This window comes from Mixophyes fleayi, chromosome 4 (assembly GCF_038048845.1).
Source record: "Mixophyes fleayi isolate aMixFle1 chromosome 4, aMixFle1.hap1, whole genome shotgun sequence".
NCBI classification, from domain to species: Eukaryota; Metazoa; Chordata; class Amphibia; order Anura; family Limnodynastidae; genus Mixophyes; species Mixophyes fleayi.
Window position 1 is genome coordinate 32,946,050 of NC_134405.1, and position 72,089 is coordinate 33,018,138.

Sequence of the window (72,089 nt, forward strand, 5' to 3'; positions counted from 1 at the left end):
TTGAAAGACTCAAGCTTTCAAGTGTAGTGTTTATAAAATATAAACAACAATACAGTAGTTTTAGAGCACGTCAATACCTCTTGTTTTAAATTATGACACGGCATTTTACTTTTGGTTTAATTTCTTGAATTTTTTTACATTTGGTTTTACTTTTTGAACATGGCAAACGACTGTTGCTTGGTCATATAATGCAAAAAAAAAAGTTCCAAGATGGAATTGTCCTTGGGCCCTCACACCCACCCTTATGTTGTTGAAATAGGACATGCACACTTTAACAAACCAATCATTTCAGCGACAGGGCCTACCAAACAACTTTGGCTGAAATGATTGGTTTGTTTGGGCCCCCACACCAAAAAAGCTATTCATCTCTCCCTGTACAGACTAAACAGGCTCTACTGAGGCAAGATGTCGTCCTCATCCTCAACCTCTGATTCCTCTCCCCCTACAGTGTGTACTTCCTCCTCATCACACATTATCAATTCGTCCCCGCTGGACTCCACAACCACAGGTCCCTCTGTAGTATCTGGAGGGCAGTGCTGTACTTCATTGAGGAATTGATTATTCATTTTTATAAACATCATTTTTTCAACGTTGTGAGGAAGCAACCTCCTTCGCCGCTCACTGACCAGGTTCCCCGCTGCACTAAAAACTCTTTCCGAGTACACACTGGAGGGGGGACAACTCAGGTAAAATAGAGCCAGTTTGTACAGGGGCTTCCAAACTGCCTTTTTTTCCTGCCAGTAACAATATGGACTGTCTGACATGTCTACTTGGATGGTGTCAGCAAAGTAATCATCCACAATTTTTTCTATTGTGACAGCATCCAATGCAGCGAGAGTAGACATGTCTGCAATGGTTGGCAGGTCCTTCAGTCCGGACCAGATGTTATCAGCATCCCCGCCAGTGCCTCTTTTGGGAAAACTGAGCTTTTTCCTCGCAGCCATAGATGTGGAAGAAAATGAGGGTGGAGCTGTTGGCATGTCACGGTCCTCTTCAGAGGACAATCTCCTGACCAGCAGGTCTTTGCACCGCTGTAGACTTGTGTCCGCCGGAAACAGAGACACAACATACGCTTTAAACCGAGGATCGAGCACGGTGGCCAGAATGTATTCCTCTGACTTTAAAAGAGTGACCACCCTCGGATCCTGGCAAAGCGTACGAAGGGCTACATCCACAAGAGCTACATGCTTGGTGTAATCGCAATGGCTTACCAGCTCCTCCCTCACTTTCTCCAGCTGCTTCTGCAACAGCCTGATCAGGGGAATGACCTGACTCAAGCTGGCAGTGTCGGAACTGACTTCTCGTGTGGCAAGTTCAAATGGCTGCAGAACCTTGCACAACACGGAAATCAGTCTCCACTGCGCTTGACTGAGGCGCATCCCCACTCCTTTGCCTATGTCGTAGGTGGCTGTGTAGGCCTGAATGGCCTTTTGCTGCTCCTCCATCCTCTGCAGCATATAGAGGGTGGAGTTCCAGCGCGTCACAACCTCTTGTTTGAGGTGATGGCAGGACAGGTTCATGCTTTTTTGATGTGCCTCTAGTCTGCGGTAGGCACTGGCTGAATGCCGAAAGTGTCCAGCAATTTTGCGCGCCACCGCAAGCATCTCCTGCACACCCCTGTCACTCTTGAGGTAATGCTGCACCACCAAATTAATGGTGTGGGCAAAACATGGGACGTGCTGGAAATTGCCCATATTTAATGCCCGCACAATGTTACTGGCATTGTCTGACACCACAAATCCCCATGAGAGTCTAAATGGGGTAAGCCACTGGGAGATAATTTCCCTCATTTTCTCTAATATGTTGTCAGCGTTGTGCCTCTTATTAAAGCCTGTAATGCACAATGTTGCCTGCCTTTGCATGAGCAGCCATTTTGTAGATGCTGCTACTGATGCAGCTGTTGCTGTTGCTGCGGAAGGGGATGCATCTACCCAGTGGGCTGTCACAGTCATATAGTCCTTCGTTTGCCCAGAACCACTTGTCCACATGTCCGTGGTTAAGTGGACAGTGGGTACAACCGCATTTTTAAGAGCACTGAGGACACTTGATCGTACTTCTCTGTACATTTTTGGTATCGCCTGCCTAGTGAAGTGGAATCTCGAGGGGATTTGGTACCGGGGACACAATACCTCCATCAACCCTCTAAATCCCACTCCACTGATGGCGGACACCGGGCGCACGTCTAACACCAACATTGCAGTTACAGCCGCAGTTATACGCTTTGCAATAGGGTGACTACTATCGTATTTGGTGGTCATGGCAAACGACTGTTGGACGGTCAATTGTTTTGTGAAAGACTTAGCGGTCTTACGACTTCCCCTCTGGGAAGATGACCGACTAACAGCAGCAACAGCAGCAGTGGCAGTAGTAGGCGTACCGCTGCAGGATTCCTCGGATGAATCCCGTATTGAGGAGGACTCAGTCTGGCTGCTGACTTGGGCTGCAGGACTGAATCTGATGGAGATTGTGGAGGAAGTTGACGAGGAGGGTGTTGCTGGTGTGTATCCAACTGGACCACGGGATTTAGGTGTCCCTGTACCGATGAGGGTCCTAGCCCCAGTTCCTGAACTAACCACTGAACTATGAAGGTTATTCAGGTGACGTATAAGGGAGGATGTTCCTAGGTGGGCAAGATCCTTACCCCTGCTTATTTGAGCTTTACATAAGCTACATATTGCCATACATTGGTTGTCTGGATTTGGATAAAAATAACTCCAGACCGAAGAGGTGCATTTTTTGGTCTTCTGACCAGGCATGACGATGGGCTTTTTCATCCCATGGACATCAGCTGTTTCCCCCCCTGGTGCCTCATTTACAATAACCACATCACCATCCTCATCATCAAGTTCCTCCACAGCACCAGCTACATCATCAATAGCCTCCTCCCGAGCCACCTCTTCCCGTACAGTGATGGGAAGGTCAGGCTTGACAACCACCAACACCCTTGGACTCCCCTTGGGGATTTGTGATAATTTCTCTTTAGAAGGCAGAGTTGTTTGCTGTTTTGTTGCTGACAGCATAACTCTCTTCAATTTTTTGTAGGGGGGGGGAGGAGGAGGGCTAAGATCCGTGGGTGAAGCTGAACCACTAGTCATGAACACGGGCCAGGGCCTAAGCCGTTCCTTGCCACTCCGTGTCGTAAATGGCATATTGGCAACTTTACGTTTCTCCTCAGATGATTTTAAGTTTCTCTTTTTGCTACTTTTTCTTAACTTGGGCTTTTTGGATTTTACATGCCCGGTACTACGAGATTGGCCATCGGGCTTGGAAGACGACGTTGATGGCATTTCATTGTCTATGTCATGACTAGTGGCAGCAGCTTCAGCATTAGGAGGAAGTGGGTCTTGATCTTTCCCTACTTTATCCTCCAAATTTTTGGTCTCCATTATATGTAGCACAAGATACTGCAGAATGTGTGAACTTGGTAATATTGCAGTACCAATGGACTTATACTGCTGGATTGGTTTTGCAAATTTGGTTATAATTATTATATATTTTTTTTTTTTTAAATTTTTTATTTTTTTTTACTTTTTTTTTATTTTTAAAAAACTTGGGAATAGTGGGGAAATAACTATGCCCTTAGAAGCACAGAGCACAGGACACAGCACCACTGGACTGAACAGGACACGGCACAGGACCCAGCAGCACTACGGAACTCAGCAGGACAGAGCACAGGACACAGCACCACTGGACTGATACTGCAGAATGTGTGAACTTGGTAATATTGCAGTACCAATGGACTTATAATGCTGGATTGGTTTTGCAAATTTGGTTATAATTATTATATATATTTTTTTTTTTTAAATTTTTTATTTTTTTTTACTTTTTTTTTATTTTTTAAAAACTTGGGAATAATGGGGAAATAACTATGCCCTTAGAAGCACAGAGCACAGGACACAGCACCACTGGACTGAACAGGACACGGCACAGGACCCAGCAGCACTACGGAACTCAGCAGGACAGAGCACAGGACACAGCACCACTGGACTGATACTGCAGAATGTGTAAACTTTGTAATATTGCAGTACCACTGGACTTTTACTGCTGAATGTGTGAACTTGGTAATATTGCAGTACCAATGGGCTTATACTGCAGGATTGGTTGTGCAAATTTTGTGGTAATTAAAAAATATTAAAGTAGTTTTTGGTATTTTTTAAAAAAACTTTTTTTAATTTTTTTAAACACAGGGGAATATTGGGGAAATAACTATGCCCTTAGAAGCACAGAGCACAGGACACAGCACCACTGGACTGAACAGGACACAGCACAGGACCCAGCAGCACCACTGACCTCAGAAGGACAGAGCACAGCACACAGCACCACTGGACTGATACTGCAGAACACAGCACAGCACAGCACAGCACAGAACTAAACAGCACAGCACAGCACAGCACAGCACAGCACAGCACAGCACAGCACAGCACAGCACAGAACTAAACAGCACAGAACTAAACAGCACAGAACTAAACAGCACAGAACTAAACAGCACAGAACTAAACAGCACAGAGGACCACCTAACACACCCTCCCTCTACCCTGATCAATGCCCGAGTGAAGATGGCGGCGACTAGCGGGGAATTTATAGGATCCGAGTATCGCGAGATCCGACAACGGGATTATGAGTCAGAGCCTCAGTTTCACTTTTGAATTTGGCGCCAATACCCGGATCTGTCTCGGATCCGACTCGGATCCGCAACGTTCGGGTGGGCTCGGATTTCAGAAATCCGAGCGCGCTCATCCCTAGATGAAACTAACCTTAATTCCCTCATATGAAAGTCACGCTGCTGTCTCACTAAGTCTTATTCCTGGTAAGTTGTTATACTTCATTCATGTGTCAGATACACATAAACTAACAATTAATGTTTGTCTGTTCCATACATCTCTGTGTGATATTTCCTATATCCATTTACATATGATCAATCCTTCACCTGGGCACTGCAGTTTTACCCTATTACTTCATTTTTAGTTCTTTTAAATATAATGTAAAAGAAGTATCATAAAACCTAGTGATATATCCAAAGCACCCATGGAGGATTCTCATTCCACGTATGACCACCATTGTGGGCATTTTCATTTCTTAAGTGAACACAAACAGATATTATTACATCAGTCATGGCCAATCACAGCATTTATACATGTGTCAGACATTTCAGTTCCTTTACATCAACCATATCCTTGAGAAAATACTGAGGAACATCCAGTAATAATTATACTTAGGATGATCTGTTGTCTTGTCATCCATTGTTATGTCAGCTTCCTGTACCTAACCCATGGTGATGGTCTCTATATCATCAGGAAGATACAGCACTTATAGCTGTACATACAAACATGTGTGTCTGGTTCTTACCTAACAGAGATGATCATGATTCGTGTGCATTTAATATTTAGATCTTGATAAAACTTTACCATCTGCAACAGAAAAGAGAGACCTGTTACATGACCTGTGAATGTGATATCCTATCTAGTTATAATTACATCTTATACACGTAACTGTGAAAATGAGCACAAAGAGCTATTCCAAATCCAGTCTTACACCTCATCTGCAGGGATAGACATATGTTACAGCAGTCATTTTATTTCACATTAAGGGGCCTATTTATGAAGCCCTAGACCATGTGGAAACTGCTTTTTAAGTAAAATGTTAATTTAGTAAATGACTAATGCAGGAGATATGGGAGAAATTAGGCAAATTACCGCATTAAACCGCAGTCCCCATAAAACTCAATAGAGGCTGTGGTGTCTGCAATTTATCAGGCTCTGAATATGGCGTTAGCCATTCACTCCTCTGGGGAGAGCATCACAGAAGAGGGGTCATTGGATCCCTCCCTGGCAGCATTGCTGCTCTCCCTTGCATTGTTTTACACAAATGGCATCTGTACATGCGGGACCCTAGGCTGTGCATACACAGTAAAGACTCCGGTCATTAGAGAAATGTAATCACCCGGACAGCCTGCTATCGGAGGCGCTGTCCTGACATGACTTCAGTAAGGAATTGACCCTAAAAGTCATCTGTCATTGTTGAAATGACAGATGATGCTTTACGGGCAAGAAGCCGGTAATTATTAAATAGGCCCCTAAGACCCTATTTATCAATTTATGGTGATAGAAAATCTCTTATTGCTGCAATTTACTATTAATAGCAGCAGCTGCAGGATACATAACAACACTGGCTGGCAGCGGTAAGATAACACTAACCACTACACCAGTCAGTCTTAGGCTGAGGTCCCATTGCCGACACTTCTGAGGGTTAGAAAAGTTGGTTCACAGAGGTAACAGGGCTCTGCTCTGGCCCACCAATCAGGGATCACCCTCTAAATGTGCAGTGTCCACTAATTGAAGCTTATGTAAATATCTCAACCCACAAAACAACATTTATTATTTGGATTTGGGTGAAACACAAGCTTTATGTCTGCACCAAGAATGCACCCATTAACGAATATACCCAGATATTCCTATTAAAAGGAGCAATATTTTTACCCTGTGGTCTGATCTTTCCCATATAACTGGGTGTAACCACATAATATTTACACAAGATTTAACAAATGTTTGTGCTGTGTGCTCACATTGTTAAAACTTCGGAAAATTAGAGTTATTAACAATATTTTAATTATTTAAAATAAAAAGCAATTGCTGTAAAATACCCAATAATAGTCTATCACCACCACCCAATGGTGTATCAGAGATTGGTCATACTGGGCCTGATTCATCTTCGGACACAACCTGCACTCATTTTGCATTTAAAAAATGAGCATGGAAGTTGAGCGTAGTTTTGACCTTGTACAAATTCAAGGGGATCTCAAGATACGTTTCCATTGTAATCTGGGTATAAGTACACTCTGGATAAACTGTATTCATCGTATGCATATGTGCTATGTAACGGCACATTGGAACACATGCACAAAAAAAATATTTTAGAAAATAAATTTACAATTCTTAATACTATAATCATTAATAAAAAATAAATGTTAAAAAATGTCTCATTTTTTTTTTCTTTTGATATTAATTACATATATTAGGATGTTATTAATGTGTACTGTGCATACAATGCATTTCTATAGTCTATCTTGCTTGCACACACATGTTCTGTGCTAGCTAGTGGCACACATACATGTAGATTTTAATACAAAGATAATGCTGTGCCAGTCATCACTATCAGTTGGCACTTGACATGAATCAGCCACATCTGCAGTGACATGCCCTCCGCACGCCCCTACTGTACATGTCTATGTTCATCCACCCCTTCCCTTCCCCCGCTCTGCCCGTCAGGTCGTAGGCAGCCGAGAGTGTTGTTTGTGATCAGACATGAATTGCATCTAACTATGTACATTGGTGTAAGGTCCATGTCTGAGCATGTGCAGAGCTATTTCCCACAAGATACGGCAACAAATGGGCTTACATCCGAAAATGAATCATGTCCACTATCTTTATTTCTTAAGACATTGCAAACATACCTGTGTCTCAAATCTCAGTTCAAATTCTTTATACTCCAGTGAGATTTTATTATAAAGAGCTTCAGTGAAGTTTTCTGTGATGGTAACGCTGACTCTCACTATGACGATGATCTTATCTGTAATGAGACAATAACAGTAAGAGATGCTGGCAACATGTACAACACATACACTGTGACTGCTACATACAATGCTGATCTGTATATTGTCAGGGATAAGCCCCTCTAGCTACTCCCTGATTAGATATCTTATCATATATTCCAACCGTCATACAATATATCACCTCTATTCTGTCAGGAAACTGCTCCTGAATCCCTTTACCAGTCACAAACTGCGCTCTGCGCACTTGTGACTTTGAAGCTTACTGTAAGGGAACACACAGGATTCCAGCCCAAATCTCACATTCACCTCTCTCTAAGGCTACAGATTTCGCTGGTCCCGTCCCAACACAAACGCAGGCTTCACACGTCTCAGCAACTGCCACCAGCTACGATTAAGGCCCGTAGCAAACCTATGACTTAATCACCCAATTGTGCACCCTCTGTGCACTGGTAGCTTAATAGTTAACTCTTCTCACTCTGACATCTAAAAAATTAATCCAGCCAAGCAATCTGTCTCTTCTAAACAGGCAATGGATTCGTTTAGAGCAAAAAGGACAGAACTATTAAATTTTAGATTTAATATACAAAAAGTACAATGCTTACAGATAATAAAAACAATTAGATAAAGATTTGACATACAAATAAAAAATTGCAAACAGTTATAAAATCAAAAGGGATAATAGTACAGAGCCTAACTTACTTATTATTATTATTATTATTATTATCATTATCATTTATTTGTTAGGCGCCACAAGGTTTCCGCAGCGCCGCACATAGTACAAACAGTAGACTATACAGGGTATAACAGTACAGAACAATAAACAAAAAGTACCAATACTTCAGAAACTCCAGGCAGGCAGATGCAATAGACACGGAGCAGAAGAACGGGTAAGGTGACAGGAGGGAAGAGGGCCCTGCTCATTCGAGCTTACATCCTAAGGGAGGGTTGACAGACCAGGCACAAGAGGAGCCAGTTGAGGCAATGGGAGAGAGGGGAGAATGAGCGGAGGAGATAGGGGTTAAGTGGACGGGTGGTAGGCTTTGAGAAAGAGGTGAGTTTTGAGTGCACGTTTGAAGGAGCACAGAGTGGGAGAGAGGCGGATGGAGCGAGGAAGGTCATTCCATTGAAGGGGGGCTGCACGGGAAAAGTCCTGGATTCTGGAATGGGAAGAGGTGATCAGAGTGGAGGAGAGGCGACGGTCATTGGCCGAGCGCAGGGAGCGGGCGGGAGTGTGAATGAAGAGGAGGTTGGAGATATTAGGGGCAGTGGAGTGGGAGAGAGCCTTGTAAGTGGTGGTGAGGAGTTTGAAAAGAATTCTGTAGGGGAAGGGGAGCCAGTGAAGGGCAAGGCAGAGAGGGGAGGCAGAGGAGGAGCGGCGTGAGAGGTAGATGAGTCTTGCGGCCGCGTTGAGTATAGAGCGGAGGGGGGAGAGACGCGAGTGGGGGAGGCCGGTGAGGAGGAGGTTGCAGTAATCCAGGCGGGAGATGATGAGTGCGTGTATGATAGTTTTGGTGGCCTCCTGAGAGAGAAAGGGACGGATGTGGGCGATGTTGCGTAGTTGGAAGCGACAGGCTTGGGCAAGGGAATGAATGTGGGGGGCAAAAGAGAGAGAGGAGTCAAGGGTGACACCCAAGCAGCGGAGTTGGGTGACAGAGGAGATGGTAGTGTTGTTAACGACAATGGAGAGGTCATGGTGGGATGGGTGGTTGGGAGGAGGAATTTATACTTATAATCTGTATGCCTGGGGCAGGCAGAGAAGATGGACAGTCCTTCAATTAGATTGATCCCCAAGAAGCTGACAGTTTCTTCTTTCAGAACACAGGTTTTTAAGCAACATGAAATGGGATGGTCTTCACAGGGGCAGCGTTTAATGCTAATCGGGGGTTGTGTCCTGGGACACCTTTTCAACCTACATTTACATGCATATGTGCTATGTAACGGAACTGTTTCCTGTCAGTGGGGGCGGGGTTGTGATATAGCCGGCAGCTGTATTCTTCTGTGATGTCCGGCTTGTGGGACTGCCTGTGCTGACAGCTGCTGTTCCTGTCTCTGCTGCCGTGAGTAGAAGGTGAGCACACAGGGGGTTCCTACACTATGCACATATGTAAATGTAACAAAAATAATATGTATTGAGGGTATTATGTGTGGCGTGATATCAACTAGGGGTACTATGTGTGGCTTAGTATGATCTGTGGGTACTATGTGTATAATAATATGATCTGGGGGTACTATGTGTATAATAATATGATCTGGGGGTACTATGTGTGGCTTAATATGATCTGGGGGTACTATGTGTGACTTAATATGATCTGGGGGTACTATGTGTGGCTTAATATGATCTGGGGGTACTATGTGTATGATAATATGATCTGGGGGTACTATGTGTATGATAATATGATCTGGGGGTACTATGTGTATGATAATATGATCTGGGGGTACTATGTGGGGCATGATATGATCTGGGGGTACTATGTGTATGATATGATCTGGGGGTACCATGTGTGGCATGACATGATCTGGGGGTACTATGTGTGGCTTATTATGATCTGGGGTTACTATGTGTGGCTTAATATGATCTGGGGGTACTATGTGTGGCTTAATATGATCTGGGGGTACTATGTGTGGCATGATATGATCTGGGGGTACTATGTGGGGCATGATATGATCTGGGGGTACTATGTGTGGCTTATTATGATCTGGGGTTACTATGTGTATAATAATATGATCTGGGGGTACTATGTGTATGATAATATGATCTAGGGGTACTATGTGTATGATAATATGATTAGGGGTGTGCACCGGGCACTTTTAGTGTTTTGGGTTCTGATTAGCTTGAGTTTTTGGGTTCTGATTTGTTTTGCCAAAACACCTGATGAAAGGTTTTGGTTCTGATTTAGGGTTTTGGGTTCTTGGGGTATTTATTTTTAAAAAAGCATAAAAAGCGCTAAAATCCATTTTTTTGTTTTTGTTACACTCCTACGCTATTATTAACCTCAATAACATTCAATAACAATCATTTACACTAATTTCCAGTCTATTCTGAACACCTCACAATATTGTTTTTAGTCCAAAACGTTGCACCGAGGTGGCTTTCTGGACTGCGTAGTGGAGTTGTTTTCGACGATGACAGGTCATTTTCATAAAATTTTGATTTGGCAGCAACAGTCAACGTATTTTAATATATGATACGCATCTATCTGGACTGCGTAGTGGAGTGGCCCCGGTACCCAATTTGGTACCGGGGCCACAATACCTCCTCCAACTGGTCTAAATTCCACTGCACATATGGCTGCTCCTACATCCTCTGCAGCATATAGAGGGTGTAGTTCGAGCGTGTCACTACCTCTTGTTTTCGACGACCATGGTACAGAGCATTCATCATTGAGATCCCATCAAGTATGTCAAAGACAGACAGCGTCGAAGTGTTATTTGTTGACTTTGGGAACAAAAATACTGTCCCTGTTGCAAATCTTCGTGCAATGAAGAGTGACTTTTTCATTTAAAGGCTCAAGCTTTCAAGTGTAGTGTTTATAACATCATTACACCAACAGGTAAAAATCCTTTTAATTGGGATAATGGAGCCACAAAGGAAATTGCCCATATGTAATGCCCGCACAATGTTACTGGCGTTGTCTGACACCACAAATCCCCAGGAGAGTCTAAGTGGGGTAAGCCATCAACCGTCTAAATCCCACTCCACTGATGGCGGACACCGGACGCACGTCTAACACCAACATAGCTGTTAAGGCCGCAGTTATCCGCTTTGCCATAGGATGACTACTGTCGTCAGGCCCGGCGCTCCCATTAGGCAACCTTAGGCAGTTGCCTAGGGCGCCGGGACCTGCAGGGCGCTGCTGCCTCTGACTAGATTTGAAATCTAGTCAGCGGTGAGAAGTGGGAGAGGTGGTGCAGTGGCGGCCGGATGCCGCTGCTAATTCTTCAATGTCCGCCCAGGCTTCCCGGCGCATTGCTCCCACTGTCTGTCACGCACCTGATCACTGTCATCAGTGATCAGGTGACACTGGATCACTCTTCCGCGGCGCCTGTGTAGTATATCACACTGTCTGTCAGTGACAGACAGTGTGAATAAAGTTTGCTACCCAGCGCCCCCCTCCTTTCCCAGCATGCACCGGCTGCTCCACCCTCTCCTTTGGTGTAAAGAAGCTGAGGAGCGGTGGGCAGCCATTACAGAAGAGCCTCTCTGCATCTGAACAGCCTCCAGCATCCAAAACAGTAAGTATCTTTATCTTTTATTTTTTTTTGTATTATTAATTTCATTTTATAAAAAATGGGGTACCCAAAGGGGAAGTGTGGAGGCCCAAAAAATGTTGTGGGTGGGATTTTTTATTATTATGTCACACATTATGGTCTATATTTAATTTAAAGACTATGGTGGATAAAATAATTATTTTATTGGCACCTCATGCTCTATTATTGACTTGCTGCAAGTCAAATATAGAGCATGACGTGCCAATAAAATCATGGTGCTGCAGGGGACGACGACAGAGGACATAGTGCTGCAGGGGGGGGGCAGAGGACATGGTGCTGCAGGGGGGGGGGACAGAGGACATGGTGCTGCAGGGGGGGGGACAGAGGACATGGTGCTGCAGGGGGGGGGACAGAGGACATGGTGCTGCAGGGGGGGGGACAGAGGACATGGTGCTGCAGGGGGGGGGACAGAGGACATGGTGCTGCAGGGGGGGGGACAGAGGACATGGTGCTGCAGGGGGGGGGGCAGAGGACATAGCGCTGCAGGGGACGACGACAGAGGACATGGTGCTGCAGGGGGGGACGACAGAGGACATGGTGCTGCAGGGGGGGACGGACAGAGGACATGGTGCTGCAGGGGGGACGGACAGAGGACATTGTGCTGCAGGGGGGGACGGACAGAGGACATGGTGCTGCAGGGGGGGGACAGAGGACATGGTGCTGCAGGGGGGGGACAGAGGACATGGTGCTGCAGGGGGAGGGACAGAGGACATGGTGCTGCAAGGGGGGGGGGGACAGAGGACATGGTGCTGCGGGGGGGGAAGGAGAGAGCACATGGTCAAGCAGTGGGTTGGGGCAGTATGCTGCAGGGGGAGCAGAGTGTGATGGGTCATTCTCACAAGTTTTTGTTCCCATATCTAATACTTGGATAGTTCCCCTCTAGAAATCCTGTGATTGCCCCTGGACAGCAGTGGAGTCTGGACAATGTTCTCTATGAAACATCACGGCAGCCAGAGGTAAGGCTTATTTTTTTATTTTTTTTTACCGAAAGTGAAGTGTGTGAGGGTCTGGGAAGTGGGTATTTGGCGTGTCTTGGGGTGGGTGGGGGGGGGCGGTATTTTGAAATTGTGCCTAGGGCGCTGAGAACCCTAGCACCGGCCCTGACTGTCGTACTTTGTGCTCATGGCAAACGACTGTTGGACGGTCACATAATGCCAAAAAAAGATTTGCAAGATGGAATTGTCCTTGGGGCCTCCCACCCACCCTTATGTTGTTGAAATAGGACATGCACACTTTAACAAACCAATCATTTCAGCGAAAGGGCCTACCAAACAACTGTGGCTGAAATTATTGTTTTGTTTGGGCCCCCACACCAAAAAAGCAATTCATCTCTCCCTGTACAAACTAAACAGGCTCTACTGAGGCAAGATGTCGTCCTCATCCTTATCCTCTGATTCCTCTCCCCCTTCAGTGTGTACTTCCTCATCCTCACACATTATCAATTCGTCCCCGCTGGACTCCACAACCACAGGTCCCTCTGCAGGATCTGGAGGCCAGTGCTGTATTTGATTGAGGAATTGATAATTCATTTTTATGAACATCATTTTTTCAACGTTCTGCGGAAGGAACCTCCTTCGCCGCTCACTGACCAGGTTCCCCGCTGCACTAAAAACTCTTTCCGAGTACACACTGGAGGGGGGACAACTCAGGTAAAATAGAGCCAGTTTGTACAGGGACTTCCAAACTGCCTTTTTTTCCTGCCAGTAACAATATGGACTGTCTGACATGTCTATTTGGATGGTGTCAGAAAAATAATCCTCCACCATTTTTTCTATTGTGACAGCATCCAATTAGGCGACAGTAGACATGTCTGCAATGGTTGGCAGGTCCTTCAGTCCGGACCAGATGTTGTCTGCATCCCCGCTAGTGGGTCTTTTAGGAAAACTGAGCTTTTTCCTCGCAGCCTAAGGTGTGGTAAAAAATGAAGGTGGAGCTGTTGGCATGTCACGGTCCTCTTCAGAGGACAATCTCCTGACCAGCAGGTCTTTGCACCTCTGTAGACTTGTGTCCGCCGGAAACAGAGACACAACATACGCTTTAAACCGAGGATCGAGCACGGTGGCCAGAATGTATTCCTCTGACTTTAAAAGAGTGACCACCCTCGGATCCTGGCAAAGCGTACGAAGGGCTTCATCCACAAGAGCTACATGCTTGGTGGAATCACAATGGTTTACCAGCTCCTCCCTCACTTTCTCATGTAATATAGATTGCAGTACCTATTCTCTTGCACTGCTTAAAAATTGAACGTATTAAATGTAATATAGATTGCAGTACCTATTCTCTGGAACTGCTTAAAGAATGAACGTAGTAAATGTAATATAGATTGCAGTACCTATTCTCTGGAACTGCTTAAAAAATCAACGTAGTAAATGTAATATAGATTGCAGTACCTATTCTCTGGAACTGCTTAAAGAATGAACGTAGTAAATGTAATATAGATTGCAGTACCTATTCTCTTGCACTGCTTAAAAATTGAACGTATTAAATGTAATATAGAATGCAGTAACTATTCTCTGGAACTGCTTAAACAATGAACGTAGTAAATGTAATATAGATTGCAGTACCTATTCTTTAGAACTGCTTAAATATTTTTTTTTATTATTAATTTTGTATAATTTTTAAAATACATTTTTTTTAGTAATTTTTAAGAGATTTTAATAATTATTAAATTTGTATGGACTAAGCACAACAAAGCACAGGACTAAATCACCACTGGACTCAGCAGGATAGACACTGGCCAAAGCACCACTGGACTCAGCAGGACAGAGCATAGGACAAAAGCACCACTGGTCTCAGCAAGGACAGAGCACTGGACACAGACATAAAGAACCACTGGACTCAGCAAGGACAGAGCACTGATCACGCAGGAGCACCACTACCCTACACACCCTCCCTCTTCCCTGATGTCAGGCGAAATGAAGATGACGGCCGCAAGGTGAGTATTTATGACATCGGAGTATCGCGAGATCCGACGCGAGACTTGGATGTCATAGCTTCGTTTCGAATTCCTTTAGCGGCCGGAAATACCCGAACAGTGCTCGGATCCCATCGGATCCGCACTGTTCGGTTGGGCTCGGATTAGCGGAATCCGAGCCCGCTCATCCTTAAATATGATCTGGGGGTACTATGTGTAGCATAATATGATCTAGGGGTACTATGTGTATGATAATATGATCTGGGGGTACTATGTGTATGATAATATGATCTGGGGGTACTATGTGTAGCATAATATGATCTGGGGGTACTATGTGTAGCATAATATGATCTGGGGGTACTATGTGTATGATAATATGATCTGGGGGTACTATGTGTATGATAATATGATCTGGGGGTACTATGTGTATGATAATATGATCTGGGGGTACTATGTGTATGATAATATGATCTGGGGGTACTATGTGTAGCATAATATGATCTGAGGTTACTATGTGTGGTTTAATATGGAGTCAATGTAATATACACCGCACTATACATTGGGAAGGGGGGGGCCCAAACTCTTTCGTTTGTACTGGGCCCCACAATTTCTGATGGCAGCCCTGCGTGTGTGTGAGGGGCCACTGTGTGTGTGAAGGGGGGGCCCAAACCGATATCTTGCCTAAGGCCCCATGAGGTGTAAATCCGGATCTGTGCTGAGCGGTACCTAAAAGTATATTCAAGTGTCACAAATAGTCTAGATCTCACCCCGGGAGTCCTTTGAAGCTGACCCCCAGGTGACTCTTCTACCTTTTCTCACTGGGATGTGCAAAGCCATCCAATAAATTTACATCAGACTCTCTGGCTGCAAATTTTACACCTTAACTTATCAATGGATTCATTTGATATCACCTATTTACACTGCAGTTATGAATTATCTCTTATAATTAACTCCAATCTCTCTATGTTCACGACATACATTAATAACAATCATCTAGTGTTCTGTGTATTCCTTTGATCTGCTTTACTTTAATAGCAGTTGTTACCCCAAAGCAATACATGCAGCATATTAATCTATATGAATAATATTCTTTTTACTATATTGTTGATATGGCACAAATATGGGATCAGCAGTTCTGTAAAAACACCTTATGTTCTGTATGTCAGAGAATCAGAGATGTTGTAATGTCTCCTTAGTGACTCTAGTATGAAATATCCAATAACTTTTCAACAAGGTGTCTTAAAAACATGTAAATAACCTGTTTTCCTTCTCAAGAGCTCTGCACTATACATCATATTTGGATACACCTCTCCTTCTATCCTCATATGGACAGAAAATACCATTTATGGAAATAAAGTGCTGAAGTAATATAGAATCCTCTTTTCTTCTTCATTGATCCATCATATTTAAAATAGGCGAAACAAAAAAACAAAAAAAAAAATCATGAAAACTACCCACAATAGACTCATCCACTCACAATAAATGACCATCAATAAATCACTCTGACAGGAAGTAACCAGGTCCTTAACCACCAACCAATCACAAGCGTTTTCAAAATGATGATTTGATTTTCTATTTAATAACCTAGTGAAAAGGGGTTTTGTGTCTTTTGTTCAATTAAAGTTTATTTAAAAATCTTGTGTGTGTTATATTTATTATTTGTACTCTTTCAGCTTAATAAGCATGGGTCTTTATTGACCTATATCTACTATAGTGGGAACACCTGGATGGCAAAGCTGCCGCTCCACAGGGTCCACTCTTGTTAATTACCGGTTCCCCTACAACTTGTCTGACCAAATTAGCACAGTATGGACTCAGTTAGAGTTGGACATACATCTGTTTTCGTGCATAAAATACACATTTTCATACTGGGCAAGTGCACAAAAAAGTATGGAAATATCCATGTCAAGATTTTTACTTATATTTAATTTATGCCTTCTTATGCTTGGAGAGGAAGATTAAGGGAGGGGGCTGCAAGCAAGCAACGGTGGAATGACTGAAATAGAGGTTTAGAGCTTCCCATAATCCTTATAACCCAGCCTGGATATATTCAGGACGCAACATTATACTCATGTAATTATCCATTTTTAGTTTTAAAACTAACTTTTAACAATAAATATTTATCACTTTTATTCAAATCCATTATCGTGTGCCTACAATACATTCATTTCCATCCCTCCTTTTATTTATGATCAGTGCTTTCATCTTTTTTACACTCACTATTAGTTTTGTCTTTTTATTCTTTCTATTTTAATTTTCATTTTTAATCTTATTTTTAGTTTTATTTCTAATATTATCATCTTTAGTCACTCATCATCTAGACCAGTGATGGCTAACCTGTGACTCTCCAGGTGTTGTGAAACTACAAGCCCCAGCATGCTTTGCCAGTAGATAACTAGCTGATAGCTGGCAGAGGATGCTGGGACTTGTAGTTTCACAAAATCTGGAGTGTCATAGGTTAGCCATCACTGATCTAGACCATATTCAATCTTTATTTCAAATCGCATCTATACCCACCTCTACCTACCATAGCCTTGTTAATGAACGTAACTGACTGTAACGAGTTTATGATTGGTACAAATGAATGGAAGAGATGTCAGAGAAAATGTGTATTAAAACTAGAGATGGGCGGGTCCGGTTCTCCGAGAACCGAACCCACCCGAACTTTGGGTATCCGAGTACCGAGCTGAGCAGCTCGGTACTCTCCCGCCCATTCCGAATCCAAATCGAGGCCGAACGTCATTGTGACGTCGTCGGATCTCGGGACTCGGTTCTCGCGATACTTCAACTTTATAAATACACGCCTCCACAGCAATCCATCGCCATTTGACAGAGGGAGAGAGCAGGGTGTAGTCATAGGCTAATTAGAGCAGGGACAGAGAATACCATATTGTTCTTGCAATTGCTCTAACCAAAATCGCTAGTGCAGAGAGGAGGATAGAGGTTTATTATTTTTTCTTCATATTTGGCACTCCCCAGCGCTTTTGGGGTGTCCTCCCTAATTGTGCATTAATATTTCTGGCTGTCAAAAGTCATATCTGTCAGCAGTATCTACTCAATAATTTTTAGCACTCCTCAGTGTTTTTGGGGTGTCCTCCCTAATTGTGCATTAATATTTCTGGCTGTCAAAAGTCATATCTGTCAGCAGTATCTACTCAATAATTTTTAGCACTCCTCAGTGTTTTTGGGGTGTCCTCCCTAATTGTGCATTAATATTTCTGGCTGTCAAAAGTCATATCTGTCAGCAGTATCTACTCAATAATTTTTAGCACTCCTCAGTGTTTTTGGGGTGTCCTCCCTAATTGTGCATTAATATTTCTGGCTGTCAAAAGTCATATCTGTCAGCAGTATCTACTCAATAATTTTTAGCACTCCTCAGTGTTTTTGGGGTGTCCTCCCTAATTGTGCATTAATATTTCTGGCTGTCAAAAGTCATATCTGTCAGCAGTATCTACTCAATAATTTTTAGCACTCCTCAGTGTTTTTGGGGTGTCCTCCCTAATTGTGCATTAATATTTCTGGCTGTCAAAAGTCATATCTGTCAGCAGTATCTACTCAATAATTTTTAGCACTCCTCAGTGTTTTTGGGGTGTCCTCCCTAATTGTGCATTAATATTTCTGGCTGTCAAAAGTCATATCTGTCAGCAGTATCTACTCAATAATTTTTAGCACTCCTCAGTGTTTTTGGGGTGTCCTCCCTAATTGTGCATTAATATTTCTGGCTGTCAAAAGTCATATCTGTCAGCAGTATCTACTCAATAATTTTTAGCACTCCTCAGTGTTTTTGGGGTGTCCTCCCTAATTGTGCATTAATATTTCTGGCTGTCAAAAGTCATATCTGTCAGCAGTATCTACTCAATAATTTTTAGCACTCCTCAGTGTTTTTGGGGTGTCCTCCCTAATTGTGCATTAATATTTCTGGCTGTCAAAAGTCATATCTGTCAGCAGTATCTACTCAATAATTTTTAGCACTCCTCAGTGTTTTTGGGGTGTCCTCCCTAATTGTGCATTAATATTTCTGGCTGTCAAAAGTCATATCTGTCAGCAGTATCTACTCAATAATTTTTAGCACTCCTCAGTGTTTTTGGGGTGTCCTCCCTAATTGTGCATTAATATTTCTGGCTGTCAAAAGTCATATCTGTCAGCAGTATCTACTCAATAATTTTTAGCACTCCTCAGTGTTTTTGGGGTGTCCTCCCTAATTGTGCATTAATATTTCTGGCTGTCAAAAGTCATATCTGTCAGCAGTATCTACTCAATAATTTTTAGCACTCCTCAGTGTTTTTGGGGTGTCCTCCCTAATTGTGCATTAATATTTCTGGCTGTCAAAAGTCATATCTGTCAGCAGTATCTACTCAATAATTTTTAGCACTCCTCAGTGTTTTTGGGGTGTCCTCCCTAATTGTGCATTAATATTTCTGGCTGTCAAAAGTCATATCTGTCAGCAGTATCTACTCAATAATTTTTAGCACTCCTCAGTGGTTTGCGCTCAGAATGGATTCAAAGCAGTCCACATATGATCTAAATGAGCAACCAGGTTCTGTCACCAGTCCTGATGTTAGTGTTCCCAGTACGTCATCTGGCCAAGGCGATGTCAAACAACAGAGTGTTTTCAAATTAGTGCAAAAAACAAAAACCAAAAAAAAATTTACTGTATTGAAGCGAAAAAGAAGTGTAACTGAGCAAAAGTTAAGTGACGATAAAAAAAAAATTGCAAGCATGCCATTCTACACACGCAGTGGCAAAGAGAGAATGAGGCCTTCATCTTTGGCTATTAGTGGCAGATCCCAAAAAGTTACCCAGGCTACAATTGGTGCACAACTACTGTTACGCGTCAAAGCTGAGCTGCAAGATACCAGTGAGGCATTACAGGAGAATATTTGCTCTGATTCACAAATGACAACAATCCCTGTGGAGAGTCCATCCAACAGTGGGATGTCTAATCGTGAGCATTCTGCTGATGTGTGCCTTAATAGCCCGAGTGTAGCCGGTGATACCCAAATTGAGGATGCCACTTTGGAATTAGAAGAGGATGAGGGGGAGATTTGTGTAGGCGACGAGGGCGCTAATGAGGATGTTGATGAGGATGAGGTTGTTTGTGTAAGTCCTGCACCAGTGGCAGCAGTTCTGGCACGTGACAAGAAAAAGGCCATTGTCATGCCTGGGCATAAAACAAAAAAATCCACTTCTTATGTGTGGAATTATTTCTACCCAAATCCAGACAACAATTGTATAGCCATTTGTAGTGTATGTGAAGCCACAGTCAGTCGAGGGAGGGACCTTAACCATCTTGGAACCTCGTCTATGTTACGCCATTTAACGAGAGTTCATGGCAAAGTGTTGGGAAAAGCTGAAAGTTCTTCCCAAAAGAATACAAGCACTCCCTCATCAGCTAAGACCCTCCGCTCACCGACATACCGACGGCTACAAAATACACCCACCACACCATCCTCATCAATATCCTCAGTAGCGCTCGGAGTTAGCCCGGCATCCCACTTAAGGCTGGATGACTCCGGCACTATTATTGATTCCTCTGAAGAAAGCGTTAGTCCTGCTGCTGCTGTTGCTGCTGCTGGGGGTGAATCGTCATCCCAGAGGCAGGTGAATAAAATGAGCAGTCCTACATTTCAGCAATTAACTGTGAAACAATCATTTGCGAGGGGAAGCAAATATGACAGCAGTCACCCAGTCGCCAAGCGAATCACAGACGCCATGGCTGCAATGTTAGTGTTAGATCTGCGTCCAATCTCCACAATAAACGCAGCTGGTTTTTCACAGTTAATTGAGGTTTTGTGTCCGCTTTACAGAATTCCATCGCGACACCATTTCTCCCGTAAAGCTATTCCACAACTATACCAAAAAGTGTGTAAAAATGTAGAGATTGCGCTGAAAAATGCCATTCTGCCCACTGTTCACTTAACCACAGATATGTGGACAAGTGGAAGTGGCCAAACCAAAGACTATATGACTGTGACAGCCCACTGGGTTGGTCATTCACCTTCACCAGCAGGAACAGCAGCAGCATGTACACCACTACGTAACATTTGTCACAGGCAGGCCACTCTTTGTATCACCGGCTTCACTAACAGGCATACGGCTGACAATTTGTTACGCAAACTGAGAGATGTGATTGATGCATGGCTTATACCACTCGGACTCTCCCCAGGGTATGTCATTTCAGATAACGCCAACAATATAGTGCGAGCATTACAGCTGGGTGATTTCCAACATATTCCCTGTTTTGCTCACACCATCAACTTGGTGGTGCAGAGCTTCCTACGAAATAACCGTGAGGTGCAGGAGATGCTTTCGGTGGCCCGTAAAATTTCAGGCCATTTCAGGCATTCAGCCACAGCATGTAGGAGATTACAGCAGCTCCAAGAGCAGTTTAACTTGCCCTGCCACCAACTTAAGCAAGAGGTGGTAACTCGGTGGAATTCCACCCTGTACATGCTTCAGAGGATGGAGGAACAGCGCAAAGCCATCCAAGCATATTGCACAAGTCATGACATTGGGAAAGGAGGGGGGATGTATTTCACTCTTGCACAGTGGGGAATCCTTTCAGTGCTGTGCAAGGTGCTGAAACCATTTGAAGTTGTGACATGTGAGGTCAGTGCAGACTCTGCTAGTTTGAGCCAAGTCATTCCTTTAATTAGACTATTGGAAAAGCAGCTTGAGAAAATGAAGGAGGAGCTGAAAGCAAGCAATTCAGCAAAGTATGTTGGCCTTGTCGATCAAGTACTTAATTCGCTTCACAATGATCCTCGAGTTATTAAGATCTTGAACTCGGATCAGTACGTTTTGGCCACTGTGCTTGATCCAAGGTTTAAAACCTACATTGAGTCTTTACTTGTAAATGAGCGAGATGTGAACTTTTGCAAGGAGCTATTGCTCAGCAAGTTGGCCGCTGAACTGGGCCTCGGCTTGACGACGTGTCCTCCTTCACTTTCTCAAGCTGTTGCTCGTAAAAAATTAAATTTCCAAAAAAGAAGCAGGGAAGACACAGGGGGCAGACGAGAACAATTTAACATCTGGGCTGGTTTGAAGGATTTTTCAAAAAAATGTGTCACTTTGCCCATAAGTCCATCCAATATGAGTATAAACATGCAAAGGATGGTGGAGGATTACTTTCAAGAGGTAGTTGATATGGAAATGTCAGACAGTCCCTTTCCTTACTGGGAAGAAAAGCAGGCCATTTGGAAACCCATGTACAAACTTGCTTTGCAATACCTAAGCTGCCCACCCTCCAGTGTGTACTCTGAACGAGTGTTCAGCACAGCAGGGAACTTAGTCAGTGATCGCCGTAGAAGGTTACTTCCCAAAAATGTGGAGAAAATGATGTTTATAAAAATGAACTACATCTTCCACGAGGAAGGCCTTCACCATCCAAGACATCCAAGCACTGACTGTTCTCTAATGGCGGATTCAAGCGGCGATGAATTGATAGTCTGTGATGATGACGTACACACTGATGAGGGTGAGGATGAAGCTGAAGATGATGCCGATAACATCTTTTTAAAACTTTCTATGTAAGTGTAGGGTGCAATCTACCCCCAAAGAGGAAAGGGACTTGTGGCATTTCCATATCACATACCATCTTGAAAGGCTGCTGTTAGGGCAATTTATCCTTAAGGGTAGGGTGTCATAGACAGAGTGACCCTAAACTGGCTTTGTCCATTTTTCATAATATTGTACAGTCTATAATGGCTGAATTTTTTAGTATTTTATACAAGTGGAGGGGGGCCTAGAGAGACAGAAACCAAACTGGCTTTCTCCATGTCAATTAATATTGTACAGTCTATAATGGCTGAATTTTTTGGTATTTTATACAAGTGGAGGGGGGCCTAGAGAGACAGAGTGACCCCAAACTGTCTTTCTCCATGTCAATTAATATTGTACAGTCTATAATGGCTGAATTTTTTAGTATTTTATACAAGTGGAGGGGGGCCTAGAGAGACAGAAACCAAACTGGCTTTCTCCATGTCAATTAATATTGTACAGTCTATAATGGCTGAATTTTTTGGTATTTTATACAAGTGGAGGGGGGCCTAGAGAGACAGAAACCAAACTGGCTTTCTCCATGTCAATTAATATTGTACAGTCTATAATGGCTGAATTTTTTGCTATTTTATACAAGTGGAGGGGGGCCTTGAGAGACAGAAACCAAACTGGCTTTTTCCATTTCTTTACATATTTAACTATAAGTGTAGGGTGTAATATACATTCAAAGACGATGGCTGCATTGCCAATATGCATAGATGGAGAGGAAGACAATCTGTTTTGTGTGTAGAATAGGCCTACCAACGAAGAATTAAACTGTTTTTTTGGATGATTTATTACCTCAACAATTAGATTACTTGTCTCTAAAACAGTTGGAGCACTAAATTGGGTTAATTTAGGCCCAAAAACATGGATTTTCCCAAAAAATAGCAAAACAAAACCAAACAAAACCAAAACCAAAACCAAAACACGCAATGGCGGTTTTGCAAAACCAAAACACGACGGTAATCCAGATCCAAAACCGAATCCAAAACCAAAACACGGGGGTCAGTGACCATCTCTAATTAAAACTGCAATGTAAATTTAGAATTGATTGAAAATACAGTTGTGTCTGATCATTTCCTCTCTAAGGATGCAAAATACACTTATACAAGTATCTACAGTTGGTTTCTTCTCATTTTCACATCTAGACTGTGGGCCTGACATTTATAGTTATTATCCTAGAATTAAATAGTGAAAGAGAATAAAGAGTAATATAATGCAGGACTTACCTGACACAGCAGTGGGGGTAGAAGTGACAGTTGTTGCAGATTCAGTCTTTGTAGTAGACTCTGTGGTTATTACTGTGGTGGATGCAGTGTCTGTAGATGGAGTCACAGTTGTTGATTCAGTAGAGATGATGGTAAGATTGACAATTGTTGGAAATTCAATAATTATTGTAGACTCTACTGTTTTTGCAGTGGTGGATTCGGTACAAGTGCTTTTATAACACTGGCAAATATTATATTAAACACACAGGTATTTTAAATAGAATTGATTGGTTCATAAATGATCTAAGCCTTTCAACTATGTATCCCAATTCTGTTTTATAACAAAATGATTGAAATAATATCTGCATCTTAAACATAAGATGTCCAAATACTAAAAGTGCACATTTCAAGATGAGTTGTGCATTGTTAAAGATACAACAATGTAACAAATTCTTAACAAACTTTTATATAAGATATACAACATATATTGTACTTTGTACTACAATATGAGTTCATATTGTCATATTCATATATTGTCATCTGTCAATTGTTTTGCTTTTTTGTGCACACATATGTCCTTATATACATGTTTTGTACATGTTTTGTACACACATAAGGGCTTCCTTTTTGGTATAAACTAGAACAAATAGATTTTTATTTTTCCTTTCTCCTAACCAGTGTTAGGAACTCCCAAGTCAGTACAGTGAAACTCGGGAACTACTCTGAAGGCCAGGTGTTCGCTGGAGCCCCTAGTGGTGGGGACAGACTGGGCTGCGGGCCGACCGAGGGTCGAGTAGCGTATACTGACTTAAAGGAGTTTCCCAGAAGTGGAGTGATTGGTGGACTGTAGTATAAGAGAAATCCAAGGTCAAAAGGTCACAGGCACAGATGCAATATCCAAGGGCAAGCGAAGGGTCAAACTCACAGGCAGAGAAGCAAAATCCGAATTCCAGGCAAAAGGTCAAGGTCAGAAGAGAAGGGTCACAGGTCCAATAACAAGCAGGGGTCAAACACGGGTGGTCAAATCTAAGGTAGCAGGAACCTAAACGGATAGTACAAGCAGGCAGCAGGACTGAGGACAGAACGCTATAACCGGCAGTGAGGCTGCAGACCTCACTGCCTTAAATGTACAGATGAGCCAATCAGAGTCTAGCTCTGAAAATACTTTCAGGAGCTGACTAATGAAAAAATCACAGTCTAATAGCCAGCAGGCTATTAGATCTTCCTGCGCACGCGCCCAGCTGTCCCCTGTTGCCGGGACGCGGCGCTACAGTGCTGGGCGTCCGGCCAAAGCCTCAGCAACGGTCGGGAGTTAGGAGGCAGTGACGTCCCGGTCGTCATGGTGACGGCCGGGACGCTGGGGCAGGCAGGAATTGAGCCGCGGCGGCTGTGAGTACCGCCGCGGCTCGTGACAACCAGGGTGTGATCAACCAATAGGATGATCAGACTACATCTTGGGGTGCTGAGTCCGGGGGATCATGTTGCTGCCAGCATTTAATAGTTTTTTACATTCATTTTTAAATTTGCGCACTCCCGGGGCTGTCTGGCATCACAGTCACTATGCAGACAGAAACTCCGTAGCTACTGTCGGTGCAGCCGCGGTTATCTTAGTCTGGTCTCGTGAGAGTACTGTCCACACCTGCACTGACAGACAGCTAACAGCATCGGATTTGCTGCCAGACTGCCTATCATGTAGACGACTGCAGTGATTGAGGGGGGGTTGCATGGGGGGTGGTAATGGAAATGGCTGCAGGGGAAAGTAATGGTAATGGATGCTGGGAGGTAGGAGATAATGATAATGGCGCTGCAGAGGAGATGTAAAGATAATGGCTGCAGGGGGGGAGGGGGGTAAAGAAATTGCCAGAGTGTGTAATGAAATGATTGAGGCGGTTATAAAAAAATAATGGAGCTTTGGGGATGAGGGGCATGATTTTGTATTACGTTGTCTCTGCGTTCTTTAGAAAGCGAATTTCTAGTCAGATGGGGCTGGTAGATATTTGGCAGATTGTAGATGTAGGTGTTAAGGAGAGATGTTAGAGATTGGACTAGAAGACACATGAGCACACCTAATTATGGCCTTGTTGACCTACTTGTTTGAACCTTGATTATGTTGCAATGTTTAGAAGATTTTGCAGCATGGTGGCTAAGTGGTTAGCACTTCTGCCTCACAGCGCTGGGGTCATGAGTTCAATTTCCGACCATGGTCTTATCTGTGTGGAGTTTATATGTTCTCCCCATGTTTGCGTTTGTTTCCTCCGGGTCCTCCAGTTTCCTCCCACACTCCAAAAACATACTAGTAGGTTAATTGGCTATTATCAAATTTGACCCTATTCTCTCTCTCTGTGTCGTGTGTGTGTATGTTAGGGAATTTAGACTGTAAGCCCCAATGGGCAGGGACTGATGTGAATGAGCTCTCTGTACAGAGCTGCAAAATCAGTGGTGCTATATAAATAAATGGTTAGGATGATGATGATATTTGTGAGACTGAATTAAGGAAACATATGAGCCAATGAAAAAGAAGACTTAGAACGCCTTGGAGAAAGGCTATGAGGGAAGGAAGAAGGATGTCAGGAACATGCTGCAGGTAGGTGAACATGTGGGATTGCGGAGGAGTGCCCAAAGGTCCAGCGGCCCCTGAAGAGGGTGAAGACAGAAGGCAGAGGAAGATAGTCACCAGCCCGGCGTTCCAGCGGTGAGTTTCCCTTTTCTTCCTTTGCAGGTCCCGGTGGCAGCAGGCAAGCGAGCCTTGATCCTGGCTCACCTCCGGCCATTTGAACTACTGACGGCTGATGACAACGGCGCACCCTCGGCTTTATGAGCCGACGGGCGTCGCCATGTTGCCGTCTGGCGACGGAGAGGAAGAGAGAGGCACCAGGGGCAGAAGCAGCAGGGACAGGCGCGGGCTAGGAGAGGGAAGCCCGTGAGGGCACACAGGTGGCCGCATCACATGAAACTGGATGCGGCCGCGTCATTGATGACGCAGCCGCATCCCCTGTCATGTGATGCGGCCGCCTGTGCGCTGACGCAGTGAAAATAGCCTATATTGCATCCGGGGGGCGGGCGGCCGGCCGGTTAACCCGACGGCCCTATCAGCAGTCTGACTGAGCGGCACCCCTGCCCCCCGGGCCAGCCCGCCACTGAGCAGGGAGCCCTAGTAAGGTCTGTGAGCTACCCTGCTGCCCGAAGAAGGAGAAGAAGCCGCCGGCGCAGAGAACATCGGCGGGGAGCCCTTGCAAAAGCTTTGATCGCCCCCACAAGAACACCCCAGGAGCGCCGAACTGGAGAAGAGGCACCGGCGGCTGGAGGGTGTGGAAGACCCGAAGATGGCGCGGCAAACGGAGTTTCCTCCGCGAAGAGGGTAAGTTTATTTTCCTTATTTAGTTCGGGCACAAGGCCCAGGGGCACCTATCAGGTAATAGGCCTGTGGCACAGGTAGGGATGGCCATTGTAGGTATTCAGAGGGCACAAAGCCCGCATAGCTTTGCTGGAAAAGCCACAAGGCCCCATAGTTAGGCAGAAGGGGTACCAGAACCAATAGGTAGCCAAGAGGGCGCAAGTCCCTGAGAGAGCCAGGAGGGCGCAAGGCCCCGAGAGAGCTAGGAGGGGCGCAAGGCCCCAAGAGAGCCAGGAGGACGGAAGGCCCAGAGAGAGCCAGGAAGGTGCAAGGCCGTTAGAAAGCCAGGAGGGCACCAGGCAGTGAGAGAGCCAGGAGGGCGCTAGGCAATTTAGCGCAGAGAGGCACAGGTCTCTGTTTGAGGGGGGCGATAGGCTTCCCCTAGTGTAGCAGGGTGGCTGCCCTGTAGAGTAGTAGGACTTCGGGTCCTTGCTGTAAGAGGTGCATAAGGTCCCTGATGGTGAGCGGGCAGTAGGCTCTTATAGTTGGTAGTGGGCATTTGGCCCAGATCTAGCAGGACACTAGGTCCTGAGTTAGTGAAGGGGACACTCGCTCCCTTGGTAGTTAATAAGCAGAGTCTGGAGCGGTTTACAGAACCCCTCCATCCTTCCGGAAGAGCACCTAATTCCTGAGCCTATGGCCAAGGCGGGCTTAACAGCCAGGGTTCGGGCTGCGGGCGAAGGTCTGTGGGGTATAGCGTCTCAAGACGTGGGAGTGGTCCTTGTGAGGAGAAGTAAGGTGCGGTGCTTTCCATAGTGATCCCTCAGGATTGAGAAAGTATCTGGGGTGTTGGGAAGGGATTGTCTGATTGCTGTCTCTCTTGTTCTACAGATGCTGGTCATAAGACAATTTGCGCGGAAGGAATAGAGGCAGTCACCATCGTAGATTCGCATATGTGACTATATCCACGGCGAGGGCTGTTCTCTTGGTGCACTCACCTTGTGGAGCTTTCCCTCCCATTCTTTCTCCTGTTTCCCTTACAGCAAAACGACTGCCCTGCACACGAAGTCACGGGCCTTCCTCCAATGCGGCGTTTGGGCGCTCGGACATCTACTTCCCCCTCCCAGTGGAACCCTCACAGGATGTTGAAAAGATATAAAGTGATGGGCACTAAAAGGAGATAATACTGTGACAATGGCGTCTGAGTCTGTATGATGCAGGATGCTGTAAAGAGTTGATAACGTGGGCACTTACTAGCATTGGGGGTCCCTTCTTTTTGACAGAACATTGTCCATTGTTACAATCTATGTTATAATTGTTCTCTGAATTGCAATTTGTCACACATTTGACACCGACAGTTGTGTTAACAGCATTGTAATATTGACAAACATCTTGAAGCAAGTCATAGGAATCTGAACACAAATCTAGTAAATAAAGAATTAAGATAGGAAAAAATATCCACGGTGAATATTCTACAGATCCATTTAAAGGTAAGTCTATAGTATATTTGGTCAAAAGACACAATTGATAGAGGGACACCTGAAGAAGGTGGCAATAGGGCTTTCCACCCATTGATAAATCATTGTCAAATATCTTACATGTGCGTAAGTGGAGTTCCCAGTATTCAGTTATCCTTCAATGAAGGAGTTTTCTATTTTCCCATTGTTACTATTAAGAGATTAAGAGATTCCCTAACCCATATATACATACTGTATATTGCTTTATATTTTTGTTTATTTTCTTAAATGAGCTCTTAAGAAAAGAGTAGACAGAACTGTTGAATAATATTATAGGTAAGTTAAAATCTAATTAGCACTAAAAATTATACATATTCCTTCTATGCTCAGTGCTTTGTACTTTAGATGTATGATTTAACCATAAAACGTTTTTAGACTTTTTAACACAGATATGATGATTACTATTTCATTATGTTTCAAAATACACATCTCAGTGATGGAGACATAATCACCTGGTAGCATGATGGGAACAGCGCTGGTAGTGTTTGGTTCAAAACACAATGAATCTGCAAACAGAAAACAGACCAAAATTATACTAGATAGTTACATGTATTATCATTATCATCATCATCATCATCATTTATTTATGTAGCACCAACATATTCAATAGCCCTTTACATTTGGGGAAAAACACAGTAAACTAATAAACAAACTGGGTAAAACAGACAAAGAGGTGAGAAGGTCCTGCTCGCAAGGTTATAATCTATGGGACAATGTGAGTATGATACATGCAGACAGATTCTCACTGACACCGTGTGGCAGAATACAATTTAGGGTCTCTTTAAATAACCATATGTTTTGATTGCATGGTTTATGCCTAGAGATGATCAATAGAGTACAGAAAAATTGGGATTTGACAGATTTTGGACATTTTGGGGACCTTGAATTAACTTATCAACCAAAAGGAAAGAACATTACACATATTGGAAAATTATCTTTGAGCAAAAGTAGAAATTAACAAGAAATTAAAAAGCTTCAAATTATAAACAAATGTTTTTCTTTCAAAATTTATTTTTAAGTTACATTTTTTCTTTTTAAGCAAGTAACAATTCTAATTTCTAAGATTAAACTACCGGTTCAAAATTGTGAATCCTACTTCAATGAAACCAGAGGTGTTTTGCTCATAACTAGTCATTATAGGGTACCAGAGAGCGATGTATGACAGTATAGAAATTATAAGGAGGTGACAGTATACAAAGGCACAGACACATCACTGTTACGCTGATGGTCTGATCACAAACTTACAGAACTAGTTGGCGGAAGTCTTCACCTTAGCAGCCGCCTTTCCCATAGAGCTTTATATGCTCACCGGTACTCAGATGCCCCCAGGAATAACTCCAGATGTAGTGTAAGTTTGTAATATAAAACCGTAGCAGCAGGCCAGGAGGCAGCGTAGATGGCAGAGGATGGTCAGACAAAAGCAGCGGTCAGAGGTCACTAGCAAGCAGAATAATAAGGTAACACGCCAAAGGTCGGGGTCACAGGCAATACAGCGGGGTCCAAGGTACAGGCAAACGAATCAGGGTCACAGGCAAGCAGGCAAGGTTCAAGGTACAGGAAGGGGTCATACACAGAAGATCAATCCAGAAGGTATAAACCAAACAAAGGTTAGCAGACAGGGAACTGGAAGCTATAACCGGCAGTGAGGCTCAGACCTCACTGCCTTAAATAGTACTAAGAGCCAATCAGGACAGAGGAGTACAGGGCTGACAATCAGCCTCAGGAGGCTGCTAATTAATTACTAGCTAGAACTGGCATAGGTAATAACATAAACCAGGAAGCATGTATAAAAATATAAATGAACCAGTTTAAATCTTATGAGAGCTCCCCCTGGAGTTGGAGGATGTCCATACACCCTCCTACATCTATGCTACAAGGATAATCCCAAAGAATAAAAACAGAGAATAGAAACTAGAGCACGCGCCCGGCTGCTAGATCACGCCAGGATGCGGCATACCGCCGCCGCTCGTGACAATCACAGGATAGTATATGGGATACACAGAGTGGAATAGAGAGATATCGCAGGCTGCTACAGCATATAGATTACATAGATGTACAAAATTAAAATATAACATTGTGACAATGTTTTGATACCTGGATTTGGAGTCAGCATCCTTTGGCTTTTATGTGATCATGTATCTCTTTGGTGGTTTATAATATCCACAACCAGAGAGATGTGCTTGCACAAGGAATTAGATTTTCCTCGTTAATATTAGATATAAATAAAGATAGGAGTGATCAGCATCACTTTCAATCCATCAAATTATCTAATGAGGGGGTGCACCACCAACAAATCAATTGGAAATATGTCAAAAAGACCAGAGTTGGAAATCGAAACAACCATAGGGCACTCCAGTCCACTAAAATATTAGATCTAAAAATCACCTTTATATAAACATATGTGGTCCGTAGCCTTTATTTAGAGAATATAGGCGAAATATTAAAATTAAAGACGTGAAAAAAGTAAGAAAACAAGTGTAAAATAGAATTAAAAGAACCCTTCAGTAGAAGTCGCACTAAGCTATGGATCAGAATACAACTCTAAATGTATTATTCAATCAAAATGGAATGAACCGATTGTCCTTCATGCAAAAAAAATCCTAGATAGCTTCTCCCTCCGTTTAGGAGTATTATGGATAATGCTAATAGCCTAATGTTAATAGAGAGAGCAAATCTTAAATTCTGGTGATTTTGACCACCATGCATTATATTATTCCCCTAGGTTATCATCCACTATTGTTGTAATCTCATTGCTTATATGGGCATAAATAATAGTTCAACTTCTGAAAATATATATCATTGTCGAATAACAGAGGGCTGGAATTAGCCCAAAGTGATATAAACACTGAGGGTGCATGTAGATGAAAAATATAAAGTATATCAAGAGTTAATTTTAGCTAGGTGTAGCGAGAAGTGAGTCAGCCAATCAGAAGGGATGTAAGGGGAATGCTTATATTTCAGGAAGGCTTATAACATATGGAAATATGAGTTAACTTCCTCTTGCCATCTGGAGAGTTTCTCCTGCTCTGCTGTTCTGGGGAGTATAGATTGTGCAAGTGTCTTTCCATTGTTTGTATTGTACTTTTCTTTATATTTTTTCCTCTGTGATTTCTGTTCTTGTGTGTATTTCTCTTATATCCCCTCCCCCTGTTTTTGTCCCTCTTTTTCACCCTTTTCTTTCTTTCTTTCATTTCACCATTGCTCTTTTCCCCTTTATCTCCTGCATACTGACCCCCGCCCCCTCCCCTGTTCATCATGCTCCGGGCCAAAAAGGTTTGGGCTCCCGCATCCGCCTCCTAGAGGCTTTTCATTCCCCTCCAGCAGGGCTAAGCAGCGAGTCCAGGCACAGGACTCGCCGCTGAAAGGGTCCTCCACACCCATAGGCAGCAATTGGGGTTTCTGCACATGCGCGGCAGGGGACTCGCATGCCCCCTTGCTTGACCCCTTCCTTGACCGGTACCCGGCCATGGTGAAAGTGACAGCTCCAATGGCAGGATAACAGGTGATTATGTGGTGCACTGTTCCAATACAGCAGTCCTGCGGGACATGGGAGGTAAGGTGCATCGTAAGATACGCACAGGACGGTTTGTGGAAATGTGTGCCATCACTAGCAGAGCAAAGGGTGCTTTGGCAGCTGCAAGGTCACGCTCTGGCGTGGGTGAGGAGGCCAATAGAAGGTTTTCCAATTGATTGGTGTTGGAGGCTGGTTACCTGGAGAGGAAGCCGGGGGAGGACTTGAATGTTATCAAATATAAATGATTATAAACATCCCCTTGATTCAGGGGATGTATATTCGCTCTAGAGGCAACATGTGGAGGCAAAATGATGAGACAATTTGCGGAAATAAGTATGGTCTGTGGTGATGAATCTGGGTGGTAAGGACGTGGAGGTGTGGCTAGAGGTTAACCGGCCTAGATCGGGAGTGAGTGATGTGAGTGTGGTGAGACTCCCGAATAGAAATGGTAAGCCCTTTCGGAGCAAATGTTTTGCCTACAACAGAGGTCATGGTGACAGAGGTGTGGCCTATGGGTTTAAGCATGCCTGTGCCGGGTGTGGAGGAAGGCATCCCAGAAGAGAATGCCCTAGGAGGAGCGGTCCGATTGTCACTGACAGACCCACCGCATGAGCTCCTGCTCGTTAATGCCTTTTCACCTATTGTGTTGTCGGAGTTAAGTAAATGGTGGATTGGTACCCCAATAGGTCGGCCGCGGATTTTCTATGGGTCGGTTTTATGTATGGATAAATTGCCGGTAAGTGAAACGGGGCAGTTTGGTTCTCTCAGCAATTTGAAATTAGCTCTGGAGTTGCCATTGATTGTGCAGGAGAAAATGAGCAAGGAAGTGTTGTTGGGTAGAATGTGTGGCCCCTTTTTCTGTCCCTCCTATTAAGGTTTTGGTTACTTTTCCTGTGGCTGTGGTACCGTGGAAGGAAGTGGGTTAATTTAGGTTGATCCGCATCTGTCTCACCTACATGGTATGTCTGTGAATGATGCGATGGCTGAATCTGAGTGCTCGATGGTGTATCAATCCTTTGAAGATGGTTTGTTGACATTGCAGTGTTGCGGGGCTGGTGCGTTGCTGGCGAAACTTGCTATTGACTTAGCATTCAGGCTTCTGCCTTTGCATCCATCTTCCTTTAGGTACATGGGGTTTCGTTTGCCAGGTGGGTATTATGTGGATTAATGTTTGCCTATGGGTTGTTCAGTGTTTTGTGCTTTCTTGAGTGTTTTGGAACTTTTTTTCATTGGTGTATTCTTGATGGGTCGGGCCATCAGGGTGTGGCCCATTACTTAGACGGTTTCTTGTTCATTGGGACAAGTGGTTCCATGATATACCAAGATTTTTTGTTTTCCACTCCTGCACTGGAAATTCCAGTGTCGGTGTACAAATCGGAAAGTCCGACGAAGAAATTGTCATATCTGGTTATTGAAACTGGCACTAGAGCAGGGTGTGGTGGCTTCCTATGAGTAAGTGTCTAGGTAAGAGCCGTGATTGACTCATTTTAGGGTGAGTGTAACGTGCAGTTAAAGCAAGTTCAATCGCTATTTGGCCTGCTTAATTTTGCTTGTCATCTTATCCCCATGGATAGGGTTTTGTCGGAAGTTGGAGACAGCTACAGTTGGTGTCATGAAAAACCCATCATTTTCTAAGGATATCAAGGGATATTAGGGACGATTTGATTATGTGGCTCCTGTTCTTGGAGAATGTTAATGGGGTTTGTGGGCTTCACCTGCCACCAATACTGTTGAGCTTCATCTGTTTACGGATGCTGCCGGCTCTTCTGGGTTTAGTGCTTACCTGGACGGGGATTGGGGTGCGGCATCGTTGCCCCTTTCTTGGTGGCAGGAGGGTCTCACAAGAAATCTCTTGTTGTTGGAATTGTTCCCTATTATTGTGGCAATGGAATTGCTGGGGTATTGCCTTAACAATAGAAGCATCATTTTTCTGGTGTAATAATATGGGAGTTGTGCATGCTATCCATAATCAAAGGCTACCTTCCCTCCGGCTTTGAGGTTATAGAGACATTTGGTTTTAAATGCTTAACGTTTAACATTATCTTTCGGGCAAGGCATGTGCCTGGGTCTGCTAATGGGATTGCTGATGCTTTGTCTAGATTTGATTGGCAAAGTTTTCTTCACTAGCCCCTGATGCTAATGATTTTTGGTGTTTCATGCCCTGATTTGGGCTGGAAGTTTATAAGGCTGATATAGAGGAGCTTGCAAAACATTCAGGTAGTGAAGGGCACCTTGAAGAGATATCAAGGGGCTTGGTCGTTCTGGGAAGGGCTTTGTTCATCAAGGGAGGCTGTAGGTAAGACTGATTGGCAGTGCATCCTGTCTTTTGTGTGGCACTTTTTCATGCGGGTAAATCAAAGCCATATATGGCATCGGCTCTGCAGGCATTTCCTTTTTTCTGCAGCTTAACGGTGATCATCATGTTACTAAGCATGTTTTGGTCCATAGGGCTTATGGTTGAAAACGATAGCATAGCTTGTAAGATGCATAGATTTTAGACTGACCAGTGTGGTGGAAGGCTGTGGATTAGCTTGTATCGCAATCAGGATATTGCAGTTTGCCCAGTTGAGCTAACAAGGTTGTGTAGAGATATGGTCCCTGCAAGGTTGTGTAGAGATATGGTCCCGGCCCTGGTGGTAATTGACTTAGGCACAGTGATGGGTACCCTCTTAGGAAGTTCCAGTTTTCCGCTGTCTTTAAGAATTGTGTTGCTAGGCTCGGCCTGAATATGGAAGATTATGGGACTCATTCTTTTAGAAAAGGAGCGGCTACCGTTACGGCTGAGGAGGTGTTTTGGAGCAGAATTTTATGGCTTTGGGTACGCGAGGTAAAAGTGTTTTCAAAGGTATGTTTGGCCATCTATAGCGCTCTAGGCTTATTTGATGTGAATTGGACAGGCTGACCCATGACATGCATTGCTTGTCTGGTTAAAAGGAGGTGCGGAGAGATTTTCCATTTCTTGTCTTCGGGGGCCCGATTGGCTTGTGGCACCCTGGGGTTTCCGGTTTTACCTGCGCATGGTTTACCCTGTGTTGCGCGCGACTGTAGTGGTTTTCTTTCTTAATTCTTTATTTATTTATTTACAATGTATGTTGTTATAGCTCTTGTTTTATGTGCATTTTACTCCATGTTACAGGTTCACGGCAGGATGGCAAGAATATTTGGTGGGTTGGCCGTTCATTTGTTTTTTGGGCTGGTAAAAGTGGCCCTGCTCATAACTTGGAACTCATTGTAAGTATCAAATCGGAGGTTGGAGCAATTAAACTACATTGGCCAGCATCACCTCACTTGGTCAAACATTATCCCTAGATTTAATTGGAGGGGAGCGGATAGACCGGCTCATTTTGGAAATGCCCGTGGGAAGGTTAACAGGGCAGCATGGAGAATACTCTTGTAAGTAAGGGGTGAGTTTATGAGCTATCCGGCAATCAAAGCCCATTTTACGCCGTTTTATAGATCAGATGGGGTACACTTGTGTGAGGACACCGGGGTTGGAACCAAAGCTCACTAGATAACCAGTCCTCTAGGTTCACAGGTCACACAGGCAGAGGCGGATCTAGGAATTTTTTTTACTGCAGCGATTTGGGGGGGGGGGGCGATTTAGGCCCCACCCCCTTTCTGACTTCCGAGGCTGCCGGCGGCTGCACACTATGTGCAGGTCCGCTCGGCAGTGAGAGTGTGCTGCCCAAGTGCTCTGATTGTGTTTAAAACACAATCAGAGCAGCCGGGCAGCACACTGTCACTGCCGAGCGGACCTGCACATAGTGTGCAGCCGTCAGCAGCAAGCCCCTGTTAGGTATGGGGCGATTGCCCCGATCGCCCCTGCTGAATCTACCACTGCACACAGGTAAGGAGACAGGGAAGAAATAATAATCCCTTTTATTAAACAAAGTGCACACACTTACTAAAATACAACAGTGCTCCCCAAGGAGAAACTTGTTACCCCACCAAATATATCAAGTGTCAGAAAATCACCAGTGCAAGTAAAAACTCCCCAACAAATTCCCCAGCAGGTTACCTGCAAGCACAGAGTCCTAGCAGGCTCAAACTCCTGGTAATAAAATCCACAGCTGACAATCCAAGTGAGCCAGGGTTTCTGATCCATTAGGTGGGTCAGTGTATCTTACTGATCCCATCCTCTCGGCCAAATCTCCACCAGCTTGGTGGGACCCTGGTTATTAGTCTCCCTACCGATGTAGGCTCACCAATTCCCCAAAATTTGCGGGTGTCTCCCGATGGAGTGGTAACAGAATCAGTCCTAGAGGTACACTGTCCAATCTCTGTCAAGAAGCTCCTGCTTCAAGCTTTCCTCTAAGGCCCTGCGAGAATATGGTTACTCTCAAACAGTCCAAGTCCTTGCTGCCTCAAGATTTTCTAACAACCCCTCCCCCAGACAGCTCCTTTTTGTCCCTTCTCACAAGACACCCGATCCTGCCCACCTCCCTGGGTCAAACCCCTGCTCTTTGTCCTCTTGTGATTGGTGGTGAGAAGAATTTGGGTGGTAACAGGGGTGGAAGTAGAGCATGACATCAGTGGTCTCCCACCTGCGGTGATGGTGCCATTCCGACTATGTTGCAGAGTTGCTAGAACAGTAGATAGCAAACAGGGAGAGACCCACTCCTGATTTTAGATAAGGTCCTGGCCCTCCTCTTTTTAACCCATTCCACTCCTTTTTTGATGTTACAGGGTCCACAGCTGTTTCACACTTCCTGTGAGCTGCCTGCCCCCTCCCTCTCCGGTCACCACAGCAATAACAAATCTGGCCACCAGGCGGCATTTAATAACAGAGTGGGCCACGGTTGTTCAATTGGCCCACTGAGGACACAACTTGTCAGAGATTGGTATGGCTTATTTTGTCGGGCAGATTTTAAGTTCTCTGGTTTGGCTATGAGAGGTCAGTTGGTGACGGGCTTAGGTTCCTAGTTTCGGGAACCTAGCTGTGGCGGTAAGCAGCCCAACGAGCGGCCAATTTGATTACATTCAAGGCGTGGTAGGCATACTCTTCCCTAAAGGCATTGGGCAATTTGTCAGAATAACCCTTCGGGGTTATGGGGCTCCGCTCAGGCAGGCTGGCCTCAGCTAATGTGCCAAATGGGGAAGATTAGCATTTAATGCCTAGACTAGACCAAATAATTTTGGACAGAGATTACAATTTGCAGGTGTGGCATTGGGGGCTGATTGGTCTGCTTATATTTGCCACCTCTTTTCAGCATACTTATCTTTCAATACATTTCTGACCTTTCATTTCGCCAAAACAAGTCTCTGTGTCTTAATATTATGATGATAATTTAACTGTTGTAGAGGTAACCGTGGTAAAAGGTAAAAGATGTCAACCATTAAGCGGTTTATTGTATTTTTTTCTGAAATCAGTATTTATATCTGAGTTTCCTCATTAAAATAATCCCTATAAGTGTTGTACGTATTTTACATGAAGTGGTATATATTCCCATTGGGAGTTATATCTGAGTATCACTCTAATTATAAACATAGGCTGAATGATTACAATATAAAGATGCATAGAGATTGGATAGATATAGGTATGATGCCATTTAATAGTGGCTCAATTTCAATATAACCAATTCATTCCTTTGTATTTTAGTTTTTTTTCTAGTATTATTATTAGTATTACTCGTTAGCACCTGTGTATTCAAGCCTCATTAAAGTATCTCGTGATCTCCAAATCTCTGATAGTCTTAAACATCAATTTATTGATAATTTTTGATTGGTATCTCAATTTATATATTATTGATAAAGATTTTGACAGATAGAGCCCCTAATTGGGATTTATATAGTTCACACAATACACAAATACACATTAGTTTTAAATATTTATCTGACAGATAGTTGTTATTCAGTTTATTATCAATGCTTCCCAGGATTTACATTACCTACCAATATCTGTTTTTTATGTTTTTTTTTATATACTCAGGATGATTTGTTATTTGCCATCTCTTAGTTTTAGTAGATATGGTATGTCCAAAGATGCGCCATTGGCCGATATGTATGTCAATCATTAAATGCTATAGATGATTGGATCACAGTTACATAAAGGGAATAATCAGACAGCTGATCAGGTTATCCCTTGAAAAAGCGGACGGCGAAACATAAGTCGGGACGTTTGACATCAGATTTGACGTCATAGACCCGGAAGTAACAGCCAACACGGCTAAGAAGCCGTGATGATCGGCACTGTCTATGTGTAATTGCGTCTCTCCTAAAATTGACTATAGTTGTTAATACCACCTATATATGCACATAATTTATCAATCATTTTGGTAGCTATGGTGGAGAGTAGTATGGATGTGTGGAAGCATGTGTGGCACTATATATGAAGGCGATCCCCGGAGATCATGAAATACTCTCATGAGGCTTGAATACACAGGTGCTAATGAGTAATACTAATAATAATATTAGAAGAAAAATAAAAAACCCAAACAAATAATTTGATTAAATTGAGATTGAGCCACTATTAGATGGCATCATATCTATGTCTATCCAATCTCTATGCATCTTTATATTGTAATCATTCAGCCTATGATTACAATTAGAGTGATTCTGAGATATAACTCCCAATGGGATTAGATACCACTTCATGTAAAATACGTACAACACTTATATGGATTAATTAAATGAGGAAACTCAGATATAAATGCTGATTTCAGATAAAACTACAAGACAGTGATATATATTTTCAGAAGTTGAACTATTATTTATGCCCATACAAGAAATGTGTTTGCAACAATAGTGGATGATAACCTAGGGGAATAGTATAATGCATGGTGGTCAAAATCACCAGAGTTTAAGATTTGCTCTCTCTATTAACATTAGGTAATGAGCATTATCCATAATACTCCTTAACGTAGTGAGAAGCTATCTAGGAATCATTTTGCATGAAGGACAATAGGTTCATTCCATTTTGAATGAATAATACATTAAGGGGTATATTTACTAAACTGCCAGTTTGAAAAAGTGGAGATGTTGCCTATAGCAACCAATCAGATTCTAGCTGTTATTTTGCAGAATGCACTAAACAAATAACAGCTAGAATCTGATAGGTTGCTATAGGCAACATCTCCACTTTTCCAAACCCGCAGTTTAGTAAATCTAGCCCTAAGAGTTCTAATCTGATCCATAGCTTAGTGTGGCTGATACTGAAGGGTTCTTTAAATTTTATTTTACACTTGTTTTCTTACTTTTTCACATTTTGAATTTTAATATTTCGCCTATATTCTCTAAATAAAGGCTTTGGCCCACATTTGTTTATATAAAGATGATTTTTAGATCTAATATTTTAGTGGACTGGAGTGCCCTATGGTTGTTTCGAATTCCAACTCTGGTCTTTTTGACATATTTCCAATTGGGTTATAATTTCCTTTATATGTTAAATTGGGGTATACACTATTCTTTATACCATGACTTTCTTGTGTGAGGTGCTCCCCATATGCGGTTTTGTTTTACCTCCATAACATCACTACTAAATATAACTTATATTGTACAGGAGTGACATCATTATTCTCCAATTATAAGTTATCTGAATACAGAATAGGGGCCAAGGTTTAACCTTAAATATTTTTCTGCCCCTTTCAATTCATTGCACATGTAGCATTCCTACTTTCTTAAGAAAGTAAAAGCCAATATAGAGATTAGTACTCTCACATATTTGATGTACATTTAATGTACAATGTGAATTGAGTTTTGATCCATATTGTTAATGTGGTTGGACCATCTATTGGATTAAAAGTCAATGGTCATAAAAAGCATGGTGGCACAGTGGTTAGCATTGGTGATTCCAAACTCTGTAGTCATGGATTTTCTTCTTCTCATGGTCTTGTATGTGTGGAGTTTACTAACACACTATAACATACTTGTAAGTTAAGAGTGCATGCGTGATGTGTGTGTCTGTGTGTTTTTAGGAATTTGACCTATAAGCTCCAATGAGGCAAGGACTTATGTGAAAGCCAAATATTCTCTGTAAATAACTGCGTAATATGGTGCTATTTGAACAGTAAAGAAGACTTATATAGATATATATATAAAATTGTTTTACTTACTACAAATTACACAGATTGTACATACTGTACTTACCAGTCTCTTCTGATGTGCAATCTATATTATTTAAAGTATCTTCAATGATCATTGCAGCTTCTTGCTGTTGTTCTGCGGCGTTGTGAGCATCAGTCTCTAATAGCACATCATGGTCTACAATAATACTGCCAGCCCTAGAGATAGAAGGTTCAAGTTACTACAGAGTAACTGGATCATTTACCAAGGACTAAATGTTATTGTGAAGAACAACATGTGCCCCTGTGTGTTCAAGAGAAACTGCATCCATTCATGTACACGTATTATTACCCATCTGTAGCTCATATGTCTATGATGACATAGCTACGGCCTCTACCACTGGCAGCCTAAGATAGTGATGGCCCCTGTCTTCTGCACCGTTGTATTGGAGCAGTGTAAAGCTCACACACTACTTACCTATGTCCCATTTATTTACCACTTATTTAGATGAAACCAACCTTAATTCCCTCATATGAAAGTTACGCTGCTGTCTCACTAAGTCTTATTCCTGGTAAGTTGTTATACTTCATTCATGTGTCAGATACACATAAACTAACAATTAATGTTTGTCTGTTCCATACATCTCTGTGTGATATTTCCTATATCCATTTACATATGATCAATCCTTCACCTGGGCACTGCAGTTTTACCCTATTACTTCATTTTTAGTTCTTTTAAATAAAATGTAAAAGAAGTATCATAAAGCCTAGTGATATATCCAAAGCAGCCATGGAGGATTCTCATTCCACGTATGACCACCATTGTGGGCATTTTCATTTCTTAAGTGAACACAAACAGATATTATTACATCAGTCATGGCCAATCACAGCATTTATACATGTGTCAGACATTTCAGTTCCTTTACATCAACCATATCCTTGAGAAAATACTGAGGAACATCCAGTAATAAGTATACTTAGGATGATCTGTTGTCTTGTCGTCCATTGTTATGTCAGCTTCCTGTACCTAACCCATGGTGATGGCCTCTATATCATCAGGAAGATACAGCACTTATAGCTGTACATACAAACATGTGTGTCTGGTTCTTACCTAACAGAGATGATCTTGATTCGTGTGCATTTAATATTTAGATCTTGATAAAACTTTACCATCTGCAACAGAAAAGAGAGACCTGTTACATGACCTGTGAATGTGATATCCTATCTAGTTATAATTACATCTTATACACGTAACTGTGAAAATGAGCACAAAGAGCTATTCCAAATCCAGTCTTACACCTCATCTGCAGGGATAGACATATGTTACAGCAGTCATTTTATTTCACATTTAGGGGCCTATTTATGAAGCCCTAAACATGCGGAAACTGCTTTTTAAGTAAAATGTTAATTTAGTAAATGACTAATGCAGGAGATATGGGAGAAATTAGGCAAATTACCGCATTAAACCGCAGTCCCCATAAAACTCAATAGAGGCTGTGGTGTCTGCAATTTATCAGGCTCTGAATATGGCGTTAGCCATTCACTCCTCTGGGGAGAGCATCACAGAAGAGGGGTCATTGGATCCCTCCCTGGCAGCATTGCTGCTCTCCCTTGCATTGTTTTACACAAATGGCATCTGTACATGGGGCACCCTAGGCTGTGCATACACAGTAAAGACTCCGGTCATTAGAGAAATGTAATCACCCGGACAGCCTGCTATCGGAGGCGCTGTCCTGACATGACTTCAGTAAGGAATTGACCCTAAAAGGCATCTGTCATTGTTGAAATGACAGATGATGCTTTACGGGCAAGAAGCCGGTAATATTTAAAAAAGCCCCTAAGACCCTATTTATCAATTTATGGTGATAGAAAATCTCTTATTGCTGAAATTTACTATTAATTGCAGCAGCTGCAGGATACATTACAACACTGGCTGGCAGCGGTAAGATAACACTAACCACTACACCAGTCAGTCTTAGGCTGAGGTCCCATTGCCGACACTGCTGAGGATGAGAAAAGTTGGTTCACAGAGGTAACAGGGCTCTGCTCTGGCCCACCAATCAGGGATCACCCTCTAAATGTGCAGTGTCCACTAATTGAAGCTTATGTAAATATCTCAACCCACAAAACAACATTTATTATTTGGATTTGGGTGAAACACAAGCTTTATGTCTGCACCAAGAATGCACCCATTAACGAATATACCCAGATATTCCTATTAAAAGGAGCAATATTTTTACCCTGTGGTCTGATCTTTCCCATATAACTGGGTGTAACCACATAATATTTACACAAGATTTAACAAACGTTTGTGCTGTGTGCTCACATTGTTAAAACTTCGGAAAATGAGAGTTATTAACAATATTTTAATTATTTAAAATAAAAAGCAATTGCTGTAAAATACCCAATAATAGTCTATCACCACCACCCAATGGTGTATCAGAGATTGGTCATACTGGGCCTGATTCATCTTCGGACACAACCTGCACTCATTTTGCATTTAAAAAATGAGCATGGAAGTTGAGCGTAGTTTTGACCTTGTACAAATTCAAGGGGATCTCAAGATACGTTTCCATTGTAATCTGGGTATAAGTACACTCTGGATAAACTGTATTCATCGTATGCATATGTGCTATGTAACGGCACATTGGAACACATGCACAAAAAAAATATTTTAGAAAATAAATTTACAATTCTTAATACTATAATCATTAATACAAAATAAATGTTAAAAAATGTTGCATATTTTTTTTTCTTTTGATATTAATTACATATATTAGGATGTTATTAATGTGTACTGTGCATACAATGCATTTCTATAGTCTATCTTGCTTGCACACACATGTTCTGTGCTAGCTAGTGGCACACATACATGTAGATTTTAATACAAAGACAATGCTGTGCCAGTCATCACTATCAGTTGGCACTTGACATGAATCAGCCACATCTGCAGTGACATGCCCTCCGCACGCCCCTACTGTACATGTCTATGTTCATCCACCCCTTCCCTTCCCCCGCTCTGCCCGTCAGGTCGTAGGCAGCCGAGAGTGTTGTTTGTGATCAGACATGAATTGCATCTAACTATGTACATTGGTGTAAGGTCCATGTCTGAGCATGTGCAGAGCTATTTCCCACAAGATACGGCAACAAATGGGCTTCCATCCGAAAATGAATCATGTCCACTATCTTTATTTCTTAAGACATTGCAAACATACCTGTGTCTCAAATCTCAGTTCAAATTCTTTATACTCCAGTGAGATTTTATTATAAAGAGCTTCAGTGAAGTTTTCTGTGATGGTAACGCTGACTCTCACTATGACGATGATCTTATCTGTAATGAGACAATAACAGTAAGAGATGCTGGCAACATGTACAACACATACACTGTGACTGCTACATACAATGCTGATCTGTATATTGTCAGGGATAAGCCCCTCTAGCTACTCCCTGATTAGATATCTTATCATATATTCCAACCGTCATACAATATATCACCTCTATTCTGTCAGGAAACTGCTCCTGAATCCCTTTACCAGTCACAAACTGCGCTCTGCGCACTTGTGACTTTGAAGCTTACTGTAAGGGAACACACAGGATTCCAGCCCAAATCTCACATTCACCTCTCTCTAAGGCTACAGATTTCGCTGGTCCCGTCCCAACACAAACGCAGGCTTCACACGTCTCAGCAACTGCCACCAGCTACGATTAAGGCCCGTAGCAAACCTATGACTTAATCACCCAATTGTGCACCCTCTGTGCACTGGTAGCTTAATAGTTAACTCTTCTCACTCTGATATCTAAAAAATTAATCCAGCCAAGCAATCTGTCTCTTCTAAACAGGCAATGGATTCGTTTAGAGCAAAAAGGACAGAACTATTAAATTTTAGATTTAATATACAAAAAGTACAATGCTTACAGATAATAAAAACAATTAGATAAAGATTTGACATACAAATAAAAAATTGCAAACAGTTATAAAATCAAAAGGGATAATAGTACAGAGCCTAACTTACTTATTATTATTATTATTATCATTATCATTTATTTGTTAGGCGCCACAAGGTTTCCGCAGCGCCGCACATAGTACAAACAGTAGACTATACAGGGTATAACAGTACAGAACAATAAACAAAAAGTACCAATACTTCAGAAACTCCAGGCAGGCAGATGCAATAGACACGGAGCAGAAGAACGGGTAAGGTGACAGGAGGGAAGAGGGCCCTGCTCATTCGAGCTTACATCCTAAGGGAGGGTTGACAGACCAGGCACAAGAGGAGCCAGTTGAGGGAATGGGAGAGAGGGGAGAATGAGTGGAGGAGATGGGGGTTAAGTGGACGGGTGGTAGGCTTTGAGAAAGAGGTGAGTTTTGAGTGCACGTTTGAAGGAGCACAGAGTGGGAGAGAGGCGGATGGAGCGAGGGAGGTCATTCCAGTGAAGGGGGACTGCACGGGAAAAGTCCTGGATTCTGGAATGGGAAGAGGTGATCAGAGTGGAGGAGAGGCGACGGTCATTGGCCGAGCGCAGGGAGCGGGCGGGAGTGTGAATGGAGAGGAGGTTGGAGATATTAGGGGCAGTGGAGTGGGAGAGAGCCTTGTAAGTGGTGGTGAGGAGGTTGAAAAGAATTCTGTAGGGGAAGGGGAGCCAGTGAAGGGCAAGGCAGAGAGGGGAGGCAGAGGAGGAGCGGCGTGAGAGGTAGATGAGTCTTGCGGCCGCGTTGAGTATAGAGCGGAGGGGGGAGAGACGCGAGTGGGGGAGGCCGGTGAGGAGGAGGTTGCAGTAATCCAGGCGGGAGATGATGAGTGCGTGTATGATAGTTTTGGTGGCCTCCTGAGAGAGAAAGGGACGGATGTGGGCGATGTTGCGTAGTTGGAAGCGACAGGCTTGGGCAAGGGAATGAATGTGGGGGGCAAAAGAGAGAGAGGAGTCAAGGGTGACACCCAAGCAGCGGAGTTGGGTGACAGAGGAGATGGTGGTGTTGTTAACGACAATGGAGAGGTCATGGTGGGATGGGTGGTTGGGAGGAGGAATTTATACTTATAATCTGTATGCCTGGGGCAGGCAGAGAAGATGGACAGTCCTTCAATTAGATTGATCCCCAAGAAGCTGACAGTTTCTTCTTTCAGAACACAGGTTTTTAAGCAACATGAAATGGGATGGTCTTCACAGGGGCAGCGTTTAATGCTAATCGGGGGTTGTGTCCTGGGACACCTTTTCAACCCATATTAACATGCATATGTGCTATGTAACGGAACTGTTTCCTGTCAGTGGGGGCGGGGTTGTGATATAGCCGGCAGCTGTATTCTTCTGTGATGTCCGGCTTGTGGGACTGCCTGTGCTGACAGCTGCTGTTCCTGTCTCTGCTGCCGTGAGTAGAAGGTGAGCACACAGGGGGTTCCTACACTATGCACATATGTAAATGTAACAAAAATAATATGTATTGAGGGTATTATGTGTGGCGTGATATCAACTAGGGGTACTATGTGGGGCATGATATGATCTGGGGGTACTATGTGTATGATAATATGATCTGGGGGTACTATGTGTATGATAATATGATCTGGGGGTACTATGTGTATGATAATATGATCTGGGGGTACTATGTGTATGATAATATGATCTGGGGGTACTATGTGTAGCATAATATGATCTGGGGGTACTATGTGTATGATAATATGATCTGGGGGTACTATGTGTATGATAATATGATCTGGGGGTACTATGTGTAGCATAATATGATCTGGGGGTACTATGTGTATGATAATATGATCTGGGGGTACTATGTGTATGATAATATGATCTGGGGGTACTATGTGTATGATAATATGATCTGGGGGTACTATGTGTAGCATAATATGATCTGGGGTTACTATGTGTGGTTTAATATGGAGTCAATGTAATATACACCGCACTATACATTGGGAAGGGGGGGGCCCAAACTCTTTCGTTTGTACTGGGCCCCACAATTTCTGATGGCAGCCCTGCGTGTGTGTGAGGGGCCACTGTGTGTGTGAAGGGGGGGCCCAAACCGATATCTTGCCTAAGGCCCCATGAGGTGTAAATCCGGATCTGTGCTGAGCGGTACCTAAAAGTATATTCAAGTGTCACAAATAGTCTAGATCTCACCCCGGGAGTCCTTTGAAGCTGACCCCCAGGTGACTCTTCTACCTTTTCTCACTGGGATGTGCAAAGCCATCCAATAAATTTACATCAGACTCTCTGGCTGCAAATTTTACACCTTAACTTATCAATGGATTCATTTGATATCACCTATTTACACTGCAGTTATGAATTATCTCTTATAATTAACTCCAATCTCTCTATGTTCACGACATACATTAATAACAATCATCTAGTGTTCTGTGTATTCCTTTGATCTGCTTTACTTTAATAGCAGTTGTTACCCCAAAGCAATACATGCAGCATATGAATCTATATGAATAATATTCTTTTTACTATATTGTTGATATTGCACAAATATGGGCTCAGTATTTCTGTAAAAACACCTTATGTTCTGTATGTCAGAGAATCAGAGATGTTGTAATGTCTCCTTAGTGACTCTAGTATGAAATATCCAATAACTTTTCAACAAGGTGTCTTAAAAACATGTAAATAACCTGTTTTCCTTCTCAAGAGCTCTGCACTATACATCATATTTGGATACACCTCTCCTTCTATCCTCATATGGACAGAAAATACCATTTATGGAAATAAAGTGCTGAAGTAATATAGAATCCTCTTTTCTTCTTCATTGATCCATCATATTTAAAATAGGCGAAACAAAAAAACAAAAAAAAAACAGAAAACTACCCACAATAGACTCATCCACTCACAATAAATGACCATCAATAAATCACTCTGACAGGAAGTAACCAGGACCTTAACCACCAACCAATCACAAGCGTTTTCAAAATGATGATTTGATTTTCTATTTAATAACCTAGTGAAAAGGGGTTTTGTGTCTTTTGTTCAATTAAAGTTTATTTAAAAATCTTTTGTGTGTTATATTTATTATTTGTACTCTTTCAGCTTAATAAGCATGGGTCTTTATTGACCTATATCTACTATAGTGGGAACACCTGGATGGCAAAGCTGCCGCTCCACAGGGTCCAATCTTGTTAATTACCGGTTCCCTTACAACTAGTCTGACCAAATTAGCACAGTATGGACTCAGTTAGAGTTGGACATACATCTGTTTTCGTGCATAAAATACACATTTTCATACTGGGCAAGTGCACAAAAAAGTATGGAAATATCCATGTCAAGATTTTTACTTATATTTAATTTATGCCTTCTTATGCTTGGAGAGGAAGTTTAAGGGAGGGGGCTGCAAGCAAGCATGGTACGCCTACAGTGAGGAAGTGTTCAAATAGTTGCAGTGCTGGAAATACCCCAAATATTTCTCTCTACCTAATCACATGTACCTGTAACCTACAATATGTAGAAGGCAAAGCAAGACCACTAAACATACGAATGCTTGAACACATGACTAATATTCAAAAAAATAAAACAGCACAAAACCTATTCGAACATTTTCAAACAGCACACAACAGCAAAACTGACAACAATTTATAGGAATAGACACTATCAAAACTATAGAACTGAAAGGGGACATACAACAGATACTGTCTAGACACGAGATATACAAACTGAAAACACTAACACCAAACGGTGGAATGACTGAAATAGAGGTTTAGAGCTTCCAATAATCCTTATAACCCAGCCTGGATATATTCAGGACGCAACATTATACTCATGTAATTATCCATTTTTAGTTTTAAAACTAACTTTTAACAATAAATATTTATCACTTTTATTCAAATCCATTATCGTGTGCCTACAATACATTCATTTCCATCCCTCCTTTTATTTATGATCAGTGCTTTCATCTTTTTTACACTCACTATTAGTTTTGTCTTTTTATTCTTTCTATTTTAATTTTCATTTTTAATCTTATTTTTAGTTTTATTTCTAATATTATCATCTTTAGTCACTCATCATCTAGACCAGTGATGGCTAACCTGTGACTCTCCAGGTGTTGTGAAACTACAAGCCCCAGCATGCTTTGCCAGTAGATAACTAGCTGATAGCTGGCAGAGCATGCTGGGACTTGTAGTTTCACAAAATCTGGAGTGTCATAGGTTAGCCATCACTGATCTAGACCATATTCAATCTTTATTTCAAATCGCATCTATACCCACCTCTACCTACCATAGCCTTGTTAATGAACGTAACTGACTGTAACGAGTTTATGATTGGTACAAATGAATGGAAGAGATGTCAGAGAAAATGTGTATTAAAACTGCAATGTAAATTTAGAATTGATTGAAAATACAGTTGTGTCTGTTCTTTTCCTCTCTAAGGATGCAAAATACACTTATACAAGTATCTACAGTTGGTTTCTTCTCATTTTCACATCTAGACTGTGGGCCTGACATTTATAGTTATTATCCTAGAATTAAGTAGTGAAAGAGAATAAAGAGTAATATAATGCAGGACTTACCTGACACAGCAGTGGGGGTAGAAGTGACAGTTGTTGCAGATTCAGTCTTTGTAGTAGACTCTGTGGTTATTACTGTGGTGGATGCAGTGTCTGTAGATGGAGTCACAGTTGTTGATTCAGTAGAGATGATGGTAAGATTGACAATTGTTGGAAATTCAATAATTATTGTAGACTCTACTGTTTTTGCAGTGGTGGATTCGGTACAAGTGCTTTTATAACACTGGCAAATATTATATTAAACACACAGGTATTTTAAATAGAATTGATTGGTTCATAAATGATCTAAGCCTTTCAACTATGTATCCCAATTCTGTTTTATAACAAAATGATTGAAATAATATCTGCATCTTAAACATAAGATGTCCAAATACTAAAAGTGCACATTTCAAGATGAGTTGTGCATTGTTAAAGATACAACAATGTAACAAATTCTTAACAAACTTTTATATAAGATATACAACATATATTGTACTTTGTACTACAATATGAGTTCATATTGTCATATTCATATATTGTCATCTGTCAATTGTTTTGCTTTTTTGTGCACACATATGTCCTTATATACATATTTTGTACATGTTTTGTACACACATAAGGGCTTCCTTTTTGGTATAAACTAGAACAAATAGATTTTTATTTTTCCTTTCTCCTAACCAGTGTTAGGAACTCCCAAGTCAGTACAGTGAAACTCGGGAACTACTCTGAAGGCCAGGTGTTCGCTGGAGCCCCTAGTGGTGGGGACAGACTGGGCTGCGGGCCGACCGAGGGTCGAGTAGCGTATACTGACTTAAAGGAGTTTCCCAGAAGTGGAGTGATTGGTGGACTGTAGTATAAGAGAAATCCAAGGTCAAAAGGTCACAGGCACAGATGCAATATCCAAGGGCAAGCGAAGGGTCAAACTCACAGGCAGAGAAGCAAAATCCGAATTCCAGGCAAAAGGTCAAGGTCAGAAGAGAAGGGTCACAGGTCCAATAACAAGCAGGGGTCAAACACGGGTGGTCAAATCTAAGGTAGCAGGAACCTAAACGGATAGTACAAGCAGGCAGCAGGACTGAGGACAGAACGCTATAACCGGCAGTGAGGCTGCAGACCTCACTGCCTTAAATGTACAGATGAGCCAATCAGAGTCTAGCTCTGAAAATACTTTCAGGAGCTGACTAATGAAAAAATCACAGTCTAATAGCCAGCAGGCTATTAGATCTTCCTGCGCACGCGCCCAGCTGTCCCCTGTTGCCGGGACGCGGCGCTACAGTGCTGGGCGTCCGGCCAAAGCCTCAGCAACGGTCGGGAGTTAGGAGGCAGTGACGTCCCGGTCGTCATGGTGACGGCCGGGACGCTGGGGCAGGCAGGAATCGAGCCGCGGCGGCTGTGAGTACCGCCGCGGCTCGTGACAACCAGGGTGTGATCAACCAATAGGATGATCAGACTACATCTTGGGGTGCTGAGCTAGGGGGATCATGTTGCTGCCAGCATTTAATAGTTTTTTACATTCATTTTTAAATTTGCGCACTCCCGGGGCTGTCTGGCATCACAGTCACTATGCAGACAGAAACTCCGTAGCTACTGTCGGTGCAGCCGCGGTTATCTTAGTCTGGTCTCGTGAGAGTACTATCCACACCTGCACTGACAGACAGCTAACAGCATCGGATTTGCTGCCAGACTGCCTATCATGTAGACGACTGCAGTGATTGAGGGGGGGTTGCATGGGGGGTGGTAATGGAAATGGCTGCAGGGGAAAGTAATGGTAATGGATGCTGGGAGGTAGGAGATAATGATAATGGCGCTGCAGAGGAGATGTAAAGATAATGGCTGCAGGGGGGGAGGGGGGTAAAGAAATTGCCAGAGTGTGTAATGAAATGATTCAGGCGGTTATAAAAAAATAATGGAGCTTTGGGGATGAGGGGCATGATTTTGTATTACGTTGTCTCTGCGTTCTTTAGAAAGCGAATTTCTAGTCAGATGGGGCTGGTAGATATTTGGCAGATTGAAGATGTAGGTGTTAAGGAAAGATGTTAGAGATTGGACTAGAAGACACATGAGCACACCTAATTATGGCCTTGTTGACCTACTTGTTTGAACCTTGATTATGTTGCAATGTTTAGAAGATTTTGCAGCATGGTGGCTAAGTGGTTAGCACTTCTGCCTCACAGCGCTGGGGTCATGAGTTCAATTTCCGACCATGGTCTTATCTGTGTGGAGTTTATATGTTCTCCCCATGTTTGCGTTTGTTTCCTACAGGTCCTCCAGTTTCCTCCCACACTCCAAAAACATACTAGTAGGTTAATTGGCTATTATCAAATTTGACCCTATTCTCTCTGTGTCGTGTGTGTGTATGTTAGGGAATTTAGACTGTAAGCCCCAATGGGCAGGGACTGATGTGAATGAGCTCTCTGTACAGAGCTGCAAAATCAGTGGTGCTATATAAATAAATGGTTAGGATGATGATGATATTTGTGAGACTGAATTAAGGAAACATATGAGCCAATGAAAAAGAAGACTTAGAACGCCTTGGAGAAAGGCTATGAGGGAAGGAAGAAGGATGTCAGGAACATGCTGCAGGTAGGTGAACATGTGGGATTGCGGAGGAGTGCCCAAAGGTCCAGCGGCCCCTGAAGAGGGTGAAGACAGAAGGCAGAGGAAGATAGTCACCAGCCTGGCGTTCCAGCGGTGAGTTTCCCTTTTCTTCCTTTGCAGGTCCCGGTGGCAGCAGGCAAGCGAGCCTTGATCCTGGCTCGCCTCCGGCCATTTGAACTACTGACGGCTGATGACAACGGCGCACCCTCGGCTTTATGAGCCGGCGGGCGTCGCCATGTTGCCGTCTGGCGACGGAGAGGAAGAGAGAGGCACCAGGGGCAGAAGCAGCAGGGACAGGCGCGGGCTAGGAGAGGGAAGCCCGTGAGGGCACACAGGTGGCCGCATCACATGAAACTGGATGCGGCCGCGTCATTGACGACGCAGCCGCATCCCCTGTCATGTGATGCGGCCGCCTGTGCGCTGACGCAGTGAAAATAGCCTATATTGCATCCGGGGGGCGGGCGGCTGGCCGGTTAACCCGACGGCCCTATCAGCAGTCTGACTGAGCGGCACCCCTGCCCCCCGGGCCAGCCCGCCACTGAGCAGGGAGCCCTAGTAAGGTCTGTGAGCTACCCTGCTGCCCGAAGAAGGAGAAGAAGCCGCCGGCGCAGAGAACATCGGCGGGGAGCCCTTGCAAAAGCTTTGAGCGCCCCCACAAGAACACCCCAGGAGCGCCGAACTGGAGAAAAGGCGCCGGCGGCTGGAGGGTGTGGAAGACCCAAAGATGGCGCGGCAAACGGAGTTTCCTCCGCGAAGAGGGTAAGTTTATTTTCCTTATTTAGTTCGGGCACAAGGCCCAGGGGCACCTATCAGGTAATAGGCCTGTGGCACAGGTAAGGATGGCCATTGTAGGTATTCAGAGGGCACAAAGCCCGCATAGCTTTGCTGGAAAAGCCACAAGGCCCCATAGTTAGGCAGAAGGGGTACCAGAACCAATAGGTAGCCAAGAGGGCGCAAGTCCCTGAGAGAGCCAGGAGGGCGCAAGGCCCCGAGAGAGCTAGGAGGGGCGCAAGGCCCCAAGAGAGCCAGGAGGACGGAAGGCCCAGAGAGAGCCAGGAAGGTGCAAGGCCGTTAGAAAGCCAGGAGGGCACCAGGCAGTGAGAGAGCCAGGAGGGCACTAGGCAATTTAGCGCAGAGAGGCACAGGTCTCTGTTTGAGGGGGGCGATAGGCTTCCCCTAGTGTAGCAGGGTGGCTTCCCTGTAGAGTAGTAGGACTTCGGGTCCTTGCTGTCAGAGGTGCATAAGGTCCCTGATGGTGAGCGGGCAGTAGGCCCTTATAGTTGGTAGTGGGCATTTGGCCCAGATCTAGCAGGACGCTAGGTCCTGAGTTAGTGAAGGGGACACTCGCTCCCTTGGTAGTTAAGAAGCAGAGTCTGGAGCGGTTTACAGAACCCCTCCATCCTTCCGGAAGAGCACCTAATTCCTGAGCCTCTGGCCAAGGCGGGCTTAACAGCCAGGGTTCGGGCTGCGGGCGAAGGTCTGTGGGGTATAGCGTCTCAAGACGTGGGAGTGGTCCGTGTGAGGAGAAGTAAGGTGCGGTGCTTTCCATAGTGATCCCTCAGGATTGAGAAAGTATCTGGGGTGTTGGGAAGGGATTGTCTGATTGCTGTCTCTCTTGTTCTACAGATGCTGGTCATAAGACAATTTGCGCGGAAGGAATAGAGGGAGTCACCATCGTAGATTCGCATACGTGACTATATCCGCGGCGAGGGCTGTTCTCTTGGTGCACTCACCTTGTGGAGCTTTCCCTCCCATTCTTTCTCCTGTTTCCCTTACAGCAAAACGACTGCCCTGCACACAAAGTCACGGGCCTTCCTCCAATGCGGCGTTTGGGCGCTCGGACGTCTACTTCCCCCTCCCAGTGGAACCCTCACAGGATGTTGAAAAGATATAAAGTGATGGGCACTAAAAGGAGATAATACTGTGACAATGGCGTCTGAGTCTGTATGATGCAGGATGCTGTAAAGAGTTGAAAACGTGGGCACTTACTAGCATTGGGGGTCCCTTCTTTTTGACAGAACATTGTCCATTGTTACAATCTATGATATAATTGTTCTCTGAATTGCAATTTGTCACACATTTGACACCGACAGTTGTGTTAACAGCATTGTAATATTGACAAACATCTTGAAGCAAGTCATAGGAATCTGAACACAAATCTAGTAAATAAAGAATTAAGATAGGAAAAAATATCCACGGTGAATATTCTACAGATCCATTAAAAGGTAAGTCTATAGTATATTTGGTCAAAAGACACAATTGATAGAGGGACACCTGAAGAAGGTGGCAATAGGGCTTTCCACCCATTGATAAATCATTGTCAAATATCTTACATGTGCGTAAGTGGAGTTCCGAGTATTCAGTTATCATTCAATGAAGGAGTTTTCTATTTTCCCATTGTTACTATTAAGAGATTAAGAGATTCCCTAATCCATATATACATACTGTATATTGCTTTATATTTTTGTTTATTTTCTTAAATGAGCTCTTAAGAAAAGAGTAGACAGAACTGTTGAATAATATTATAGGTAAGTTAAAATCTAACTAGCACTAAAAATTATACATATTCCTTCTATGCTTAGTGCTTTGTACTTTAGATGTATGATTTAACAATAAAACGTTTTTAGACTTTTTAACACAGATATGATGATTACTATTTCATTATGTTTCAAAATACACATCTCAGTGATGGAGACATAATCACCTGGTAGCATGATGGGAACAGCGCTGGTAGTGTTTGGTTCAAAACACAATGAATCTGCAAACAGAAAACAGACCAAAATTATACTAGATAGTTACATGTATTATCATTATCATCATCATTTATTTATGTAGCACCAACATATTCAGTAGCCCTTTACATTTGGGGAAAAACACAGTAAACTAATAAACAAACTGGGTAAAACAGACAAAGAGGTGAGAAGGTCCTGCTCGCAAGCTTATAATCTATGGGACAATGTGAGTATGATACATGCAGACAGATTCTCACTGACACCGTGTGGCAGAATACAATTTAGGGTCTCTTTAAATAACCATATGTATTGATTGCATGGTTTATGCCTAGAGATGATCAATAGAGTACAGAAAAATTGGGATTTGACAGATTTTGGACATTTTGGGGACCTTGAATTAACTTATCAACCAAAAGGAAGGAACATTACACATATTGGAAAATTATCTTTGAGCAAAAGTAGAAATTAACAAGAAATTAAAAAGCTTCAAATTATAAACAAATGTTTTTCTTTCAAAATTTATTTTTAAGTTACATTTTTTCTTTTTAAGCAAGTAACAATTCTAATTTCTAAGATTAAACTACCGGTTCAAAATTGTGAATCCTACTTCAATGAAACCAGAGGTGTTTTGCTCATAACTAGTCATTATAGGGTACCAGAGAGCGATGTATGACAGTATAGAAATTATAAGGAGGTGACAGTATACAAAGGCACAGACACATCACTGTTACGCTGATGGTCTGATCACAAACTTACAGAACTAGTTAGCGAAGGTCTTCACCTTAGCAGCCGCCTTTCCCATAGAGCTTTATACGCTCACCGGTACTCAGATGCCCCCAGGAATAACTCCAGATGTAGTGTAAGTTTGTAATATAAAACCGTAGCAGCAGGCCAGGAGGCAGCGTAGATGGCAGAGGATGGTCAGACAAAAGCAGCGGTCAGAGGTCACTAGCAAGCAGAATAATAAGGTAACACGCCAAAGGTCGGGGTCACAGGCAATACAGTGGGGTCCAAGGTACAGGCAAACGAATCAGGGTCACAGGCAAGCAGGCAAGGTTCAAGGTACAGGAAGGGGTCATACACAGAAGATCAATCCAGAAGGTATAAACCAAACAAAGGTTAGCAGACAGGGAACTGGAAGCTATAACCGGCAGTGAGGCTCAGACCTCACTGCCTTAAATAGTACTAAGAGCCAATCAGGACAGAGGAGTACTGTTTTGTTATTATACTTGTAAATCAGTTCATCAGGACACTGAAGCATGGGTGGGCACTGCTGAGCTCTTTATTCAGCCATTTGCAGACTCTGGGTACATTGCACACTGGCCACACCCACTTCCCAGCATTCCCCATGGTCTTAGGGACCATCACTAAAGATTCAAGCTTAAACATATAAGGGAGTGTCTACAAACATTAAGCATATCTAATGCAATAACATCACATCTTCTTTTCTTTAAAGATAAGCCCTGTATCCTTCAGTATAACAATTTAACAATATAACATTAAGAACATCATCTAACACGTTTCAATGAGTCTCTCAGGTCTGCGTATTTCTCTTATGGGTCTTTCACACAAAGTCTGTGTATCGTCAACCATGTTGGACCTTTCTTCCATCATGGTTTGTTCACCATTATCAAGTCCATCATACATGTCAGATGAAGGGTATTCTTCAGTCGTGTTGCCATCACTATGGTTGGGTTGAGATCTTAAATCGACCCGATTTCTTCTTACTTCTGTTCCACGATCTGTACGTACAATATAAGATCTTGGTGCTACTTGTGCTTGCACAATACCTTTCTGCATCCAAATGCCTTTCTCATGATCTCGGAGACGGACTTGGTCACCTGATCTTAGATCAGATAAGCTTTTTGCTCGCCTATCATGGTACAGTTTCTGTTTCTCCTGTTGACGTACCTTACTCAGTCTCACCAATGCTGAGTTATGCGTATTAAGCAGTTCGTCACTTATCGGAAGATTTGCTCTAATCCTCCTTCCCATCAGCATTTGTGCAGGAGAGAGTCCATTCTGTAAAGTTGTACTGCGGTAGATTAAAAGACTTTTGTAGAAATCTTCTTTAACGTCTTGTGCTTTTTTCATTAGACTCTTTACAGTTTTTACTGAACTTTCCACCAACCCATTTGACTGTGGATAGTGGGGACTCGATGTTGCATGGACAAATTCCCACTCTTCAGCAAACTGTCTAAATTCAGCGCTGGAAAACTGAGGTCCATTGTCAGTGAACACTTCCATAGGAACACCATGCCTTGCAAAGATTGACTTCATGCAACTGATTACGGCTTTACTAGTAGTTGTAGGTAGAGTCTGCACCTCAGGGTAATTAGAATAATAATCAGTCACGACAATGTGCGTTTTTCCAATACAATCAAACAAATCTGCGCCTACCTTCTGGTATGGTCTCTCTGGCACTGCATGAGGACTCAGCGGCTCGACTTGTTGCTTTGGTCTGTACGTAAGACACAGTTCACATGTAGCTGTTGTCTGTGCTATGTCCTGGTTCATTCTTGGCCAATACATCACTTCACGCGCCCTCCGTTTACATTTCTCTTCTCCTAAGTGGCCTTCATGTATCTTGCACAGCATAATTTTTCTTAGTCGTGCAGGTATAATAATTCTATTGCCTTTGTAAATAATACCATTGACAACCGTAAGGTCAGTGCGGTACATCCAATAATCATGAATAGACAGTGGGCACGCATTTTTTTCTGCTGGCCATCCTTTCAGAATGATGTCTTGTAACACTTTCATTGTGATGTCTGTCTCTGTTTCTTTTCTTATCTGTTCTTGTCTTGCAAGAGACACAGGTAGAGAAGCTACAATCAAATTAACATATGCGTCTATCTCTTTATCCATCAGACTTTCAGAACCTTCACTTTTGTTCACAGCACGGGAAAGTGTGTCAGCAATGTACATGTATTTACCAGGACAGTACAGCAATTGGACATCATATTTCTGTAGTCTTATAAGCATTCTTTGAATTCTCATGGGACAGTCATGTAACGATTTAGCCATGATAGCTACCAATGGCTTGTGGTCAGTTTCCACTGTAAACGCTTGACCATACACAAATTGATGAAATCGCTCACATGCATATGTGATTGCTAGAAGTTCTTTTTCTATCTGAGCATATCTTGTTTCAGCACTTGTCAATGCTCTTGATGCATAGATTACCGGTTGCCATGTATCCTCATGTTCTTGTAACAACACTGAGCCTAGGCCAAATTGCGAGGCATCTGCTGAAATTCTTATACTTTTTGTAGGATCAAAGAATCTTAGTACCGGTTGCTCTGTGATGGTCCATTTCAAGTTTTGCCAACTTTCTTCTTGTTCATGTGACCACATCCACTCATTATTTTTGTCCAACAACCATCTTAGAGGTGCTGTTTGTTCGGAGAGTTGAGAAATAAACTTTCCTAAGTAAGTAATCATTCCTAGGAATCTTCTCACGTCGTCTTTGTTGTTAGGACGTTCCATGTTTATTATGGCTGATATTTTCCTCGGGTCAGGCTTCACACCTTCTTCCGAGACCACGTCACCCATAAAGGTAAGTGTTTTCACACCAAATTCACATTTGTCCTTGTTCAGCTTTAGATTCACCTTCTTGATAAGTTCCATTACTTGTCTCAGTCTAGAATCATGTTCTTCTTTTGTAGATCCCCAGACAATAATGTCATCCATCATTGTTTCAACACCTGGAATGTGTTCAAAAATCATGTGTATCCTTTTGTGATATACTTCTGGAGCAGACAATATCCCATATGGTAGTCGAAGGAATCTGTATCGACCTTCTGGGGTATTAAATGTACACAGCATTGAGCTGGCTTCATCTAGCTTCATTTGCCAGAATCCTGAAGATGCATCCAATTTACTGAACCATTTTGCTCCCGCAAACTGTGACATGATTTCATCTCTGGTTGGTAGTTTGAAATGTTCTCTTTTAATAGCCTTATTTAAATCTCTTGGATCCAGACATATTCTGAGTTGTCCATTTTTCTTTTCAACAATTACTAAGGAGCTCACCCATTCAGTAGGCTCATCAACTTTCTGTATCACACCCAAAGCTTCCATGCGGTTTAACTCCTGTTTGAGTTTTTCTCTCAGCGCAAATGGCACTTTTCTACAGGGGTGTATCACTGGAGGAACTTGCATGTCTAGATTTATCTTATGCTCGCCAGGCAGACAACCTAAACCTTCAAACATGTCTCTGTATTCTGTAAACACTGATTTGCATTCATCTTCTACTTGTGATGTCACCATGAAAACTTTCTTTATCAAGTTAAGCTTCTCACATGAACTTAATCCTAGAATCGGTTGTACATCTTTATCCACAATCAGTAGCGATGTTTTGAACTTTTGTCCTTTGTAGCTCAGGGTCACATTTTAGGATTGTGAGTATTTCCACATCTACTGCAGATTTTCCTATTAGATTGCATTTTAGACTGCTTCATTTTAGAGAATGGTGGTTTGCTTGGCTCTGTTTTCTTCACCACATGTACAGTAGTATCAGATTCCTTGTGTAACTGTTTGGCTTGCAGTCTGGTCATTTCTGTAGATCTGCACATAGTCATTGCCTTGTCAAGTTCTAGGTCTTGCTCTCTCAGCAATCTTTCTCTGAGTCCATTATCAGGTATTCCACAGACAATACGATCTCTAATCAGTGAGTCCTTTAAATCACCAAACTCACAGGTTTTACTGAGTGATTGCAGTTCTGTAACATACTGATCAAATCCTTCTCCAGACTTCTGATCACAGGTGAAAAACTTATATCTTTCATATGTCACATTTTTCCTTGGCACAAAGTAATCTTCAAACTTTTGTATTATAGAAGATAGCACCATATTCTGCCCTTCAGCAAACTGAAAACTGTTATAAATGTCCAGCACATCCTCTCCTATCACATGGAGGAAGATGGATGACTTTGTTTTATCCTCCATTGCATCAGCTCCACATGCAGCAAGATATATATTAAACCTTTGTTTAAATCTTTTCCAGTTTTCAGACAAGTTGCCAGACATGAGCATGCCTGCTGGAGGAGACAGCCTATCCATAGTTACTCACTGTTTGATGTGACCAGAGCACAAGGCAGATATTCAGACACTGCGTGTCACAGCTTTACAGACTTCTGCAGGATCCTTTCACACTCTGAGCTCTAGCAGTCCAGTTAAAACTTCTTCTGACACCATGTTTTGTTATTATACTTGTAAATCAGTTCATCAGGACACTGAAGCATGGGTGGGCACTGCTGAGCTCTTTATTCAGCCATTTGCAGACTCTGGGTACATTGCACACTGGCCACACCCACTTCCCAGCATTCCCCATGGTCTTAGGGACCATCACTAAAGATTCAAGCTTAAACATATAAGGGAGTGTCTACAAACATTAAGCATATCTAATGCAATAACATCACAAGTACAGGGCTGACAATCAGCCTCAGGAGGCTGCTAATTAATTACTAGCTAGAACTGGCATAGGTAATAACATAAACCAGGAAGCATGTATAAAAATATAAATGAACCAGTTTAACTCTTATGAGAGCTCCCCCTGGAGTTGGAGGATGTCCCTACACCCTCCTACATCTATGCTACAAGGATAATCCCAAAGAATAAAAACAGAGAATAGAAACTAGAGCACGCGCCCGGCTGCTAGATCACGCCAGGATGCGGCGTACCGCCGCCGCTAGTGACAATCACAGGATAGTATTTGGGATACACAGAGAGGAATAGAGAGATATTGCAGGCTGCTACAGCATATAGATTACATAGATGTACAAAATTAAAATATAACATTGTGACAATGTTTTGATACCTGGATTTGGGGTCAGCATCCTTTGAATTTTATGTGATCATGTATCTCTTTGGTGGTTTATAATATCCACAACCAGAGAGATGTGCTTGCACAAGGAATTAGATTTTCCTCGTTAATATTAGATATAAATAAAGATAGGAGTGATCAGCATCACTTTCAATCCATCAAATTATCTAATGAGGGGGTGCACCACCAACAAATCAATTGGAAATATGTCAAAAAGACCAGAGTTGGAAATCGAAACAACCATAGGGCACTCCAGTCCACTAAAATATTAGATCTAAAAATCACCTGTATATAAACATATGTGGTCCGTAGCCTTTATTTAGAGAATATAGGCGAAATATTAAAATTAAAGACGTGAAAAAAGTAAGAAAACAAGTGTAAAATAGAATTAAAAGAACCCTTCAGTAGAAGTCGCACTAAGCTATGGATCAGAATACAACTCTAAATGTATTATTCAATCAAAATGGAATGAACCGATTGTCCTTCATGCAAAAAAAATCCTAGATAGCTTCTCCCTCCGTTTAGGAGTATTATGGATAATGCTAATAGCCTAATGTTAATAGAGAGAGCAAATCTTAAATTCTGGTGATTTTGACCACCATGCATTATATTATTCCCCTAGGTTATCATCCACTATTGTTGTAATCTCATTGCTTATATGGGCATAAATAATAGTTCAACTTCTGAAAATATATATCATTGTCGAATAACAGAGGGCTGGAATTAGCCCAAAGTGATATAAACACTGAGGGTGCATGTAGATGAAAAATATAAAGTATATCAAGAGTTAATTTTAGCTAGGTGTAGCGAGAAGTGAGTCAGCCAATCAGAAGGGATGTAAGGGGAATGCTTATATTTCAGGAAGGCTTATAACATATGGAAATATGAGTTAACTTCCTCTTGCCATCTGGAGAGTTTCTCCTGCTCTGCTGTTCTGGGGAGTATAGATTGTGCAAGTGTCTTTCCATTGTTTGTATTGTACTTTTCTTTATATTTTTTCCTCTGTGATTTCTGTTCTTGTGTGTATTTCTCTTATATCCCCTCCCCCTGTTTTTGTCCCTCTTTTTCACCCTTTTCTTTCTTTCTTTCATTTCACCATTGCTCTTTTCCCCTTTATCTCCTGCATACTGACCCCCGCCCCCTCCCCTGTTCATCATGCTCCGGGCCAAAAAGGTTTGGGCTCCCGCATCCGCCTCCTAGAGGCTTTTCATTCCCCTCCAGCAGGGCTAAGCAGCGAGTCCAGGCACAGGACTCGCCGCTGAAAGGGTCCTCCACCCCCATAGGCAGCAATTGGGGTTTCTGCACATGCGCGGCAGGGGACTCGCATGCCCCCTTGCTTGACCCCTTCCTTGACCGGTACCCGGCCATGGTGAAAGTGACAGCTCCAATGGCAGGATAACAGGTGATTATGTGGTGCACTGTTCCAATACAGCAGTCCTGCGGGACATGGGAGGTAAGGTGCATCGTAAGATACACACAGGACGATTTGTGGAAATGTGTGCCATCACTAGCAGAGCAAAGGGTGCTTTGGCAGTTGCAAGGTCACGCTCTGGCGTGGGTGAGGAGGCCAATAGAAGGTTTTCCAATTGATTGGTGTTGGAGGCTGGTTACCTGGAGAGGAAGCCGGGGGAGGACTTGAATGTTATCAAATATAAATGATTATAAACATCCCCTTGATTCAGGGGATGTATATTCGCTCTAGAGGCAACATGTGGAGGCAAAATGATGAGACAATTTGCGGAAATAAGTATGGTCTGTGGTGATGAATCTGGGTGGTAAGGACGTGGAGGTGTGGCTAGAGGTTAACCGGCCTAGATCGGGAGTGAGTGATGTGAGTGTGGTGAGACTCCCGAATAGAAATGGTAAGCCCTTTCGGAGCAAATGTTTTGCCTACAACAGAGGTCATGGTGACAGAGGTGTGGCCTATGGGTTTAAGCATGCCTGTGCCGGGTGTGGAGGAAGGCATCCCAGAAGAGAATGCCCTAGGAGGAGCGGTCCGATTGTCACTGACAGACCCACCGCATGAGCTCCTGCTCGTTAATGCCTTTTCACCTATTGTGTTGTCGGAGTTAAGTAAATGGTGGATTGGTACCCCAATAGGTCAGCCGCGGATTTTCTATGGGTCGGTTTTATGTATGGATAAATTGCCGGTAAGTGAAACGGGGCAGTTTGGTTCTCTCAGCAATTTGAAATTAGCTCTGGAGTTGCAATTGATTGTGCAGGAGAAAAATGAGCAAGGAAGTGTTGTTGGGTAAAATGTGTGGCCCCTTTTTCTGTCCCTCCTATTAAGGTTTTGGTTACTTTTCCTGTGGTACCGTGGAAGGAAGTGGGTTAATTTAGGTTGATCCGCATCTGTCTCACCTACATGGTATGTCTGTGAATGATGCGATGGCTGAATCTGAGTGCTCGATGGTGTATCAATCCTTTGAAGATGGTTTGTTGACATTGCAGTGTTGCGGGGCTGGTGCGTTGCTGGCGAAACTTGCTATTGACTTAGCATTCAGGCTTCTGCCTTTGCATCCATCTTCCTTTAGGTACATGGGGTTTCGTTTGCCAGGTGGGTATTATGTGGATTAATGTTTGCCTATGGGTTGTTCAGTGTTTTGTGCTTTCTTGAGTGTTTTGGAACTTTTTTTCATTGGTGTATTCTTGATGGGTCGGGCCACCAGGGTGTGGCCCATTACTTAGACGGTTTCTTGTTCATTGGGACAAGTGGTTCCATGATATACCAAGATTTTTTGTTTTCCACTCCTGCACTGGAAATTCCAGTGGCGGTGTACAAATCGAAAAGTCCGACGGAGAAATTGTCATATCTGGTTATTGAAATTGGCACTAGAGCAGGGTGTGGTGGCTTCCTATGAGTAAGTGTCTAGGTAAGAGCCGTGATTGACTCATTTTAGGGTGAGTGTAACATGCAGTTAAAGCAAGTTCAATCGCTGTTTGGCCTGCTTAATTTTGCTTGTCATCTTATCCCCATGGATAGGGTTTTGTCGGAAGTTGGAGACAGCTACAGTTGGTGTCATGAAAAACCCATCATTTTCTAAGGATATCAAGGGATATTAGGGACGATTTGATTATGTGGCTCCTGTTCTTGGAGAATGTTAATGGGGTTTGTGGGCTTCACCTGCCACCAATACTGTTGAGCTTCATCTGTTTACGGATGCTGCCGGCTCTTCTGGGTTTAGTGCTTACCTGGACGGGGATTGGGGTGCGGCATCGTTGCCCCTTTCTTGGTGGCAGGAGGGTCTCACAAGAAATCTCTTGTTGTTGGAATTGTTCCCTATTATTGTGGCAATGGAATTGCTGGGGTATTGCCTTAACAATAGAAGCATCATTTTTCTGGTGTAATAATATGGGAGTTGTGCATGCTATCCATAATCAAAGGCTACCTTCCCTCCGGCTTTGAGGTTATAGAGACATTTGGTTTTAAATGCTTAACGTTTAACATTATCTTTCGGGCAAGGCATGTGCCTGGGTCTGCTAATGGGATTGCTGATGCTTTGTCTAGATTTGATTGGCAGAAGTTTCCTTCACTAGCCCCTGATGCTAATGATTTTTGGTGTTTCATGCCCTGATTTGGGCTGGAAGTTTATAAGGCTGATATAGAGGAGCTTGCAAAACATTCAGGTAATGAAGGGCACCTTGAAGAGATATCAAGGGGCTTGGTCGTTCTGGGAAGGGCTTTGTTCATCAAGGGAGGCTGTAGGTAAGACTGATTGGCAGTGCATCCTGTCTTTTGTGTGGTACTTTTTCATGCGGGTAAATCAAAGCCATATATGGCATCGGCTCTGCAGGCATTTCCTTTTTTCTGCAGCTTAACGGTGATCATCATGTTACTAAGCATGTTTTGGTCCATAGGGCTTATGGTTGAAAACGATAGCATAGCTTGTAAGATGCATAGATTTTAGACTGACCAGTGTGGTGGAAGGCGGTGGATTAGCTTGTATCGCAATCAGGATATTGCAGTTTGCCCAGTTGAGCTAACAAGGTTGTGTAGAGATATGGTCCCTGCAAGGTTGTGTAGAGATATGGTCCCTGCCCTGGTGGTAATTGACTTAGGCACAGTGATGGGTACCCTCTTAGGAAGTTCCAGTTTTCCGCTGTCTTTAAGAATTGTGTTGCTAGGCTCGGCCTGAATATGGAAGATTATGGGACTCATTCTTTTAGAAAAGGAGCGGCTACCGTTACGGCTGAGGAGGTGTTTTGGAGCAGAATTTTATGGCTTTGGGTACGCGAGGTAAAAGTGTTTTCAAAGGTATGTTTGGCCATCTATAGCGCTCTAGGCTTATTTGATGTGAATTGGACAGGCTGACCCATGACATGCATTGCTTGTCTGGTTAAAAGGAGGTGCGGAGAGATTTTCCATTTCTTGTCTTCGGGGGCCCGATTGGCTTGTGGCACCCTGGGGTTTCCTGGTTTTACCTGCGCATGGTTTACCCTGTGTTGCGCGCGACTGTAGTGGTTTTCTTTCTTATTTCTTTATTTATTTATTTACAATGTATGTTGTTATAGCTCTTGTTTTATGTGCATTTCACTCCATGTTACAGGTTCACGGCAGGATGGCAAGAATATTTGGTGGGTTGGCCGTTCATTTGTTTTTTGGGCTGGTAAAAGTGGCCCTGCTCATAACTTGGAACTCATTGTAAGTATCAAATCGGAGGTTGGAGCAATTAAATTACATTGGCCAGCATCACCTCATTTGGTCAAACATCATCCCTAGATTTAATTGGAGGGGAGCGGATAGACCGGCTCATTTTGGAAATGCCCGTGGGAAGGTTAACAGGGCAGCATGGAGAATACTCTTGTAAGTAAGGGGTGAGTTTATGAGCTATCCGGCAATCAAAGCCCATTTTATGCCGTTTTATAGATCAGATGGGGTACACTTGTGTGAGGACACCGGGGTTGGAACCAAAGCTCACTAGATAACCAGTCCTCTAGGTTCACAGGTCACACAGGCAGAGGCGGATCTAGGAATTTTTTTTACTGCACCGATTTGGGGGGGGCGATTTAGGCCCCACCCCCTTTCTGACTTCCGAGGCTGCCGGCGGCTGCACACTATGTGCAGGTCCGCTCGGCAGTGAGAGTGTGCTGCCCAAGTGCTCTGATTGTGTTTAAAACACAATCAGAGCAGCCGGGCAGCACACTGTCACTGCCGAGCGGACCTGCACATAGTGTGCAGCCGTCAGCAGCAAGCCCCTGTTAGGTATGGGGCGATTGCCCCGATCGCCCCTGCTGAATCTACCACTGCACACAGGTAAGGAGACAGGGAAGAAATAATAATCCCTTTTATTAAACAAAGTGCACACACTTACTAAAATACAACAGTGCTCCCCAAGGAGAAACTTGTTACCCCACCAAATATATCAAGTGTCAGAAAATCACCAGTGCAAGTAAAAACTCCCCAACAAATTCCCCAGCAGGTTACCTGCAAGCACAGAGTCCTAGCAGGCTCAAACTCCTGGTAATAAAATCCACAGCTGACAATCCAAGTGAGCCAGGGTTTCTGATCCATTAGGTGGGTCAGTGTATCTTACTGATCCCATCCTCTCGGCCAAATCTCCACCAGCTTGGTGGGACCCTGGTTATTAGTCTCCCTACCGATGTAGGCTCACCAATTCCCCAGAATCTGCGGGTGTCTCCCGATGGAGTGGTAACAGAATCAGTCCTAGAGGTACACTGTCCAATCTCTGTCAAGAAGCTCCTGCTTCAAGCTTTCCTCTAAGGCCCTGCGAGAATATGGTTACTCTCAAACAGTCCAAGTCCTTGCTGCCTCAAGATTTTCTAACAACCCCTCCCCCAGACAGCTCCTTTTTGTCCCTTCTCACAAGACACCCGATCCTGCCCACCTCCCTGGGTCAACCCCCTGCTCTTTGTCCTCTTGTGATTGGTGGTGAGAAGAATTTGGGTGGTAACAGGGGTGGAAGTAGAGCATGACATCAGTGGTCTCCCACCTGCGGTGATGGTGCCATTCCGACTATGTTGCAGAGTTGCTAGAACAGTAGATAGCAAACAGGGAGAGACCCACTCCTGATTTTAGATAAGGTCCTGGCCCTCCTCTTTTTAACCCATTCCACTCCTTTTTTGATGTTACAGGGTCCACAGCTGTTTCACACTTCCTGTGAGCTGCCTGCCCCCTCCCTCTCCGGTCACCACAGCAATAACAAATCTGGCCACCAGGCGGCATTTAATAACAGAGTGGGCCACGGTTGTTCAATTGGCCCACTGAGGACACAACTTGTCAGAGATTGGTTTGACTTATTTTGTCGGGCAGATTTTAAGTTCTCTGGTTTGGCTATGAGAGGTCAGTTGGTGACGGGCTTAGGTTCCTAGTTTCGGGAACCTAGCTGTGGCGGTAAGCAGCCCAATGAGCGGCCAATTTGATTACATTCAAGGCGTGGTAGGCACACTCTTCCCTAAAGGCATTGGGCAATTTGTCAGAATAACCCTTCGGGGTTATGGGGCTCCGCTCAGGCAGGCTGGCCTCAGCTAATGTGCCAAATGGGGAAGATTAGCATTTAATGCCTAGACTAGACCAAATAATTTTGGACAGAGATTACAATTTGCAGGTGTGGCATTGGGGGCTGATTGGTCTGCTTATATTTGCCACCTCTTTTCAGCATACTTATCTTTCAATACATTTCTGACCTTTCATTTCGCCAAAACAAGTCTCTGTGTCTTAATATTATGATGATAATTTAACTGTTGTAGAGGTAACCGTGGTAAAAGGTAAAAGATGTCAACCATTAAGCGGTTTATTGTATTTTTTTCTGAAATCAGTATTTATATCTGAGTTTCCTCATTAAAATAATCCCTATAAGTGTTGTACGTATTTTACATGAAGTGGTATATATTCCCATTGGGAGTTATATCTGAGTATCACTCTAATTATAAATATAGGCTGAATGATTACAATATAAAGATGCATAGAGATTGGATAGATATAGGTATGATGCCATTTAATAGTGGCTCAATTTCAATATAACCAATTCATTCGTTTGTATTTTAGTTTTTTTTCTAGTATTATTATTAGTATTACTCGTTAGCACCTGTGTATTCAAGCCTCATTAAAGTATCTCGTGATCTCCAAATCTCTGATAGTCTTAAACATCAATTTATTGATAATTTTTGATTGGTATCTCAATTTATATATTATTGATAAAGATTTTGACAGATAGAGCCCCTAATCGGGATTTAAATAGTTCACACAATACACAAATACACATTAGTTTTAAATATTTATCTGACAGATAGTTGTTATTCAGTTTATTATCAATGCTTCCCAGGATTTACATTACCTACCAATATCTGTTTTTTATGTTTTTTTTTATATACTCAGGATGATTTGTTATTTGCCATCTCTTAGTTTTAGTAGATATGGTATGTCCAAAGATGCGCCATTGGCCGATATGTATGTCAATCATTAAATGCTATAGATGATTGGATCACAGTTACATAAAGGGAATAATCAGACAGCTGATCAGGTTATCCCTTGAAAAAGCGGACGGCGAAACATAAGTCGGGACGTTTGACATCAGATTTGACGTCATAGACCCGGAAGTAACAGCCAACACGGCTAAGAAGCCGTGATGATCGGCACTGTCTATGTGTAATTGCGTCTCTCCTAAAATTGACTATAGTTGTTAATACCACCTATATATGCACATAATTTATCAATCATTTTGGTAGCTATGGTGGAGAGTAGTATGGATGTGTGGAAGCATGTGTGGCACTATATATGAAGGCGATCCCCGGAGATCATGAAATACTCATGAGGCTTGAATACACAGGTGCTAATGAGTAATACTAATAATAATATTAGAAGAAAAATAAAAAACCCAAACAAATAATTTGATTAAATTGAGATTGAGCCACTATTAGACAGACTTGCCAACTCTCCCGAAATATCCGGGAGACTCCCGCATTTTGCGAGAGTCTCCCGGGCTCCCGGGAGAGTGTGGCAATCCCCCGCATCTGGATAATTCTGCCCACTTCCTAGTGAAGTGGGCAGAATTAAGTCCCAAACGCCGCGATTCCCGGTGAATCGCGGCGTTTGGCCCCGCCCCCCGCTGTCAAATGACGCATTTTGCGTCATCACGTCATGGGGGCAGGTCCAAAATGACGTCACTTGGAGCCCCCCCCCCCCCCCCCCCGTCACGCCCACCTCCTCTGCAGGCTCCCGGATTTCACCAACAGAAAGTTGGTAAGTATGCTATTAGATGGCATCATATCTATGTCTATCCAATCTCTATGCATCTTTATATTGTAATCATTCAGCCTATGATTACAATTAGAGTGATTCTGAGATATAACTCCCAATGGGATTAGATACCACTTCATGTAAAATACGTACAACACTTATATGGATTAATTAAATGAGGAAACTCAGATATAAATGCTGATTTCAGATAAAACTACAAGACAGTGATATATATTTTCAGAAGTTGAACTATTATTTATGCCCATACAAGAAATGTGTTTGCAACAATAGTGGATGATAACCTAGGGGAATAGTATAATGCATGGTGGTCAAAATCACCAGAGTTTAAGATTTGCTCTCTCTATTAACATTAGGTAATGAGCATTATCCATAATACTCCTTAACGTAGTGAGAAGCTATCTAGGAATCATTTTGCATGAAGGACAATAGGTTCATTCCATTTTGAATGAATAATACATTAAGGGGTATATTTACTAAACTGCCAGTTTGAAAAAGTGGAGATGTTGCCTATAGCAACCAATCAGATTCTAGCTGTTATTTTGCAGAATGCACTAAACAAATAACAGCTAGAATCTGATAGGTTGCTATAGGCAACATCTCCACTTTTCCAAACCCGCAGTTTAGTAAATCTAGCCCTAAGAGTTCTAATCTGATCCATAGCTTAGTGTGGCTGATACTGAAGGGTTCTTTAAATTTTATTTTACACTTGTTTTCTTACTTTTTCACATTTTGAATTTTAATATTTCGCCTATATTCTCTAAATAAAGGCTTCGGCCCACATTTGTTTATATAAAGGTGATTTTTAGATCTAATATTTTAGTGGACTGGAGTGCCCTATGGTTGTTTCGAATTCCAACTCTGGTCTTTTTGACATATTTAAAATTGGGTTATAATTTCCTTTATATGTTAAATTGGGGTATACACTATTCTTTATACCATGACTTTCTTGTGTGAGGTGCTCCCCATATGCGGTTTTGTTTTACCTCCATAACATCACTACTAAATATAACTTATATTGTACAGGAGTGACATCATTATTCTCCAATTATAAGTTATCTGAATACAGAATAGGGGCCAAGGTTTAACCTTAAATATTTTTCTGCCCCTTTCAATTCATTGCACATGTAGCATTCCTACTTTCTTAAGAAAGTAAAAGCCAATATAGAGATTAGTACTCTCACATATTTGATGTACATTTAATGTACAATGTGAATTGAGTTTTGATCCATATTGTTAATGTGGTTGGACCATCTATTGGATTAAAAGTCAATGGTCATAAAAAGCATGGTGGCACAGTGGTTAGCATTGGTGATTCCAAACTCTGTAGTCATGGATTTTCTTCTTCTCATGGTCTTGTATGTGTGGAGTTTACTAACACACTATAACATACTTGTAGGTTAAGAGTGCATGCGTGATGTGTGTGTCTGTGTGTTTTTAGGAATTTGACCTATAAGCTCCAATGAGGCAAGGACTTATGTGAAAGCCAAATATTCTCTGTAAATAACTGCGTAATATGGTGCTATTTGAACAGTAAAGAAGACTTATATAGATATATATATAAAATTGTTTTACTTACTACAAATTACACAGATTGTACATACTGTACTTACCAGTCTTTTCTGATGTGCAATCTATATTATTTAAAGTATCTTCAATGATCATTGCAGCTTCTTGCTGTTGTTCTGCGGCGTTGTGAGCATCAGTCTCTAATAGCACATCATGGTCTACAATAATACTGCCAGCCCTAGAGATAGAAGGTTCAAGTTACTACAGAGTAACTAGATCATTTACCAAGGACTAAATGTTATTGTGAAGAACAATATGTGTCTCTGTGTGTTCAAGAGAAACTGCATCCATTCATGTACACGTATTATTATCCATCTGTAGCTCATATGTCTATGATGACATAGCTACGGCCTCTACCACTGGCAGCCTAAGATAGTGATGGCCCCTGTCTTCTGCACCGTTGTATTGGAGCAGTGTAAAGCTCACACACTACTTACCTATGTCCCATTTATTTACCACTTATTTAGATGAAACTAACCTTAATTCCCTCATATGAAAGTCACGCTGCTGTCTCACTAAGTCTTATTCCTGGTAAGTTGTTATACTTCATTCATGTGTCAGATACACATAAACTAACAATGAATGTTTGACTGTTCCTTACGTCTCTGTGTGACATCTCCCATATCCATTTACATATGATCAATCCTTCACCTGGGCACTGCAGTTTTACCCTATTACTTCACTTTTTAGTTCACTTAAATAACATTTAAAAGAAGTATCATAAAGCCTAGTGATATATCCAAAGCAGCCATGGAGGATTCTCATTCCACGTATGACCACCATTGTGGGCATTTTCATTTCTTGAGTGAACACAAACAGATATTATTACATCAGTCATGGCCAATCACAGCATTTATACATGTGTCAGACATTTCAGTTCCTTTACATCAACCATATCCTTTAGAAAATACTGAGGAACATCCAGTAATAATTATACTTAGGATGATCTGTTGTCTTGTCGTCCATTGTTATGTCAGCTTCCTGTACCTAACCCATGGTGATGGCCTCTATATCATCAGGAAGATACAGCACTTATAGCTGTACATACAAACATGTGTGTCTGGTTCTTACCTAACAGAGATGATCTTGATTCGTGTGCATTTAATATTTAGATCTTGATAAAACTTTACCATCTGCAACAGAAAAGAGAGACCTGTTACATGACCTGTGAATGTGATATCCTATCTAGTTATAATTACATCTTATACACGTAACTGTGAAAATGAGCACAAAGATCTATTCCAAATCCAGTCTTACACCTCATCTGCAGGGATAGACATATGTTACACAGGTTTAGTTACAGTCATTTTATTTCACATTTAGGGGCCTATTTATGAAGCCCTAAACCATGCGGAAACTGCTTTTTAAGTAAAATGTCTATTTAATAAATCCCTAATACAGGAGATATCTTCTGCATTAGGCAGATTGCTGCACAATGGAGACTGAGGTCTGGGCAATTTATCAAGCTCTGCAGATGGCGATAGCCATTCAGTCCTCTGGGGAGAGCATCACAGAAGAGGGGTCATTGGATCCCTCCCTGGCAGCATTGCTGCTCTCCCTTGCATTATTTTACACAAATGGCATCTGCACATGCGGGACCCTAGGCTGTGCATACACAGTAAAGACTCCGGTCATTAGAGAAATGTAATCACCCGGACAGCCTGCTATCGGAGGCGCTGTCCTGACATGACTTCAGTAGGGAATTGACCCTAAAAGGCATCTGTCATTGTTGAAATGACAGATGATACTTTACGGGCAAGAAGCCGGTAATTATTAAATAGGCCCCTAAGACCCCTATTTATCAATTTATGGTGATAGAAAATCTCTTATTGCTGCAATTTACTATTAATAGCAGCAGCTGCAGGATACATTACAACACTGACTGGCAGCGGTAAGATAACACTAACCACTACACCAGTCAGTCTTAGGCTGAGGTCCCATTGCCGACACTGCTGAGGATGAGAAAAGTTGGTTCACAGAGGTAACAGGGCTCTGCTCTGCCCCACCAATCAGGGATCACCCTCTAAATGTGCAGCGTCCACTAATTGAAGCTTATGTAAATATCTCAGCTCACAAAACAACATTTATTATTTGGATTTGGGTGAAACACAAGCTGTATGTCTGCACCAAGAATGCACCCATTAACGAATATACCCAGATATTCCTATTAAAAGGAGCAATATTTTTACCCTGTGGTCTGATCTTTCCCATATAACTGGGTGTAACCACATAATATTTACACAAGATTTAACAAACGTTTGTGCTGTGTGCTCACATTGTTAAAACTTCGGAAAATGAGTTATTAACAATATTTTAATTATTTAAAATAAAAAGCAATTGCTGTAAAATACCCAATAATAGTCTATCACCACCACACAATGGTGTATCAGAGATTGGTCATACTGGGCCTGATTCATCTTCGGACACAACCTGCACTCATTTTGCATTTAAAAAATGAGCATGGAAGTTGAGCGTAGTTTTGACCTTGTACAAATTCAAGGGGATCTCAAGATACGTTTCCATTGTAATCTGGGTATAAGTACACTCTGGATAAACTGTATTCATCGTATGCATATGTGCTATGTAACGGCACATTGGAACACATGCACAAAAAAAATATTTTAGAAAATAAATTTACAATTCTTTATACTATAATCATTAATAAAAAATAAATGTTAAAAAATGTCTCATTTTTTTTTCTTTTGATATTAATTACATATATTAGGATGTTATTAATGTGTACTGTGCATACAATGCATTTCTATAGTCTATCTTACTTGCACACACATGTTCTGTGCTAGCTAGTGGCACACATACATGTAGATT